General features: G+C 40.6%; 2 protein-coding genes across 2 annotated transcripts; both read left to right on the forward strand.

The window, feature by feature from the left end:
* Positions 1–27,506: 27,506 nt before the first annotated feature.
* On the forward strand, positions 27,507–43,609 carry LOC134375996 (E3 ubiquitin-protein ligase TRIM58-like). Its single transcript, XM_063094701.1, has 6 exons — positions 27,507–27,929; positions 30,374–30,469; positions 33,289–33,519; positions 37,298–37,320; positions 37,417–37,517; positions 43,020–43,609. The coding sequence occupies exons 1-6, from the start codon at positions 27,507–27,509 to the stop codon at positions 43,607–43,609; spliced, it is 1,464 nt and encodes a 487-aa protein (XP_062950771.1).
* A 10,373-nt stretch (positions 43,610–53,982) lies between these two features.
* On the forward strand, positions 53,983–61,053 carry LOC134375997 (olfactory receptor 2W3-like). Its single transcript, XM_063094702.1, has 2 exons — positions 53,983–54,860; positions 60,981–61,053. The coding sequence occupies exons 1-2, from the start codon at positions 53,983–53,985 to the stop codon at positions 61,051–61,053; spliced, it is 951 nt and encodes a 316-aa protein (XP_062950772.1).
* The last annotated feature ends 11,036 nt before the right edge of the window (positions 61,054–72,089 follow it).

A 72,089-nucleotide genomic window follows, 5' to 3' on the forward strand; every position in this document is an offset into this window, starting at 1 on the left:
TCTTCTAGTGAATCATCAAACCTCAGGGTGGTCTTGAGAACCCCCAAAAGTAAAAATTTAAAGATATTTACAAAACAATCTGATATGTAATAAATCTAGATTTTTATAATTCTCTCTTTATCTGTTAAAGTTGTCTTGCCCACACCAACTTTGGAAGCTTTTATTAACTCTTTTGAAAAGATTCAAATTAATTTTGACTAATTTTATTAATTTATTAAAAGACCAAGTCTCCTTCCTTTTGCATTTATAAATTACCAATTTTCAAAAATCTTAATTTGGTTACTTAGTGATTATAACAACCCATTTCTGAACAAAGAGCAAATAATCAGCAAAAAACAAAACAAAGTTCTTTCCCTATTCCATGGGAGCAGAAAATAGCCCCTTAGAATACTGGTGTGTGAAGTTAACAATATTCTCTTCACAGAGACTCTGACCATGGGATACTGACAGACAGATGAGGAACTGATGTCTAAAAGTTCATCCTCAAAAGGAAGAGTATAATGTTATAAAAAATACTTAGTAAAATATGACTTTGGTATGTATAAGGCATCAATGAGTAGCTATGGAAAGAAGCCTAAATCAAGAGTACTTTAGCTTTTGGAACGTTACAATAAATGCAATGACTATTTTTTATGTATACATATATACACATACGGAAGAGTTGAATGTAAAGTCTCAGAAAAATTTTCTCTTACAATTTGGGATTGATGATTTTCCAGATAAGTGAAGATTAACTCAGGCAAAACATTTCTTACTGATTTTTTGGCTCTTTAGCCATACTACCCTTGAATTCCTAAATCATCTTAAAGAGTACATGCATATTAGACATACAAACAGCCTCCTACAGTTAAATGCCGTAGCCCTAGAAGAAAAGGACATCTGTTTTCAGCGTGCTTCATTTGTATTTCAGTGGCAGACAAGAGGGATACCAGTTCCTTTATAAAAGCTTCTGTAAGGCACTGAGAGCACAAAACAGGACTTCTAGGTGACAGTGGAACAAACCACAGTACCAGAGGGAGTGAAAGTCCTTTCCCATCAGGGAGGCTTTTGGAGGGCGCTGGTATACAGACTGAGCATGTGATTTAAATGAAACACCAGAATGCCCTCTATGGGGAGGAGAAAAGATAATACACAGGCTATTGAGCTTTGGTGGCTTCCAAGGGGCCTCAGAGAAACAAACTAGCTAGAAAAAAAAATGCTGTCTACCACTTGGAAGCTAACAGGACTACTTAATAGGTTCACATAAGACAACCCCGTAACCACTAACTTTGGGGAAAGAAGCTAAACAAATGCCTTTTGTCACAATACTGTGACCTTATATTTTATTCTCTATGCTGGGAAGACCCAAGGATATATAAATCACACACGTAAACAAACTAGCAAATCTCAATCCAATCTATTAAATATTGCAAAAGGTACAGGGTGATTAATAATAAAAGGGAATACCAAAACCATTCTGACAATATTCTCAGACTGGAGGTCTAAGCTAACAATATGAAGTCTTTGATAAAGATTTCTCTCTCCCCCCTCCTTATACCCGCTCCTAGTTAGGCAAAATCTTCACTACGAGGAATTCCCAAATAGCTCAACAGCCATAAAGCTGAGAGAGACCGGAGTATTTAGGAGAGTGGTAGAAAGAGAGTTTAATAATTTAAAAATAAAAAGATGATCATTTAATTATGATTTACTACATTCCATTAATATTTAATTGACAGGAACATTATTTTTGAAAAAGTATCCTTAATATTTAGCCACAGCCATTTCAGATTAAAATGAAAAGACAAAATATATTTAACTAAATATGCCTTGGTCACATCGTTCCTATATAAGAAAAAAGGCACTTCCACATTGCCAATTACTTGGCAAAATTATAATTGGACTGAATTGGCACAGGGCTACAAAAAAATTAGCCAAAGTAATATCCCAAACCTCAGTAGGTCAGTTTGAATACCACATGCTGGTTATATATTAATAAAAGGGAATGAATCAAAAAACATATGTGCGACTTTGAACATTTCTAAAATTGAATATATTTTAAACTGCTGCCAAAAAGTGGATATTTATTTTCTCTGACATTATTTACTGATTCAGACTTAAGTATGTCTTCGATAATTCTGAAAGGCATAATAGTCAGTGGTATATCAAAGGAAAGCTGTAGCTTCAGATATGCTGTTTCTCCAGTTTACAAGCCATAGCAATATTACTTAATAAGCAGAAGCTGACTTCTGCCAACACATTCCTATACTTGCCTGAGACAGGCAAATATATAGTACTTTACAAGAAGAACATTTGAATATTTACCATTTTATAGATCCTCCCTGACTGGAGAGAAGAGAAAAAAAAAAACCAATTGCACTTTAGAACAATCCTTCACTGGGGAGACATTTTTAGTGAGTAATATTTCAAAGACTGTTCAAGGGTAAAAAAAAAAACGGGCTTTATAAACAATAAATATTTTAGTGACTTCCATGGTACAAATTTCATAGTATGGTTTTTTGACATTGTCTACTTCCTTTCTGCTGAAATTCCACTCTCTGCAATCATTTCTAAAAATACATGTGGTCAAGAGTTTCCCTACCTACCAAAAAGCTAAAGTTATCTTTAAATTTCCAAGCCAATTCTAGTTAGTTTAAAATCAAATAGGTTTATATGTGCAAATTTTTCCACAGCATTTTAAAAATATGTGTCAAGATGACTGACAAGTAGGTAGCTCTATAAATATTATCCATGACTAAATAATAAATATCTAAAGATTGATTAAATAGAATATATGAGCTATAAATAAATATTTGACTTGAAAAACTAGATTTTCAAATTTGATAACAAATTATAAGGCACAGATTCACAAAGCCCAGAAGGCTTGTTTTCAATGTTGGATACGCTTGAACCCCTACAGTGTTGACCACATTTTGCAAACTCTGGAACCAAGTTGGAATTGGGACTGGAAATTCTTCCGAGATACAAGGACCATGGTTTGTACTCTCTAAATGTCCCATAAGGATTTGTGAAATTCTCTAGAATGCTAGAATTCAAATGCTAGTGTGGTCCAGGCTAATAGTCAAGGTCTCATATAACAGAAAGACAAGCTTATGCAGGGAATGACAAAGCTGGAAACTCACCAATGGGAGGTTAAGAACCTGGAATAGAGAGAAATGCTGATTCTAACAACCTTGGCTGCCAATCTGAATAAGCAATATAATGTAGTATGTTGAGTCAAAGCCAAGAGATAAAGCCCAAGTCGAGGGTCAGGCCAAGAGCCTAGTCGGCCGTCTGTGTGGGCCGCCTAAATATTCAATGGTAAGGACTACTAATGAAGGTTGGAGTATAGAAGAGGTCAAAGGATCGAAGGTCCACTCTGGGTAATAAAACACAGGGCAAAAACCTCATCATACCATTTTAATGCAACAAAAATATCAGCAATCCCCAAAATATTGTTAAATCTTCCACATTTTCTGTCAGCCATTCTGAACTTTACCATCATTAGTAAATTTCATCCTCAAATATTGTACAGCTTCTGTAGTATAAAATGCATTTCCAATATCAGACAACATACCTGAAAAACAGCTTCAATTATAAATCATAATATTTGTTTACTTTTGGATTTCATACATTGTTAATAATGTGGAAAAATTAACATTTGTTAAGAGACAATAACCCCAATGGAGAGATGGTTATGTGTTTCCTTTATCTCGACTCTCTGGAAATTAGAAAGCGGATCATTCAAACCAAGAAAAATCGAAGAGCAGAGCATGTCCATTTCACTGGCGATACGGGACAATGACCAAAACTTGTTCTTAGAAATAAAATAGATTTGAAGAAGAAATAAAATAGATTTGGAAAGGAAAAATGGCAAGGTGTATTTTTTCCAGTTTGTGGGAAAGTGGTGATTTAAAAGGAAAAAAAAAAAAATCTCAGGATTTTTGAGAAAACTGAGAAGAAACAAAGAGTTTTGCCACTAGCAAGACAGGGACTTTTTTTATTAAAAGCTGTTAAGTACTGAACAATACTAAGAAAGAACATCAGACAAAAGAAGATATGAAATTGACCCACTAACAAGAAATCAAGAATGTTCTCCAAAACAGCAAACTGGGAGGATTATGCCAGAGGACTCAAGAGCTTAGAAAGATTTTGGTTATTTTTATGTATAATTTCCAACTAATTCCAAAAGAGTTTCAGAAAGCTTTCTAAAATAGCTCCAATACAAAAGTACAAAATTAAACAATAAGAAAATCAAGAAAAAGCAAAAATAACCATTGGCAATTATATAAGACTCTGATTAGGATTTGCATGAAGAAATACATAGCACAGGGTCTTTCTTATAAGTTGTTGAGTGGGGAAACAAATTCAGCTTTAATCTTTCCTGGATCCAAAACAAAACGGGATGCAGGAACAGTGCGGTTTCTAATTCTTTCTGTTACCCAATTGTCCTTCCTCAGGATAATCCTTGAAGGAGAAACAGGTTTGGGCTACCCAGGTCAGTTGTGTGAGATGTGAGGGTTCTATAGGGCAAAATCTGGCAGGGAGATGATAGCCAGAAACAAGTAAGCGGGAGGCATGGAGAACACCAGGGCCTGTTGGTTGCCACATTTAAATTGCCAGGAATGGATGATACAATACTGGTGACAATTAATGATATGGACAATATTTGCAGAGATGCTTCAAGCAGTGTGGGCTCTGTGGCATATCCAAGTCCCCAACTTCTTATCCCTGTCAGGCTCAGGCATCACCTACCTTGCCCAAATGACACTGTCCTTGTCCTCACACCAATCTACACTTTGTCCCTCTCACCCTTCACCTGGTCCTCTCTCCATCCAGTCTTTTCTACCCTGTCCCATGGAACCCTGTTCCACTGCAACATACTTGACTAAATTTCACGAAACATGCTCTCACCTACCAGCACTATCCTGCCCACTGATTCTCCCATGACCCACAGTCCACGGTTAGGTAGGTACCGAGCTTCACTCAGCCTCCTCCTGCAGATGCCTGTCTCTTCTAGAACATCTTTTTTAAAAATCTTATAGTATTATTACTTTTTATGTTGTCTTCATAACACTTTCCACATTCATTTTATCGCCAGAATAAACTGTGTAATCAACACTCAGTCATCCTCTCTTGTAGCTAACTGAAGACCGCTCCTTGTTTTACCTATCTCACACCTGCTGCAGGAATGTAGCTTATTTTCTTTATGAATACTGAAGCGAGAGCAAGCTCTCGGCAGGAGATACTGCAGGACTACACACAGCTTCCCCGAGCATGCTATCATATTTCCTGCCTGCATGACTTTGCACATTATTTCCTTTTTCCAGAATTTCTTGCCGTAACATGTTGGTCTGGAAAACATCCCTCCTTCAAGTCTCAGCCAAGAGTTCCCTCATTCCTTGAGCATGTCCTGAAGCCAGCTCCGGAAGCTAATGGTCCCTCTTTGTGTCACTGCTGCTTCTTGTATATCCACTAATGAGAAATGAATTTCTCACCCCAATTCATTTACATCTTTGTTTGTTATGGACTCATTAGAAGCAGAACTAGTACTCAGGATCTAGTGAAGGCCCCAATATGTTGGAAGATAATAAATAATTGTGAAATGAATGAAATTTTCTGAAATTGCAACCTCTTACTAAAGAAATATGTTAAGCATGTTTTCAACAAACAGTGCTAAATTGCCCATGATAACCTATTTTGTTAGGTTTAAACCAATAAATTATGATTCCTTCTACAGTTACCCAAACTCTTTGTCATTTTGGAACAAAAAACCACAAAATATTTGAAGCATTAGTGGTATTTCTCTATCTAGAGGTGTTAATTCTCAAGATGTGTGATACTAAACTTACTAACAGCCTAAGCTGTTGGTATAGAATTGGCCACAATACAGCTCACATTCTAAAGCATTAAAAAGTCTCACAGTTGTTAGAGATAAACATTTGTGAATAAACAGTGGGGCTCCCGCTGCAGGTTCAGATCCTGTATAGAGATGGCCTGTGCGCTCGCAGGATGAGCGTAGTGCGGACGACACCAAGCCAAGGGTTGCAATCCCCTTACCAGGTCACAAACAAAGACAATTAAAACAAAAAAAAAAAAAGGATTTTGCCTTTGACCACATATGTGAATTGCAATTCAATAGAACAGTGCGATGATGGGGATGTTCCATAATTTTGCACTGTTCACTGTGGTAGCCAGTAGTCACATACAATATGGAGCTCTTGAAATGTGGCAGTGTCACTAAAGAACTGAATTACCAATTTTATTTAATTTTAATTTAATTCAAATTTAAGTAATCACATGCCTAGTGGTCACCATGTTAGACAGTATAGCACAAGAGAGTGGGAGTAGAATTTGTCATGTCAGGATTCCCAGCTTTTTAATAAGGAGCATAGAGCAACATGAGTATCCCCCACCCCATTTCCTTTCGAGAAAAGCTACATCACAAAGTCAATGGAAAAACAGTAGTTAATACAAAATGTCCATATCTACCCGGTAAATCAAAGTCAGCTTAAATAAAAGCATAGGTCAAAGTGGAATGGCATTTCCTGGGTGGCAGCAGGGTCTGACGAGTGTTTTAATAAGACAAGAGAGCCCTGAGAAGGAGCTACAGGGTAAGAGCATAACATTAATGTTGCAGTTAAATATGACTGCCTAACAAATTACCCTGAAACTTAGTGGTTTAAAGCAGCTACAGTAGCTGTTTTGCTCACAAATCTGCATTTTAGACAAGGCAGATGGCTGATTTCTGTTCCACTCATCATCACTCTGGCTGTCCCAAGGCTGGGAGCTGGGACCATGTGGAGACTTGTTTATTCCCATGGCTGGCAGATGATGCTGGTTATTGGCTGAGACCTTAGCTGGAGTGTCAGCCAGAACACCTTACAAATGGCTTCTGTACGAGGCCTGGGATTTCTCACACCATGATAATCAAGTATGAAGGACATGTGTCCTGAAAGAGTGAGAGAGTCAGAAAGGTTCTTTATCCTCTTTATGACCTAGCTTTTTTTTTTTTGGAGGTTTATATATTTATTTATTTATTTTTAAATTTTTATTTTTATTTTTTTAAATTTTATTTTGTTGATATCCAATGTGGTTGACTATTCTGGCAGATTACCGAAACCTCCCTCCCTCCTCCCTCTCTCCCCTCCCACCCAACAATGTCCTTTCTGTATGCTTTTGTATGAAATTCAAGGAATTGTAGTTGTTATGTCTTCTTCCCCTCCCCTGTTTTTTTTTTTGTGTGTGTGTGTTTGTGTGTGTGTGTGTGTGTGTGAATTTATTTATTTATTTTTAGCACCCAAGTGAGAACATGTGGTATTTCTCTTTCTGTGCCTGACTTGTTTCACTTAATATAATTCTCTCAAGGTCCATCCATGCTGTTGCAAATGGCAGTATTTCATTCTTTTTTATAGCTGAGTTGTATTCCATTGCATAGATATACAACATTTTCCGTATCCACTCATCCGATGATGGACATTTGGGCTGGTTCCAACTCTTGGCTATTGTAAAGAGTGCTGCGATGAACATTGGGGAACAGGTATACCTTCGACTTGATGATTTCCATTCCTCTGGGTATATTCCCAGCAGTGGGATAGCTGGGTCATATGGTAGATCTATCTGCAACTGTGTGAGGAACCTCCATACCATTTTCCATAGAGGCTGCACCATTTTGCAGTCCCACCAACAATGTATGAGAGTTCCATTTTCTCTGCAACATCGCCAGCATTTATCGTTCATAGTCTTTTGGATTTTAGCCATCCTAACTGGGGTGAGATGGTATCTCAGTGTAGTTTTGATTTGCATTTCCCGGATGCTGAGTGATGTTGAGCATTTTTTCATCTGTCTGTTGGCCATTTGTATATCTTCCTTGGAGAAATGCCTACTTAGCTCTTTGGCCCATTTTTTCATTGGGTTGCTTTTTTGTTTCTTGTAAAGTTGTTTGAGTTCCTTGTATATTCTGGATATTAATCCTTTGTCAGATTTACATTTTGCAAATATTTTCTCCCACTCTGTTGGTTGTCTTTTAACTCTGTTAATTGTTTCTTTTGCTGTGCAGAAGCTTTTTAGTTTGATATAATCCCATTTGTTTATTTTTCCTTTGGTTGCCTGTGCTTTTGGGGTCATATTTATGAAGTCTGTGTCCAGTCCTATTTCCTGAAGTGTTTCTCCTATGTTTTCTTTAAGAAGTTTTATTGTTTCAGGGTGTATATTTACTTCTTTAATCCATTTTGAGTTGACTTTAGTGTATGGTGAAAGGTATGGGTCTAGTTTCATTCTCCTGCATATGGATATCCAGTTCTCCCATCACCATTTACTAAAGAGGCAGTCTCTTCACCAGTGTATAGGCTTGGTGCCTTTGTCAAAGATCAGATGGCTGTAGGTGTGTGGGTTGATTTCTTGATTCTCTATTCTATTCCATTGATTAGTGTGTCTGTTTTTATGCCAGTACCATACTGTTTTGGTTATTATAGCTTTGTAGTATAGTTTAAAGTCAGTAGTGTTAGGCCTCCAGCTTTATTTTTTTTGCTCAGCCTTGCTTTGGCTATGCGTGCTCTTTTGTTATTCGATATAAATGTCTGGATAGTTCTTTCCATTTCTGAGAAAAATGTCATTGGAATTTTGATGGGGATTGCATTGAATTTGTATATCACTTTGGATAGTATGCGCATTTTCACTACGTTGATTCTTCCAATCTAAGAGCATGGGATATCTTTCCTTTATCTTTCAACCTAGCAGTGGTTTGTAGTTCTCATTATAGAGATTTTTCACATCCTTGGTTAAATCAATTCCTAAGTATTTTATTTTTTTGGTGGCTATTTTAAATGGGCAGGCTTTCTTGATTTCTCTTTCTGCATGTTCACTATTGGAGAATAGAAATGCTACTGATTTTTGTGTGTTGATTTTGTATCCTGCTACCGTGCTGAAATCATTTATCAACTCCAAGAGTTTTTTTGTAGAGGCTTTAGGCTGTTCAATGTATAGGATCATGTCATCTGCAAACAGGGACAGTTTGACTTTATCTTTTCCAATCTGGATGCCCTTTATTTCCTTCTCTTCTCTGATTGCTCTGGCTAGTACTTCCAATACTATGCTGAATAGGAGTGGCGAGAGTGGGCATCCTTGTCTAGTTCCTGTTCTTAAAGGAAAAGCTTTCAGCTTTTCCCCATTCAGGATGATATTGGCAGTGGGTTTATCATATATGGCTTTAATTATGTTGAGATACTTTCCATCTATACCTAACTTATAGAGGGTCTTTGTCATGAATGAATGTTGAATTTTATCAAATGCTTTTTCAGCATCTATAGAGATGATCATATGGTCCTGTGTTTGATTTTATTAATATGGTATATCACATTTATTGATTTGCATATGTTGAACCAACCTTGCATCCCTGGGATGAATCCCACTTGATTGTGGTGAATAATTTTACATATGTTTTGCTGTATTCTGTTTGCTAGTATTTTAGTAAGGATGTTTGAATCTATATTCATCAAGGATTTCGGCCTGTAGTTTTCTTTTTGGTTATATCTTTACCTGGTTTTGGTATCAGGATGATGTTTGCTTCATAGAATCAGTTTGGGAGATTTCTGTCTGTTTCAATCTTTTGGAATAATTTGTAAAGAATCGGTGTCAATTCCTCTTTCAATGTTTGTTAAAATTCTGCTGTGAATCCATCTGGTCCTGGCCTTTTCTTTGTTTGGAGCTTTCAGATAACAGCTTCAATCTCCTTTATTGTTATTGGTCTGTTCAGATTTTCTACGTCTTCTTGGCTCAGTTTTGGGAGCTTGTGTGTGTCCAGAAATTTATCCATTTCCTCCAGATTTTCTAATTTGTTGGCATATATTTGTTTATAGTAGTCTCGAATATTCCTTGTATTTCAGATGAATCAGTTGTAATATCACCTTTTTCATTTCTAATTTGTGTTATTTGAATCTTCCCTCTTCTTTTTTTGTTAGCCATGCTAATCATTTGTCAATTGTATTTATCTTTTCAAAAAACTAACTTTCCGATTCATTGATCTTTTGTATTGTTTTTTGGGTTTCAATTTCATTAAGTTCTCCTCTGATCTTAATGATTTCTTTCCGTCTGCTAACTTTACGTTTGGATTGTTCTTGTTTTTCCAGTTCTTTAAGGTGAAGTGACCTAGCTTTGGAAGGCACACAGCATCAGTTCTACAGCATTCTTCTTATTAGAGCAGACACAAACCCACTTACATTCAAGCAAACGGAAAATAGTCTTCACCTCTTAATAGGGAGTGCCAAGGGGGTCCTGGAAGAGCATGTGGGACTGGGAACATCGCTGTGGTCACTCTTGCAAAATAATCCCTTGCCATTAGTTAAAATTTTTTAGGTTTCAAGTGAGAGAAATTTTAGTCAAACCAGCTTAATTAACAAAAAAGGAAAACACTGTTTTAAGAAATCAGTAAGAGGCAGGTTTCAAGCATGGTTGGATCCAGTGGCTCAAATAATACAATTTCACCTTTCTCATATTTGTTTATTCTTTCTGTATCCTGGTGCTCTCTCACTCTCTCTTGCTCTCTCTCTCTCTCTCTCCTTCTCTCTCTCTCTTTCTTTTTAAACTATATTTTTTAACTGTCTCATTATCTTCCTCAATGGCAAAACAAAAGATTAGTGATAATGGTAAATCAACACCCTGACAATTTTGATCCCAAAGGAACAGTCTTTTTCTCTGTTGTATAACACATCTTATGTTAGGGCTGTGAATAATTCTGCTTATGTCATGTGCCCACCTCTTGTTGAATCACTGGGTCCTGGGAAACCAAGTTCCATCATAGGCCAGGTAGAGGTCCCAAGTCCACTCTAGCAGCAAGTTATTTAATCTCATTTTATTTCACTTTTTTTCACACGTAGAATAGAGATTCTGGTATATTAATTGCAAAAATAACCTCGTCTTTCATCCCCCTGGGTCCAGCCAATTGTGATGTGATTTTGCAGCTTCTCCCATCAAATGGTGGGGTCTATTTCCCTATCCCTTGATTCCAGGCTGGCCTTGAGATTTACTTTGCTGAATGGAATACAGTACTTTGGGCCAGTTCTGAACCTCAGCCTCAAGAGCCCATAAGCATGTATGCCTTGTCTTTCCTAGAATCCTGCTACCACCATGAGGACAAGCTCAGCTTGAACTCTTATGGGAAGAGAGGTCAGACAGAGCAAAGCCAAGTCCATTCAGTTTTCCTAGCTGAAGTAACAGACACTTAAGAGAGCTCAGCCAAGATCAGCAAAACCAACCCACAGCTGACTTTCCAGCTGACTGTAGACACCTGAGCAAGCTCATCTGAGGACAGCATAAACCACCTAAATAATCTGCAGACTTGTGCTAATGAGATCTGTGGTTATTTATTATAGTATTATTATGACAAAAGAAAACTGAAACAAAGATAATAACATCCCCTAATTCTTAATGTTGTTGTGAGATTGCAATGGAATAAATGTTTATATTCCCTCAAAACTCATATGTTTAAGTTTTAACCCAAAAGTGATGGTTAATACTTTGGTGGTTAATATTTTTTTGGCTTTTGGGATTTGATTAGGTCACGAGTCTGGAGCCGTCATCAATGGGATTAATGCCCTTATAAAAGAGGCCCAAGGGAGTTCATTTGTCCCTTACACCAGGTGAGGACACTGTTAAAAGTCACCATCTATGAAACCAAAAGCTGGTCCTCATCAAACACCAAATCTGCTGGAGCCTGATCTTGGACTTCCCAGCCTCCAGAACTGTGAGAAATAACATCTGTTGTTTATAAGCTACTCAGCCTATGTTATTTTGTTATAGCAGCCTGAATACACTAAGACAGAGATATAAATAAACTAATGCACATAAAGTATTTAGAGCAGCTCCTGTCCTCAAATGAGTAGCCAATAAATATTTGCTATTATTATTATCCATGGTTTGCCAGTACCACACAGAATGTGGGTAGGGTAGTTCCCTAAAAAAAAATTTCCCAAACTAAACAATAAAAACAAACAAAATTAAAAATGAGATGTCTACCACAAGTTTCATGAGAGGTAACAGAGAGCACATACTGATCTATTAAATTTCTAGCAATTCTAATAAATTCATAAGAAAGAATATGAATTACATTAAAGGGACGCATCTTCTAACAATGGAAAACAAGTCATTTATTGTCAGTGCAGTAAAAGTAGATGATATCCAAAGCTTTCATACACCCTAAACAGATTCCTAATATCACATCTATTCCCAGATATCATATCACCATTTTGATCAAATATCAAACTTCCTCCTTGCAAAATAGACAGTAAAAATTGTATTACATGGTTAATTGTTGTTTATATTTATATCAGGTCAAAAATTAGGTTAAAAGTAATTTTATCTGTTCTAGTATTTTCAGAAAAGATACTTTTATGTCTGATACTACTTTCAACTATGGACTTTAAAAGCATAAATGCATTGGCTTGAATAAAACATTATTGTGTGTCTTACCTTTACAAAAATCAGAGTAAAACATGACTCTGAGCCTCACTCTTCATGTGAGTGTGAGAGGGCAGGGGAGAGGAGATGTCTTTCATGTCTACTCTCCTCTTTCTGTGCTTTCTCTCAGGTCAGTCATTCATCCACTCAACACAGTTTCTATCAAATTCTATAATAGTTTCAAAACTCCATCTCATCTATTTTAAAGCCCAATTTTATGTTTTCATTTTGGCTTGACTTTTGTACTTGTATAATCTGCCATCTCCTTCCTCAATAGGTCTAAATGTCATTCGTCACTTCCTTGTCCATCACCAACAAAACACATGGATGCTGTTAAATGATCGGTTAACGCAAGCAAGGCCCATAATTCAGTTTCTTGCACATATCAAAAGCAGGATAAATGGCAGCTTTTAGCAATAAATAATAGTATTTCTATTTTCTGGTTTTGCCTTCACAATAACCCTAGATATAGCCATGGCAAGCATTATTGTCCTATTTTATTGATGAGGAAATTAATAAACCAAGTATATAGAAAACTAAATAAAAGAACTGGTGCAATGTACAGGTGTGGCCTCAAATACATGCCAGTGAGATTAGTGACTGAAGGACAATAAATTTTGAAAGTAAATTTTATGGAGGTGAATCTGGAGATGAAGTTGAAGGAATTAATAGTGACTAATACATATTAAGCATTTACTATGTGCCAGTAAATATTCTAAGTTAACATTAATATCCTTACTTAGCTAACTCAATTATTTGAGTATTTTTCTTTCCCAGTTTTGTAGAAGAAACTGCTATGAGATACAGAGAGTTAAATAGTTTGCCTTCAGTCAGGCAGCAATAAGTTAGTAAGTCACTAATCTGGGATTTGAACCCAGACCATCTGGCTACGAAGAAGTGCCCCTTCTACACTTGACTGACTGTCTCTGAAATGAAGACCAGAAGTTTGCAGAGGGGAGAAAAAGTCCAGTCCTAGGTAGAGAAAATACTGAATTCAAAGTCATCAGGGTAGAAATAAGTAAGTCATACACAGGTGGCATCACTCAGATTATACAGTCTACAAGGCAACATCTGGGTGAGAAATCTGGTAGAAATGCGGCTGGGAAGATTTGGGATGCAGCAGTGGAAAAGTGGCCTTTGAATATCAGGCTGAGGTGTCTGAATTTACAGAACAACCCAAAGGCAACCTGATCCTCTGTATATTTTAAATTAATCTGTGTCATTGAACAGGCACATGAACATGTTGAGAAGAAATGCACTGATTCATACTGAAATGAGAGTTAGCTTGTTAATGTGGAGGTAGAACAGTTTGTTTAAAATTGGCAGGCTCAAATTCAAAATACCTCACGAAGAGCTATCATTTAACTATTTGTAAACGATGAAGAAAATGACAGACTGAAAACAGATGCCCTGATCACAACCCAGCCCTGACCCCTCTAGCCGGTTAAGTATGGGAAGCTTAGGCTGGACTACTACAGATGAAGCAAGTTGTGTGTTTCCACACCAGGTTCAATGTCGAGATGCCTTAACTGAACATCTGACTGACATTTATTAACAGCACTTGCTGACTGTACCTACTTCATGTGAGGTCATTACATGGGTCGAGTAACTGCAGCATGATTTCAAATGTCTGCCTCACCACTTAAAACCTACTGAAAGAATAACAAACCATGGTCTTGGAAAAAATCTTAGTAAGTCCTTTTACTTGGAGTTCTGTAATGGATATGCAAAATATAAGAAACAGTGTAACCCTTACAAAGTGAAACCAACAATTGTCAAATACAACAGCTTGATCATGAACGAAATTATTTCTCTAAGCCTATGCACTAGTCAGTTAACCACACCTTACTATACCAACTAGAACAATTTTTAAACATCTTACAAGTAATAGGGATGTAACATTTACATTAATATTTTCCTCGGTAGAACTTATTTCAGGAAAAAAATATTTTCATAATTCTCTTCACAGCTTTTTCTAATATAGTTTATAAAAATGCATTTAAAGCGGAATTTTTTCCAAGGGAGAGAAATGGGAACAACCTAATCTTCCTTGTTATTACTGACACATGTGCTTGGTACTGTGTGAATGCACACAGCCAGTCATCTACGACTGAATTCTAACTCGTGCCTAAAGCCCAGCAGATTAGACTGAATCATTCTCCTAATGTGAATGTGATCTGAGCAGACATTAATCACATTACTGAAAATAATATTATTAGTATCTATTGAACATTAGTCAATAACTCAATTTTCTTATTTATTTCTGGAAAAAACATTTGAGATATTTTAACCTACTTTTTAAAGGACTAAACAATGTTAGGTATTATAATTCATGGAAAAAAATTTTCTATTTCTAGATTTTTTTTTTTTTTTGTCAACTGGTGAGCAAACCTTCATAATACTCTGGCATCTATCAGAATGTTCTGAGTATCTTGCAATAGCAGAACACAGATCCAGAGAAGTTTAGACATTACTAAGCAAACAGGGCACAGATGTGGATGCTGAAAAATTAATACCATACATGTATTCTGATGGGCTATCGCACCAAAAACGCTTCCACAAAAACAGAATGAAACAAACCCGAAGAACAAATGCTCATGCGATGATGGCATAAATAAATCATAAAGTGTTGAAACAGAAGATCAGAGATCTGGCATCAGGTACAATTTCTGATAAATTACTCAAGTCTCACACATAATTCTCCATGCCATGTCACTGGTACAGAGAATGCTAGAAGTAAAAATAGCTTGTTACATGTAAACAGAAACCAGTATAGAAAACAATTTCAAAATATTTTACATTTGTAATCCTACTCCTCAAACCTCGAAAAATAGTTCTTAAACTTTCAAAATAAGTATTTACTATTCTCAGACAAGATGTCCTAATTAAGTATATTTTGTTATTGTTACAAATTAAGGCCACAGGAACCCTAGGAGGTTGCTGCTGACATCTAGTGGCATACTTTTTAAAAAACCAAATGCGTTAAAAATATAGAGAGAGAAAGGGACAAACATACATATATATATTCGTGTATACACTTGCAAAGTCTAGTGGACGTTTCACATTGCAAATTTGTTTCAGCCCGGGCCACTTTGCCCTCAATGACTTGATTCCTTTTCCAAAGTATGCTAGTACTACAAAACTGAGGAAATGAAAACTAACACATTTGCTAAGGCCTTAAAGGAAACAATTCCCTCAAAATCCTTAGTACTTTACTGAGAATTGCCAATTCCCCGGGAGCCCCAGTTCCCAAAAGCTCTGCCCCAACCCCAAGAGATCTAATTTCATCTCAACTTCCCAAATAACCACAGCACTACCCCAATATCCACACCTAGCATTTGGGTACGTTTAGGATCCTCGCCTAGAGAGACTCCACTGGAGAGCTGCAAACATGCTGGCACATTCCTAATAGCCACAAAATTCCTAAGCGTGAGATTCAACAACCATTGAAAACTTAAAAATAGCTACGAGGAACTGCTTTAATGGCTTCCAGTTAACTACGTGAATGGTGATGTACCAAAGTACACGGAAGAAATCGAAATTTATGTGAACAATAAGGAGCGTAGAAATAACTTCTGTCACCATGTAAACAGCTTTTTTGCCTCTATATGTACGTATGGGTGAATGGATGGATTGATGGCACGTGTGGTGCGTGCGTGTGTCTGTGCGTGTGTGTGTGTGTGCTTGTGTGCTTGTGTGTGTGTGCGTGCGTGTGTGTGTGTGTGTGTGTAGAAAAAAAGACCCTTCACGTACCTCCAAAAAGACCTGCATGTACCTCCACTCCAGCTAAAGCACTTACGAACATAGTAGGTAAACTCTGAGTTGATGAATGAATAAACAAATGAGTTGGCAAATTATAATGTAACATTTTTTCTACTGATTCCGATGTAAGATGTGGAATATGCCATGTTCTTCTAAAGCACCATTTTGCTGTTACTCAAAAGTGCCTTTATTGAGCAGCTCAGGTTAGATTTTTCTCCAATGGCATGTGCAAAGTGGTACAAAGCCAATTGCTGATAGATTTAGACTATCCCTCCCTTGTGAAGAGACTGTTTCTACAATGCCTTTATAAATTTGTTGATTTGAATTTAGATTACATTTTCACTGAAAAGACATTATCAAAGCAGGTTTATATTGTAGGTTCCAAATGTAGTCCTAATTAATGCAAAACATAGCTAAATTATAATTCTGAGTGTAACAGAATCTTTTAGCCTTTTAAATATTTCTTCAGTGGAAATCCTGGAGATTCAAGGCATTCATTCATTCAAAATTTGTCTACTTTACTGACAAGTGGGAATCAAAGTAGATGGGAGAAAGGTTTTTTTACAACCATACTGAAGAAAAAAATCCATGTCTGTATGTATACCTTTGTATATAATATTATAAAAGTATACATATGTACATATATACACACACGAGGACATAGCAATATATGCAGATCAATGGCAGTGTGACACATACTGCTCTAAGTGACTTTATTGAGTCAATGCAGACTAAGGGAGAGAGAGAGTTGCAACATGATGACGGTCTCAGAAGGTTTCTTAAAGACGAGTTTCGCGGTTCTACAGGCTTTGGAATAGGAGAAAAGAAGACTGAGCATTTGAAGCAGTGTTTTCAGCCTAAGCAAAGACAAGAATGTTTAGAGTGGGCAATGGAGTAAGAGAGAAACAAATAAGGGAAGATACGTGCGGAATTGAAGGGAGAACTTGATTATTAGCAGGAGCCGATTCTAAACAATGCTTCAGGCCTGGGAGCTTTTTAAAAAGTTTCAAAAAAGCTGGTCGGTTTCTCCGTTGGTCAGAGCATGGTACTGATAACACCAAGTTCAAGGGTTCAGACCAACCAGCTACCAAAAAAAAGCAAAAGAATTTTTAAAAGAGAAAAGTTTCAAAAAGCTGAGTATCCCACAGAAACTAATACTCAGAAGAGTCAGTAAGACCAAGAACTTTTGCAAATGGCAAAAATAATAATAATAAAAAAACCCAAAAGCCAAATTCTTGGAAACTTATCATAATAGATCCTTGTCATGTAAATTCCTCTTTAAGAATTAGTTTTTAATCACTTCTTCACAAAAATGTTCAATGATTTATTCTTTGGTTTACAGTTTAAATACTCTTCAGAAGCTTACTGTGCCTGATGTTGTAACTATGTTTCTATAAAGCATTGTATGTAACAGGCATGGAATCTAATTCAGGCGTTGTGAGAACCAAATCATATATTTCGTCATAAACTTTAGAAATAGTTCTAACTTGCGTTTCAATTCATGGTCATTAACTTATCAATCCATCTGAAAGTTTTGATGCTTTACTTTCCATTGTTATTATTATAATAGGTATGTAGTAAATAGTTTAAAATATAATTTTTAGTAAGCTCTCAAAATATCACAAAATTTTAAATCTTGTTGAGACTTTTAAATCTCAACATGTATTACTTCTACAAAATTTTCTACGTCAATTAATAAGCCACAGTAAAACCAATTTGTAAACAATTGATAACATTTCTTAGTGCTCTCAAACATAAGTAACACTATACACTAGCCTTATGACACTTTATCTAAGCCTAGATTTCCACCTAGTGTATGTCAAAAAATTGTTGAATTTTTTAATATCCCATTTCAAATTCCTATAGAAAAAATTAAATTGATGTGAGAATAAAATTTTAATATTCCTACATAATAAAAATAAATTACAAACATAAAATTCTCTTAATTGAAATCCAGTCTATTTCCAGGATGTATAGAACTCTGTAAAAACTGAACAGAAAACAGTCTCTATTTTTATGTACACTCCTAACAGGTTTATAGAAGGATATTTTGACCAGGCTAATTAAAATTGCCTCTATCTTTGGGTTATAAAATTAAGAATATTTTGACTTATAGACACCAATATCTTCACATGATAAAACACTACATAAAAAGTTGCTTTAATACCCTTTTTCTAAGACTCAGAAGTAGAACTTGCAGGTATCTACACACACACAAACTCCCATTAAGCCAACAGAATTGCGCGCTGAGCTCCATTGCTAGAGTTAATCCTACACAAAATAAGTGTTAGTCATCATGTGAAACTAAGAAAAGCTGAATGTCTCATTTGTCTAAAAATAGCACCTTCACTAGTAGGTCTTAAATTTCGACTAAACGTTGAAATAAAAATGCACTTTTTCCATCTGAGGTAATAAGGCAGAGCGTCAATTCATTATCAAACTTTGTCTCACTATCAGGAATTTTAAAAGATTGCAATCACCCCTATTTCAACAAATCTAAAGAGGCAACCCAGGGAGATGATGACATGACCTGACATGAATGACATATCTCCTGGCCTCATCAGTTCTCCCACCCCTAGCTACTCCCCACACAAATGCACACATCCTCCATCATCATCTCTTTGGAAGTTTTCTTACCAAAGCACATGGACTTTGGTATTATATAGAACAGTTCCTTCATTTGCATAACAGGAAGCAACTTTTGTTACTCTTAACACACTGATGCTGGAAATTCTAGCATGTTAATGAGGATTCCCCTCCCCCATCCCAACACTTCCTGTACTGCATTCACTTCAAAATAAGTTTATCCATACCTTAAAAAATAAAATAAAAGCCTAATAAATTGAAGATATTAGCATATACATACCTGTGAGAAAAGAAATATTTTACATGCATGCATCCCGGAGAGTCTGTGCTCCCTTCAATCTTTATTTTTATTCTAAAGAGCATAAATCTTTGAACCTCCTCCCTTGCTCCTTCTATTGCAGTGTTTCTCTTTCTCTCTTTACTGTGTTGTCTTCCACTGAGTCACCTTCAACAAGCACTTCTCTACCATGTATCTGCCTACGTCTATATCACATAGCTCAGCTTCAACCTCTTCCATATATTGTCTAGGTCTTAGTTCCCATTATAATGTTCCTCTTTGGGGAGTCATAGTTAATAGTTCCATGCAAAAGGCAACCTTCGATTTATTTCATTAACCATTTAATAATATTTTACTTTGCATTTACATTTTAATATAGACAAAACTTGAATAGAGTGCCTATAATTCAAAAATCCCCTTTAGGAGAGAGAAGCTTTTTTCTGAAGGGGTTTACACCCCCTTTGAAGAATCAACTGGAAGCTTGAAATAAGTGGAAAGACCACGATTTGTAATTCAATTTAACAATTTATTTTTGCTCAAATGCAAATGAAGATTCAGAAACAAGTTTTCTGCTGATACCCATTAAATTTAAATGCTACCTTTCTTTCAGTGCTCATTTGTTTTTAGGAATTCAACAATTTGTCAAACATAAAACCCAGTCAGCTCCGATTAGTATGCAACTATAAAGTACATTTCAGTTAATATATTATACACAAAGGCACTTCAAAAAGTTCATAGAAATATTCATATTATCTTTTAATTCTATTTTTCCACAAACTTTTTGAGGTATCCTCATATGTTTATACACATATAGTGACATCATATCTTTATAGCTATATAAGTACTCAGTAGGTGTCTAGTTCCCTTTACAATTCTAACCTATCCAAAACTTTTCTATAAAAATCTCTTTTGAGGTAGTAGCTTTATTTATAAAACATGCATACATTGTATACCCTCATCTATACTTACACTTTGTCTACATGCATCTGTCATTAGACTATTTGCAAGAGTTTTCTTATTCTTATGACAACATATGTAAATAAATAACATAGCAATTTGAAAATTTAGCAACTAAATATGCAGTGTTATGCATAATCAGGCATGCTATTCAACAACTATATGATATAATTCAATCTTTCCAAAGAAAATATGTGTTCTGCCTGAGGATGTCTTCATAAATCTTGATGAGGTTTTATAGAAATTAAATTTCTATAATTTTTTTTGCATTTTCAGAAAACAATATGTATAGCCATCTCACTGATGCTTAAATAAAAGTAAGAAAGTTCATCACTGTACCCTGCTAAGAGTTTATTTTTCTTATTGCCTACAATTTGTAAATATGATACACCAATTGGGGTTATTTCCAAAGAGAATGCAATCTTTTAGTCAAGATCCTGTTTATACACTAACATAAATGAAAAAGTGGTTCAAAATTAACCATTATCCACAATGTTTTGATAAGCTATTATACAAGTATATTTAAAATTTTACTGTTCACTTTATAAATATGGTGATCATCATAAATCCTTTCTTCTGTTTTTCAGATAATGACTTACTGTTTTGATGTGTCATTCAATATATAAAACCAGTAATCAAGGAAATTAACTAGCTTCACGTTTCAGCATTAAACAGACTAAAAAATATCAGTTCAAAATAAGCATTCCCTTGGTCTGAGTTTTCATTAAAGACAGCAGATCTCTTGGCAGATAACACCATTTCTTTGAGTTCTGTGGGCAAAGAGAAAGGAGATGAATAAAAACAACCTTTCTTTTTACTCTTAAATGCTTCTTAAAGAAGATTCATTAGTAATAAAGGTCAGAGAAGAAAATCATTTAACAAAATACTCAGCTCCATTCAGCAGCTGCCTCTGGGAACCGCTTGCTTTAAATGCCAACTATCGTCCTCAAAGGTCCTCTCTCCCCTGCAGCTGAGAATGTGGGTGAGTGTGGCAGATACTCAGCCTTGCTTCCCTTGTTTCTCTCTTTTTTCTTTTTTTCCCCACATGGGAACAAGACTGGTGCTCAGGCAAGGAGAGGCAGTAGCTTCCATCATTTCAAAAAAGACAGGATGTAAGCCATGTTAGGATAGAACATTTACTTGGAACACAACAGACTGAAATGGAATTTGCAATTGTCTAAACTTACTTTCCTCCCTCTCCTAGTAAGTATGGGTTTTAAAATATTCATGAAAGTTTGGGTCTTTCCACAAAAATGATAAAATGATATATTGTGGGATGACTTTCTAAATAATTGCAGATTAACCTCCTTATGAGATGCAATTTTAGAGCTTTTCTATACTGCAAAGAGGAAGAAAGTATTTTATAGAAGTCAGAAGTTATGAAAATATATCTTATTCTCTCTCTTAGCATATAACAATCTTGAGGAGTATCTCATAAAAGATTTTAGTATATCATTATCTGAATGTTCAGACTGAAGGATAAAAAATTCAAGTCTGAGCAATAGCTTTCCAGAAAGAACTGTCACATAGATCAGTAAGAATTTTAAATTTGCCTCTTAAGGAACTTGTTTGACCAAAGAAATGTTAACAGTTAAAAACAACATTGATTGATTGACTATAGAAGTCATTATAAGAAGTCATATAACTACAATCACCACAACATCTAACCAGTTGTGTGACCTTGGGCAAGTAAATTAAACTCTGTAAGCCTTCATTTTTCATCTGTAATATGGGAATGATAATGCTTCTTACTCCATAGAGCTGATATAATTAAGTGATATGAATACATATAATACATAGTGTCATACAAGCTAAGCATGAACAACTGCTAGCCAATATGATTATTGACATTAGCATTATTACTATTATTACCACTGTTCTCCTTTTTAAAAAAATTCTTACTATCCCATTGAGAACACTGCCCTCGTGAGCCACATGGCAAAATGATTTTAAAAATATCACACTGGCCATAACCTAACTTGCCTATCTGTTAATCAGACTTGATGAGGACAAGGGAAATAAAGAGTCATTTTAGGTCTTGGGGCAGGTGGGTGAAAAAGACTGAACAGTATTTCAGGAAGATTAGTAAGCTGTCAACCACTCCACCGCAGAGGCTCCGCTTGATTTTGCTGAGTTTAGTTTGAGGAAGCCCTCCAAAAAACTGTGATATATTTCAGTATTCACTCAAAACAACTGGCCCTTGTCTCCTCTTGTGAACACCCAATCCAATTCAGCAAACACCTAGTGAGCCCCTACCATAAGCCAGGGTCTGTGACAGACTTAAGAGAAACCACAATAAATAAAAAGAGACTCGAGGGAAGTATAGTTGAGTGGAGGAAGCACATCTGTGGACAATGACTTCAAGTAATTGGTGAAAATATCATCATTAAACAATATACGAGGGGACTTCAAAAAGCTTGTGTAAAAATAGAATTAAAAGTTAATATGAATCTTTCCATAAACTTTTTGAAGTACCCTCATATAATATGTTGAAGCAGTAGAAAATATTTAAAGAATATTTTTCATTCAGAAAAGGGGATTTAAAAAATAATCTTTTTTTCTATGTAAACAAAGGTTTTATTTAAGTAAAAATTTATAAGTTAATTTTTCCTTTCTTATTAAACTTGCTTTCACTTTCTATGTTTTTTTAAAAATTTATTTATTTATTTATTTATTAAATTTTATTTTGTCGATGTACATTGTGGTTGATTATTGTTGCCCTTTACCAAAACCTCCTTTCCTCCTCCCTCTCCTCCCCCCCAACAATGTCCTTTCTGTTTGCTTGTCGTATCAACTTCAAGTAATTGTAGTTGTTATTATCTTCTCCGCCCCCTGGTTTTTTTTTTTTTTTGTGTGTGTGTGTGTGTGTGTGTGTGTGTGTGTGTGCGTGTGTGTGAATTTATATATTAATTTAAAAAATAATCTTTAAAAAAATCAGAATAGCTTCATTTATACACAAGGCTCACAATCAGTCACGTATGGTCTAAGAAAATTTCACAAAAGAGAAGGACTTTGGAAGACTAAGCCTGGCAGGCAGGTAAGTGGGGGCATGTCATTTCAGGGAGAGAAGACAATGCCTTCAAACAACAGAAAATGTAAAAAACACGGGGACAGATTACTGTGAGGTCCACCCACAGTGTCCATTGTGCTTCTCCTCAACTTCCTGTTAAAATGTGCATAGAATGTCAAAGAAAAGAAACATTGTAATAGCCTTGGGAGGAAAATGAGCAAAATATAAAGAGGCATTTCCAGGAGTTGCATCCCTAATAAGGACATATTAAGAAACACCGTTTTAGACTTAAGACCTCATATTTCTTGATTCTGTATTCTATTCCATTGATCAGTGTGCCCACAGGGACCATCAACCTTAGCTCAACCGTAATTCCAGATAGCTCCTGGGGAAAATAAATAAATAAAACTGCAGGGTTTATGACCTCACAATCATTAGGATGCAGCTATCAAAAAGTGTTGGTGAGGATGTGGAGAAATTGGAAAACTTGTGCGCTGTTGGTGGGAATATAAGATGTACAGCAACTGTGAAAAACCGTATGGAGGTTCCTGAAGAAATTAAAAACAGAAGTACTTATGATCCAGCAATTCCACTTCTGGGTATGTACCCAAACAAGTTGAAAGCAGGGTCTCAAAGAGATATTTGTACACCCGTGTTCACGGCAGCATTATTCACAACAGTTGAAATGTGAAAGCAACCCAAGTGGCCATAAAGGAATGGATAAGCAAAATTTGGTATACATATACAAAGAACTTTTATTCAGCCTTAAAAATGAAAGATGTTCTGCAATATGCTATGACATGAATGAATCCTGAGGACATTATATTCTATGCGAAATAAGTCAGTCACAAAAAGACAAATAATGTGATTCACTTATATCGGGTACCCAGAGTAGTCAAACTCATGGAGACAGAAAGTGGAGTGGTGATTGCTAGGGACTGGGGTGGGGGAGCCGAGGAAAGAAATGGAAGTTATTCTTTAATGGGTAAAGAGTTTCAGTTTAAAAAGATGCAAGGAATTCAAAAGATGGTTGTGTAACATTATGAATGTATTTAACATCATTGAACTGTACACTTAAAAATAGTTAAGATTGTAAACTTTTTGTATTTTACCACAGTAAAAACCTGGGAGGAAAAATGCAAACAAACAGCTGTTCTTTTAAAAACCACCAGCAGGGAAGAAAATGCTGAGTCAGTGGCTGTTGCTCTTGAGGTTTGTGCTGACTTCATTTCTCCCCCACTGTGAACTGGGCTAAGCTTGGGTCTTGGGGCTGGGAGACTGTGAATCCCCAAAGCTGAGGCAAAGGGTGTGGCCACAAAGAGAGGACAGCCTTGGTGAAAAGGGTTCATGGGTAAGGAAGAAAATACTGCTGTCCTGAAGAAACAGTTTCAGGAACCCACAGCCATGATGCCAACCAGGTTAAGAACGAGAGCAGGGAGGAACGTTCAGATGATGGTGGATTCCATATTTCAATGAATTAACAGGATGTCAGAGAAGTCAGGACACAAATGGAGAGGAGTGTTAGAGAAGAAGGATGGTGGGGAGCGGGGGAGGTAAAAGATTTGCAACCATGCACCCTGTAAATGAGTTGGGGATGGAGTTAAGATAGGATTAAATAGGGGTGCATCAGAGTGTGATTGTATCAGCATAAACAAAGAAGTGCTTTATTCACCCCAGCAGAAAGATCACAAAAAAAATACAATTTTAAGTTACGTACCCCTATTAAAGAGGAAAGTGATTGGGGAGGCACTTGACATAGCATTTGTAAATACGGTGACACCTAGTTATTAACCAGTCCTGTGCTTACCTCCATGAATGTACTGTAAGGTAATTTGTGTTCCTAAAGAACAGTGGTATAGACCTTATCCCTAGCCTACCAGTGAAAGAGACAAGACAGCTTAAGCTTAATTCTAGAACCAGTGGGGGAAGAAGGAGTGAGCTCCCCCACTTCCCCACACCCTCCTGAAAAGCACTGTGACCCTCACAAAAACCGGTGACCTTTCCTTAGCCTCCAGGCACTAAGAAATCTGAATTCAAGTGAGCCTGGTGATTAATTCATCCATACATTTGAGAGAACATATTGCTTTATTGGGTCTCAAGATAAATATTTGTACAATAGAAAAATGTTCTGCGTCTGCCAGTCATGAGGACAAAGAGAAAGGTCATGCAGAAAAATTTGTACCTCACATTTGATCTCATATTATGATATGAAATTCTCTCCTTTATTAGCTTCCAGGACAACTGTCCTGATTCTGTTCATTCACTCATGCACTTGTTTATTCGACTTGTATTTACTGAGTATCCGCGTATGCCAGTCATTCTGTAACATTCTGACTCACCGTCCTTCTCCCATTCCTTTTGCTATTTCTTTTTTCAATACTCAATTCAACGTATTTGCTAAATTCTGGGACCTATATTAAGGATACAATGTCTATTAGCTCATCTAATCGTCTGAACAGTCTTGTGAGAGTGGCATTATCACTGTCCTCTGGGACCTATATTAAGCATACAATGTCTATTAGCTCATCTAATCGTCTGAACAGTCTTGTGAGAGTGGCATTATCACTGTCCTCATTGCATTTGAGAGGAAATGCAGCATGGGAAGGTGGCACAGCTCGCCTCAAACCTCTCAGCAGGTGGCACCAACTTCAGGCTGGAGCCAGGCTCTGCTTTTCTTTTGCTAAGCCCTCCACCCTTTTGCTTTCTTCTCTAGCATGACATCTTTGATGTTTTGCTCACACCTATGTTTGTTCTCAAAGAGTCTATCCATTGTCATGATCCACCTAACCTTTAAGCACATGACACATCTCTGGGTCAATTGGGTCCATCCTGCTCCCTCCTTCAGTTCACTTTGTGTCCTCTGTGCCCTCTGGCTGCTCAGGCTTGTGGAGCCCCCTGCACCACCACTTTCTTTCTTGCCGGCTTGTACTTGCCCTTCAGATGTTAGCTCAGAGACCCTCAAGAGTCTGACCCTGATCCCACAGACTAGTTCAGAGTCCTTTATTTTGTTTCTGCAGGATTGGTGAGGGACCTTTTCCCCAATTATTTGTTTGTAATTACGGCCTGCTCTCATATCCATGGGTTGCACATCTGTGGATTCAGCCAACCACCTATCGAAGATATTTTTAAAAATTGCATCTGTACTGAACATGTACAGACTTTTTTCTTATTATTATTCCCTAATCCACAGAGTGTAACAACTATTTACATAGAATTCACATTATCAGGTATGAAAAGTAATCTAGAGATGATTTCAAGTATACAAAATAATACATGTAGGTTATATGCGTTTTACATAAGGGATTTGAGCACTGAGGATTTGGGTATCTGCGGAGGGTCCTAGAACTAATCCCCTAAGGATACCGACAGAGGACTGTACATGTTTGCACGACTCCACATGAACCTCTCACAGCTGATCTTAGTTTTCCTTGAGAGATAGGGCCTTATCTCTCTTCCTCACCCTCCTGCCTTCTGAAACTGCATGCTGCAGCACCTGAAACTCCATAGCTATCAACAAACATAAATGTGCGGTAAAGAGTGATGAGGAATGATTGAATGATTAACCAGAGGCGTGCCCCACCATCACTTCAAACTCATTACATTTCACTCAGATGACGGACACTTCTCCGAACATGTCTACTTTCTGGATGACCTTAATGACGTCACCAAACTTACCCTGATTCCGCCTCCCCTTGGCGGATCACATCCTGTCAAATTATCTTGCTCCTTCCTTGTCTGTCTCAGCTTCCACACGTGCAGCACTGATAGGCTATGCTTGAATGATTCCTTCCAGCAAATATCTCGCCTACAGCTCTGTCACCTCCAATCTAAACACAGGTGTGTATTCATCGTAGGACCTTCACTGAACTGGGTCAGATATTCATTTACATATTCACAACTGTTGTTGGGCTCTAGACCTATCATTAGTATAGACATTCGTGTGCAGGCATCTCCCCATTAGCCGGTGTGTCATTTCTTTATTGTGAGATAGTTGGTGGAAGATAGAAAAAATCGATGTTTGGAAAAAAGGCTTTAAAAAATGACCATGTCTTGTAAGGAAAAAATAAAATAAAACAATGATCATACCATGAGCCTTGAGAAGACCACGGAATAGTTCAGTAAATAATGAAAGAAAGGAGCTCAGCAATTCTCCAAGTCGACTGAGAGTGACAATTTGGAATGAGAGACTTCATTAAGGTGCACCATGAGGGATGCATCCCAGTGAGAAATGCTCAGTGTCCCAGGAGGCCTGGGTTACTAGTGTTAATTTTGTACCTGTGGTGAAGGGTGTCTGAGTGGCAGCTACTCATCAGGAGTGGCTCATTTGGACCCTTGAGCCGCAGCCAGCAGATAAAGCCCATCCTGGCCTGCCTCTCCGGAGGCTGTGGGGTTCCTCCCTTGAATGACAGACGGCGAGAGGAGATAGTGCGGGCGGCTGGAAAGGCCGCGCCACTAGCGGCGGGGCCAGGCGAGGCCGGCCCGGCCATGGCCTCCGGGGCTCCCGGGGAGCGGCTGCGCGAGGAGGCCAGGTGCCCGATGTGCCTGGACTTCCTGCAGGACCCGGTCAGCGTCGACTGCGGCCACAGCTTCTGCCGCAGGTGCATCTCCGAGCTGTGCGACGAGTGCGACAGCGCGCAGGGCGGCGTGTACGCCTGTCCGCAGTGCCGGGGCCCCTTCCGGCCCGCGGGTTTCCGGCCCAACCGGCAGCTGGCCAGCCTGGTGGACAGCGTGCGGCAGCTGCGGCCGGGCGCGGGGCCCGCGGGGGCGCCACCGTGCGCGCGGCACGGCGAGGACCTGAGCCGCTTCTGCGAGGAGGACCAGGTGGCGCTGTGCTGGGTCTGCGACGCCACCGCGGAGCACAGGAGCCACCGCACGGCGCCGCTGCAGGAGGCCGCCGCCTGCTACCAGGTGGGAGCCGCTGCGCCGTCCTCGGGCAGGGCGCACCCGAGAGGCCCCATTCGGGGTCTGGAAAGGCTGCTGCGACAGAGGGGCAGGCTGAGCCGGGGGTGCGAAGTGACTTGCGCAGCGACAGAGCCAAAGGGTCCTCCCCGGCCTCCTGCCTCCTGCTCCCCTTGCCCTGCACCCACCCCAGCTCCTCCGTCGCAGCTCACGCTCAGACGGGGCCCCAGCCTTCGCTGGTGGCGAACTCCCTTAGGGACTCCTGCTCAGGAGCCCAAACGCACCGTCACTTCAGGCTGCCCGCCTCTGCCCTGAAGCCTTCCTGGCTCTTTAATTTCATGCTGGTCTTATTTTTCCCGATGCTGATCGTCTGAGCTCCGGTGGGGAGGGCTGTGCGGTCCAGCTGGTTACCGTGTACATCTTTATTGTAAAGGCGTCCTAATAACTTTCATTCGTACAAAGTTTTGCTTTCTCATAGTGTTTATCTCTGCGTTAAGTAATATTAATTAATTAACAGCCCTCAGTTTGGGGCATTTGTTAGGAATACAGTCTGGCGGGTTCTGTCCCTGCCACCTTTAAAGTCTGAGCAGGCTTGCCTCCCCTGACGCAGGAGGTACACAGGCCACGCGCTGGCAAATATTTGAAAACTTATAATTTGGAAATCCTCAGTGAAGAGTGACGTGTATTGGAGTATTTGTTCCCCAAAGGTGGCAACTGTGAAACTGTGTAGGATTCTTCCTCCTGGTGCTCTTCAAAAGTTTGTGGACATATTCTGAGCACATTTAAATTCCCGACATTTGGAACAGCTACTAGCACAAAGGAGGCTGGAGTCATCTTTAATCTTTAATCTACTGACATATGTAACTAAAGTGCTATCACACTAATAAATTGCAAATACTAAGCTTTCTCAGAATTTTATTTATGTATTTATTTTGTTCGTTTGGTTACTTAATCAGGTTTGGGTATATTTTCCCTCTGGAAACTTCCCTCTGGATCTATCTGAAAATACTTCTCTTGGTTTTTCTTCTTGATTTCAGTTGTCATCTACAAAATTCACGTACTAGGTACTTTCTAGCTAGACTTGCGATATATAGGATCTCATATGTATGTGTTTTTTTTTTTTTTAATCCAGAAAGTACCACATGGCTAGTGAAATATTTCTAAAGACATTCTCTATATTTTCGTAGTTCCTTAATTAAATAACAAATAAATATTATCTAATTTCCTGAGCCTGTCAGTCAAGACTTTCTAGGGCCCTAAGTTATGTATCCACAGTTCTTGTCTTAACCAACCATGAGATTCAGCAAAATTAGCCTAATCACTGTTGGCCCCAAATGTGCCACACTGTTTTTTCACCTCCTTGCTTTTGCTCACAATTCCTGGGTCTGAGGGAACTTTTCTACATCTAAAAGTGTCAAAATTCTCTATTTCTTGTACACACTGAAATAAATGCCACCCACCCCATCCTGTCAAATGGCACCACAAATTCTACTGTTGTTTTATGTGCAACACCATCTACAGCTATATAATATCCTCCTTTTAGAGGCAATGATGTGTATGTAGGACTTATTGAATAACTTTGGGAATAGAAATTTTTTTTCCCTATTAAAATTGTGTTTATGTGTGTATCTTTGTGAGTTTAAATAAAATACACATATTTACCTCTAGCAAGGGTCGTATTGTTGAAGGGAGATGTAGTTTTCATTGGATTACTTTTTTACTCATTGTAAGATTTACAACATACTTTTTTTTTTTAAATTTTAAGCATGTGAATCCACAACATTTCTTTTGGCCTAATAATACTACTAGTAATAGATTCTTTTATTATCATTAAGTAGTAAATAATTTTTAGAAATTGAAATATAGAGAGATATAAAAATAGCATGTCTTTAACCTAGCACCAATGGATGATATTTTATCTAATAACATTTTTCTTTACCTTCAGCTAGTTTTTATGTATTCATTACAAGCACTTTTCTTTCAAAATTGGTGTTGTTTTATAGAATATACTCTTTTACATGACATTATAATTGTATTTCTTGTCATTAAATATTCTGCAACAGTTTATTTTAATTATATCCTGTTAACATAAAACATTTTTTTACTCCATTGTGTTTAACTACAGTTTTACTTTTGTCAATAATGATGCAATGAACATATTTTTAGATAAATCTTTGATTGTATCTGGTATTAAATACATTTATGTTTAGTTTAGTTATTAATGAGGTGGAGCATGTTTATATGCTTTCTCTCTTTTCTTTTTTTTTCCTAAAAGATGACCAGTAAGGGGATCTTAACCCTTGACTTGGTGTTATCAGCACCACACTCTCCCAAGTGAGCCACGGTCGAGCCCTCTTGTTTATATGCTTTCTAAGGACTGTTTCAGGTTATCTTTGTATTTCCTCACACATCTGGGTGCATCTATAATGATTTTAGTATATGTTCCCAAACAGGTAAAGCTCCAAATGGCTCTGGAACTTGTGAGGAAAGAGATGCAAGAGGCCTTGACTCAGGAAGCTAACATGGGGAGGAAGACTGTCATTTGGAAGGTAATAGAATATGGGCGCTTCAGGAGTCTTGCCCATCTGAAGGATCCAGAATTGGGTCAATAAATCCTTCTTCCACCATCTCCCATTCCCCAATACTTATATTTCATCCACATACTTCCTCAAGAAAAACATCTCTGTGCCATCCAGGAACATCCCGTCCCCCCAAATTATATGGTCCACTTTTGTTCTTTCTATTGATACTACCCATTCCAAATTATAAATAAATAGCTTTACTGTCTTAATTTGACTGTAAAACCTATTGCTGTATCCCCAGAACAGAATCTCATACTGTCACTACTAGTTTAAAAAAGTATTTGTTAGATAGATGAAATATTGAGCACTTCACAACTTTATAGCACGTGCAGTACAACTAATGGTTGTCATCTTACATAGAGAAAGATTATCAGAACTTTCAGCCTCCTTTCAGTATTCATATCCATATTCCCTCTTTTTCACACCTCACCTGCGAACACTCACGCACACTCTCACACACACACACACACACTCTCACACACACTCACACACACACACACACACACACACTCACACACACACACACATACACACACACACACACACACACACACACACACACACACACACACACACAGTAGTTCTCAACCTGGGGTGATTTTGCGCCCCTCATCAAGAAACATTTTGCAGTGTCTGGAGACATTTTTGAATGTCACAACTTGAGTGTGCAGTGTGCCACTGCCGTCTTGTGAGTGGAGCCAGGAATGTGCTAAACACCGTACAACGCACAAGGGCAGTCTCCAGTCTCCACACCAAACAACAAAGAAATTATCTGGTGAAAATGTCTGTATTGTTAAGATTGAGAAACTATCTATAGAAACTGTGTTTATAGTTCTATAAATTTACACAATGTCTTATATGATATAGGATATATTTTATAGGTTATTTCTACTCTTTCTCTTTCTCCAAGTAGTCATTCTTCTGCGATCATTCTCTATATTTTCCTTATTATTTTCTTCTTTTTTCCTCTGAAAATTTAGTCTTCAACTCTGTCCTCAGACAGATGTTTCCAAAGAACCATTTATTGCTGTATTTTTCTTCTCGGATAAGTCTTATGCTTTCCTATCACTATGTATATTATAGGTAAAGTTAAATATTAATTGACAATTTTATGTTCTTTTTAGGCTAATAATCCGAGTCAGCTGTTTTAAATTCTGGCCTGACCAGAGACTGAAATCAGAATCCCCATATCCAAGGTCTGGATTACTACATTTTTTAAAACGCTCCATTGATTATTATAGAGATGCTATTAAGATCCCAGGGCAAAGCCAAGTAAACCGACATAATCTTTGCCATCAATAATGTATCCATGTGAGTCAAATGCAACAAACACAGGTTGGATAAAAATAAACTCTAAATTCTAAAACAATACTTTTTTCCTGCGTGTGCAGATATAATTTTAATACAGTTGAGTATCCTTTATCCAAAATGTTTCAGACCAGAAGTGTTTTGGATTTTGGATTCTTTTCGAATTTTTGAATACTTGTATTATATATACTTACCAGTTCAGCATCACAAATCCAAGTTTGGGATTTTGGAGTCTTTCAGATTTTGAGGTTTTGGATTGGGGTGCTCGACCTGTACTCAATAGGATGTGTGAAAGGAAAATGAACTGCAACCAAACCCCTCGCACCACATCATCTCTCATGCCCTGAATGTGGCTCCACTCGTTTCCAGTGGCCGAGTTATTAACTCCACTGCTCAACAGCACAGCCACCCCCAGTATGGGGGAGAGTTGCTTATATTTAATTGAGTCATACCTTTTAAAAATCTAAATGTGAAATTCAGAGTTGGTTGATTTTAGAAAAAGGTCAAGATTGTATGAATCTGTTGTTTTAGAAAATGGTAGAAGGCAGAGATAGAAAATTGGAGGAAGGAACTGAGTCTTACAGGATTTGGAGAGAACCATTGTTAGAGTTTTAAAAAAGTGGTAGCTTATGCCTTTTAGTCAAATCAAGAAGTTACAATGTTTAAAAACAAGGCCGAGAATTCAAGGTGTAGATACTCTGGGAGGATAATTTGCCTCTCATATTCAGTTTAAAGCTACCTTCTTACATACTAACCTGAGAGAATTAAATTTAGATATAATAAACTTGTAGCAAAATATGTTCCTTAGGTCTGTTAAAAAATTGTAGATGTGAGACTTGGGAGGAAATCAGGACAATTCTCTGAAGTTAACTCTGAAATAAGTGGCCCGAGGAACATTTTGTTCTTTCTTTTCTGTACAGAGAACATTAACCTTAAGGTTGGTTTTGCAATTACCATATTCTGAAAGAAAGTTCATGTTTTCTAATCTCTCAGCCTTTTCTTATTCACCTTTACAAATCCAGGTCTCTCTAATCTCTGTTTATAATTCAGTTGTTTTCTAGTGTTTCTAGCGACTAATGTATATATTAATAGTAAATAGAAACTTCTATTGTGTTACTACACCATGATATTCACTGTGCTCAACACTAATCCACATATTCCTCTTTTCCCCGCATTTTATATATGATGTTGAAACTTGAATATAAAAGTACCTTGGCCCCAAGCCTATGGCAAAATGGGAACCCAAATCTAACAGTCTTTCTCAAACTCTAAGTTTGAATATTCTCCCAGGCCACTTCTCATATGAGTGGTGCCTGGATTCTGCATCTTGTGAGAATGCAGCCATTCAGTCCACAGAGTTATAGAGCTGAGGGAACTCTGGACATTGCGTTCTCCTGCTCCACCATCTTATACATGTAGGGGGAGACTCAGACACCTTGCCCCAATCACTGATGATGTGATCCCTTATTTCACTCCAGGAAAAAGTGGAAATGCAGAGGCAGTGCTTCAGGTCGGAGTTTGAGAAGTATCGTGGCTTTCTGGCCCTGGAGGAGCAACTCCAGCTGAGGCGGCTGGAGCAGGAGGAGCGATCGACCCTGCAGAGGCTGCGGGAGAGCAAGAACCGGCTGGTGCAGCAGAACAAGGCCCTGAAGGAGCTGGCCGAGGAGCTGGAGGAGAGGTGCCAGCGCCCAGCCCTGGGTCTGCTGGAGGTGAGGCCGAGTGCGGGAAGGGTAGCAGAAATGAGACCAAGAGAACAGAAACAAGAGGACAGTGACATTTCCAGACACCGACTTGGGCATTTATGCTCTTTAGCAAAAGAGTACCCTATAATTTATTTGGAAAGCATCTTAATCCTAAATCTAGCATCAGAATCAGAAGGGACCCTAGAGCATCATACAGCTTATATTAAAGACAAAAAACCTAAAATTTTAAAAAATTAAAATTAATTTAATGGTTTATGAAAACTTTAAACAGGAAAAAGACAATCAAATTTACACTCTTCTGGCTGTGAAACGGTCTGTCAATGATAATATTGCTGTTTCTCAGCGATGTCAATCCAAAAAGTCTTTGGTAACCCATTTCAGGTATAAATAGCCAAAAGTATGAATAGTGCCTTAAATTGTTACACTTGAAATTTTCATGCTAAATTTTAAGGTGTATTGATTGTACATATTTATGGGGTACAGAGTTATACTTCAGTACATGTATACACTGTGTAAAGATCAAATCAGAGTATTTAGCATATTCATAATTGTAAAACTTAATCATTTCTTTGTGATGAGAACGTTTGTTACTGACAGGCCAGGCTCGGCTTGCCCTCTCACATTAAACGAATGACCTGAAAGTCCAAAAGTTGGTGCAAAGATTGGAAGGTTTATTCAGATTACCGATACTCAACTAAATGTCTAACCAAGCAAACAAAGAAAGAGAAAAGTGAAGCAGTGGGGTCCAGTTTATCCTAGTCCCAATCGGTGGGGCCAACCTATTCTATTAACAGTAATTGATAAAAGCAGTTCTCCCCACTGTTTTCAGCATAAAGAAGAAGAGTATCGACTAGACTTAAATCAGAAAAACAAAGCATAGCCAGGAGCCCTCCAGGGTGCACCTATATAGAAATAGATACAATCCAACCAAACAGAAGAGGGCTCAGAAAAATCAGAGAAAGGTAAAGAGAATAACCATTGTCTTGTCAGAAGTTAGGCCAGGGACTCCAGGAGAGATCTACCAGCCGCAGAGACATGGGAGCAAAATAGTCCCAGTGGCCGCTTGCATCTTGCAGCTAGAATCTTCTCTGGTGCTCAAAGCTTTCCAGTTTTCACCAGTGACTAAATTAAGCTCCCGGATTCCAAAGTCATAGAAATGAACAATGTACCCAACAGTAAAGCAAGCAATGCTTTATTAAAATAGGGGATAGACTTATGCAGAAGGGGGTAGCAACAGTAAAGCTAGCCTCCCAAGGGGAGCTGCTTAGGGTCTTTTATAAGGAAAGGAGTTACGGGGTGGCAGGCCAGTGTCACTGGAGGTGGTCTGTTCGGTTCTTCCTGGTTGCGTCATGTGTGCATGCTCAGTAGCACATGAACACCACTGTCACCCCAGGAGGGTCATTGTAGCAGTCACCTTGATGCTTTGTGCACAGGTGGGAATTCCTAAAGGGGTCTTAAAGTTAATCTGTAACTTTTACAATCACAGTAAACAAGTCTTGGGGAGGGGTTTTGCAACTCAGTAAATATCTGTTTCCCCTCTCAGTCTATTTTGTCAGGACAGCCCTTGGGGTAATCATTTGCCCTGGGGGTTCTCATGACTGAGCAGTGGAAAAGTAACAAAATGTCCTCTGCAGGGAAAATGAAATCAGTTTGGTTCTCAGGCCTAGCCTTACTCGTTTCACATTTGAGCTCCTCTCTTCTGGCCATTTGAGAACATGTAATAAGTTATTGTTAGTTATAGATGCCTAGCTCTACTATATAGCACTAGAAATTATTTTTCCTATCTAGCTGTAATTTTGTGTCCATTAACCAACTTCTCCCATTCCCTTTCTCCTTCCACTTTTCAACCTCTAATAACCATGATTCTACCTCTACTTCTAAAAATTCACCTTTGTTTTTCTTTTTAGCTCCCACATATGAGTGAGAACATGCTGTATCTTTTTGTGCCTGATTTATTTCATTTAACATAATGTCTTCCAGGCTAAAAAAACTGACCAAAACAAAACAAAACAAAATAAAATAATGTACACTGTTCCTACATGTGTAATATTTGCAGTTCACTTTTCTTGTTTTGACATGATAAGTATGCACTGAAATAAAAAATAAATAAAAAAAATTTAAGGTGAATGCTAATTTCCTAGCCCATGTGGCATGCCCAGTCCAGGCATGGTGGGGAGGGAGTACATGGACTCCCATGCAGCTCTCACTATTTACTTGTACTCGAGATTACAGAGCAGAAGGAAAAATAAGAGAGAAACAAATAATTGTTTTTAATCCCTCATGAAGATATTAAACCCCAGTTGAACAGGGAAAACCATGGTGTTTGTTGGTGGATGCGTGTTATCTTGATGGAATCACCTGCAGCAGGAATTTATCTGGGCGCACTTTTCTGTGTCTCATCCCCAGTGACTCATTCAGGAAATTTGGTACTAAGTAATTTATATTCTCAGTTAGTAGCTGCCTGACAGATTGTACTTTGTCTGACTTAGCTCTAGACACTGAAAATGACATAGTTATAAGTAACTATATTAACTATCTGTATAACATTTACAATTACTAAACAATACTGGTCACATAGTGGGGGAATTATTAAATGAGTAGGTTTATAAAGCATTTTTATTTATAAAGCATTTTCATTTAATTTTTCACATTTTATTTTCAAAATATATATATAAAAGTAAAATTTATGTTCTTTTATTATTAGCATTATTAGTATTATTGCTATGCCCATTTCCTTATAAGTGAATGAAGGGTCAGAAAGAAATTAACTTTCTAGGGCCGAGCCCGTGGCGCACTCGGTAGAGTGCTGCGCTAGGAGCGCGGCAACGCTCCCGCCGCGGGTTCGGATCCTATGTAGGAATGACCGGTGCACTCACTGGCTGAGTGCCAGTCTCGAAAAAAAAAAAAAAAAAAAAGAAAGAAATTAACTTTCTAAATAGCAGATATCAAATAAACATAGTACTTTGACATTTTAATAATAATATTCATTGCTTTACTTCACCATATCTCCATAACATCTTATTTAGAATAAGCATTTCTTAGCACAAAATAAATGTTAAAATAATTTATAATACAAATCTTAGGGAGAATATATTCTTAAATAATTTATGTTTATTTTTATGCTGTCCTTTACTTTTCTTCTTTAGTACCAATAAACTATATTTTCCTGACAATGCCTAAGACCAAGTCCTGTCATTCCCATGCAGGGGAAGATGAATTATACCCTGCTTTTATGCTCTATCAAAATTTATCTGGCTGGTGACTGTTTTTAGAGGAAGGAGTGAAGTGTATCACAGGAGACTTTTTTAATAATCAACTTTGAGAGAATAGGTTGCTAGATATTAGTGACTTCCTTTTTTATCTGCTTTGTTAACCTACTCTTATGGGTAGCTCTGATGTGTTGGTTCAATGAATTAGCAATTTGGGGTTCTCTTATAAAGACTTTGAGAGTAACATTTTATGTCTGTACTTACCATTGTTCCTCAAATAAATTCCACAAATATTTAGGATCCATTTTTACCATAATTCCATCTGTAATAGGTGCAGAACATAAATCTCTGTTAAAACGTCCGCGTGCCAGAATTATCAATTCAGAAAATAAATTGATAGATGCCATAGGAATTAACCTAAAGTTTTTGTAGCTGATTCTATTCCAATTACTAATGATTCTGCTATATCAGATGTGTGAGAAAATTAAATGACAGCCTATTTTGGGCTTTAATGAAAAGAAATTTACTGTCCCTTGTGTCTAGCTCAGCTGTTTTTGTTTCTCTTTCACTTTCAGGGTGTGAGAGGAGCCTTGAGCAGGTACGTTTACTTTCCGAATCAGTGAAGGGGCTGGGAGAGGCAGAGGAGGAAGGTGTATAACCCAACTGAAATCTGACTGTTCTCTGCTCTCCTCAGAAGTAAGGCTGTCACACGGCTCGAACCAGACACCATCCCCACGGAGCTGAAGACAGTGTGTCGCATCCCTGGCATGAGGGAAATGTTGAGGAAGTTCCAAGGTAGGTTGCATCATAGGAGAACTCTGATCCCTGGGTTTGGCTGTTATTGCATTTTGTTACTGTGCTAGTCAGGCTGCAGTAACTAACAGAACCCAAAGTCTTCATGGCCAAAATGAGCAAGATTTTTCTGAACAGCCTGCTGTTGATTGATTACTGAATTGTGGAGACTTTTGTGTCACAACCTCTCACTCTGAGATCCATGTTGACAGAGCTCCATCTCCTTCTGGGTGCTGTTGGTGATAGAAAAGGGTAAGGTGATTAAAGAGATAGGGAGGAAAAGGGCCATTTTTTCCCCTATTCTCTTACATAGTCAGTACAACACATCTCTGGTCATGAAAGTATGTGGAGATTTCTCTCCACCAACAGCCAATCTGTTACCGACCTAGACCTAGAATGCCAGGTTCTTTGGGAGTCAATGTCATGGAAATGAACACTGAACCCATAGTGAGATTGAGCAAGCTACGTTTGTTGAAAGATAGCTTGTGCACAAGGGGCCAACATGAAAGAGGAGTGTTGCTCCCCGATTGTTTAGTGTGAGGGGTTTTTTAAGGCAAAAGAGTTGGGTATGGGAAAGAGGGTGAGGTCTCCGGTCTCATGATTGGGGTCTTCCTCAGTTGGTCAGGGCGTTCTGTTTTCAGCTTTATCAGGTGGTGACCTCATTTTCTCTTGAGGTCTGTAAAAGAATGCTTACACAAGGGGGTTAAGCAAACTTGAGTAATGACATGCTTGTGGGAAAGAGATACACCAACATGTTTAGGGCTTATCTTTAACCCCTGTCCTCTCTGGTGTTTCCTGGAACAGGATGTGGTCTGTTGCCTTGAGGGTCTCTGCTGCATTTCCAGCACAGAGACTACTGCTGGGTTCTCAGAGCAGACAACAAAATGGAGTCTCTCCTGTCAGCCCTATCCTTACTTCTGCCTCACATCCATTCTGCAGCAGATTCTCCAGCTGGGTGTCTTCTGATTCAATTCAATTCTGACACTATATACATGAAGATAGCATCAGATCCCGCAGATTGAGGGCTCAGTCCCAGAAGACTTCCCCCACTTTAGATGCCAGTTGCAAGCGCAGATTGTGCCTATGCTCCTGAAAAACCGGCTACAAATCGGGTTTCCCATAACCCCCTCCTGGGTTTGACTAATGTGCTAAAGTGGCTTACAGACCTCAGAGAAAAACGTCCTTACATTTACCATTTTTATAAAGGATATTATAGAGAATGCAGATGAACAGCCAGATGGAAGAGACAAATAGGACAAGGTATGGGAACTTCCTTTCCCCTTCCGTGTTCCCTTTCTGGGCGTGCCACCCTCCAGACACCTCGTGTTCAGCTGTAGGGAAGCCCTTAGAACATAGTCTCTTTGAGTTTTTATGGAAGCTTCATTATGTAGGTATGATTGATTAAATCACTGGTTATTGGTTCATTAATTCAACCTTCAGCCATCTCAGTGGTGAGGGAGGGTGTGTAGAACCGAAAGTGGCAGCCTCTACATGGTCGGTTCCCCTGGCATTCATCTTATTAACATGCAAAAAGGCATTCTTATAGCTCTGTAGAGTCTAAGGATTTTAGGAGCTACATGTCAAGAATTGTGGGTGAAAACCAAATATGTATTTTACAGTATCACAGTTATAGAGCCTGAAAGGCATTCATGGTGAATGTCTTCCCCGGAGATTTCATTGGCCAAAGTGAAGCACATGGCTATGCCAAACTGTAAAATAGTTGGGAGAGTGCACCATGCCCAGGAGAATGAGGATTGGGATATTTGTGAACAATTCTAAAGAATATCAGAGTCACAGACACCCATACAGTCTGCATTTGGTTAGAACAATGGGCTTGAAAGAGTAGTTCATACCTTATTAGCTGTGATATGAGTAACATAATTTCCAGTAAATTTCCATTTCCTTGTTTATAAAATGCAAAAAAAAAACACATTGTTCGGAGGACTAAATTAAACATATTTGACCCCCCCCAAAAAAATCATCAGTATGAAAGCATTGCAGAGTATCAGTTAACAAGAAGTTTGGTTCAATTTATTGGCTAACATTTGATAAGTTGCTTGAATTGGTGAGTCAATAAAGCCAAAGATATTCAATCAACTATTTTTATGTAAAAATAACTAATGTCATCAATTACTTTGTTCAGTCTGATTATGTCATTCTTCAAGCAGTATAGGTTCAATATTTTTTTTTCATTTTTTACATATAATTTATGCCAAGTTATGTAAACAAACTGTGGCTAAGTAGTGGCTTCACCGATTACGTGTAAAAAGTTTTGTCCCATCATGAGAAAAGCCACCTCCGCAATACTGCTCAGTGACTCCACCCGTGTTCTGATGGGCAGATGAATATAGTGTGGGTCGGATTTTGGAATATTTGCAGAATACATACCTGTTAAGCATCCCTGATCCAGAAATCTGAAATCCGAAGTGCTCCAATGAGCATTTCCTTTGAGCGTCATGTGGGCCCTCAAACAGTTTCAGATTTTGGAGCATTTTGGGTTTTGGATGTTTGTATTGGTGATGCTCAATCTGTATATACTAACCTCATGACTTGATGAAAATCATTAGGGCACATTCAGACCCAGTGACCTCATATTCCCATTTTCTTTTTTTCTTTTCTTTTTTTTTTTTTACTGAATGAAATAATCAATTCAATCAATATTGTATATTTTATGCCAGATACTCTTATAACATATCATTGAACAACAACAAACATCTTGCAAATATTTATTTAAGTTAAGCAAAATACACAGAGTATGAGAAGATGATACAGAATTTTGAAGGAAAAAAAAAAAAGAGTATGAGAAGGGAGACCAGAAGTTCTAATTTTGAATAAGGTGTGATAAAGAAAGACCTCACCCAGTAGGGATAACTCAGCAAATATCTGATTTGGAGGAGAGCACTCAGGCAGCAGAAACAACGACCAGTGATATCTGGTCGACGTGTTCCGGGCTCTGTGCAGACACCAGTACAGAGCGAGTGGGGGACGGGGGAGAAGCCAGGGAGGGTCCAGATAGGCAGGACACAGTGAGCAAGATTCTCTGTCTCTGAGTGAAGCAGGAAATCACTTTTAAGCTGTACATAGAAAAAAAGCAGGATTGGACTAATGTTTTATGAGCATTACTCTGAATGCTTTATTGAGAATAAATTACAGAGAGGCAAAGATTGAAGTGAGAAACATGGTTAGCGGCCATTGCAATAACTTCAGGAGAGATGATTATGGATTGGAACAGGTGTTAGTACTGGAGAAACTGAGAAAGAGAGATTCTTGGTATATTTTGAAGACTGAGCTGGTAAGATGTACTGTTGGATTAGTTATAACATGTCATGCAAAGAAGAAAGCCATGAATGATTCCAAGGCTTTGGGTCTCTAGAACTAGCATAATGAAGTTGACGTTTACACTGATGGGTAAAGTTGCTGGTGAGGCAGAAGGTGAGTTAGGTTTTGGACATGTTGATGTTGCTAAATATCCAAGTGCTGATGTCAGGTAGTCAGATGCATTTACAAATATCGAGTTTGAGGAGGAAAGTCTAAGCTAGAGATATGCATTTGGAATCAGTCAGCATATGGATGTGATTTAATTAACGCATTGAGCCAGCCAACTTAAGGACACACACGGAGTAAGCTCAGAGAGAGAGAAGAGGTCCCAGTCTTGAGACCAAGGTTTCTGCAGTGGTAGGGATAGAGGAGAAAAGGAGAGAACAGCAAAGGAAACCAAAGAGTAGGGAGTAGAGAGGGGGGAAAGCATGGATGACTGGTACCTTTGGAAAAGAGAAAGGAGGTTTTTCAGGACAAGTGGATTCTCAACCGTGTTGAGTGCTACAGAGAAATCATGTTAGGTGAACTCTGACAAGTAACCGTTCATCAGTGTGGAGGTCGCTGGGAAGATGGACATGAGCAGTTTGGGTGGGGGATGGTTCTGTCATGATGAGCAATTGAGTTTAATAGAGAAGGGGTAGGTAGCCATCAAAAGTCATTCCATAGATCTCTTTTTATAAATGAAAAGACGAATGTGCTGGAGCAGGAACGGTGTGTAACGTTCCATAACATATGTTAAATAAACCTTACAGAATTCCATGGAGACCTACATTTCAATCCCTGTTATTGATTACTGCTAGAGTTTGGGGAAACACATAAACTCTTTGACTCTTCATCTCTTCATCTCTAATGCAGGAATAAGAACGGCTATGTTGAGGGCTGTTACATGGGTTGATATAGATAATGTGCATGCAGTGCCTAGTTATGTGACCACTAAGGTTTGGGCATCAATAATATTTCACTAGAAGTGGTTTAAAAATGAGTAAGATTAACGGTAGTAGTAGCAGTAGTTGTGGTAGTAGTATTTGTTACAATATTAAAAATAAAACTATGTTAATGAATTTACTACTTTTGAATAAATATAAGGAAATACTCTGAATATGTTACATCCACCCTTCACTGAGATTTCATGTCTAGATGTATTTGTTTATTATGTATACATGTCAAATGTCACATCAATCTTGCTGGAACTTCACAGTGTCAGTATTAGGTTTTCATTTCTATGTAACAAATTACCACAAACTTAGCTGCTTAAAACCACAGCAATCTATTAGCTCATAATTCTGAAGATCAGATATCTAGGTGGGATCAGCTGGCTCCTCTGCTTTGGTTTTCACAAGGCCAAAGTCAAGATGTTGGTCAGTCTGAACTTCTTTGAAGGGTCTGGGGAAGAGTCTACTTCCAGGTTTATTCGGGTCATTGTCATAATGTAGTTCCTTACAATTGCTGGACTGCAATCCCTATTTTCCTGCTGTTGGTTGGAGGCCACTCTCAGCTCTAAAGATCACCTGCCTTTCTCCTCATGTGACCCTTCATTCTCAAAGCTGGCAGTGATATATCAAATCCAAATCTCTGATTTTCCTCTCTGCCACCAACCCAATAGCTAGAGAAACCTTTCTGATTTTAAAAGGTCATGCAATTAAATTAGACCCACCCAGATAATTTCTCTCTTGTGATATAATGTAACATATCATGAGGGCAACACTAAGGAGTGCAGGTCATGGGGTCCACTTTAAAGTTCTGCCAACCACAATAATATAACTTTGAAAGCAGTAGATTTGGTTTTAATAAAATTTTCCTTTAGGTTTTGAGAGAAAAAATCCTCAAGGAGTTTATAAATTTTATGTTAAATGCATAAGATCCTCCTAAGTGCACCCAAATGCTTTTGATGTAAAAGAAAGGAATCTAAATGATTATGCATTTGGTTTGTCATAGCATCAATGGTATGTTTTCTATTGGGAGTGATCATGACTTCTGGATTTTGCAGAGGTAGCAGTAGAATACATTAGAGAGTAACGGCGAATATGCTGAAGGACCTGCAAGGTTCTGAAATACTTATTTGTTTTCCCTTGGGAGTTATTAGAGAGAGACGAATGAGGAACTGGATGACTTTTCTCCTCAGTGACTTACTAAGTTTTTACTAGTCCTTTCTGTCCTTTTACATGTCCCACAAAATTCTTTCCACAGCTGATGTAAAGCTGGATCCTGCCACGGCTCATCCGAGCCTTCTCTTGACCGCTGACCTGCGCAGTGTGCAGGATGGGGAACTGTGGAGGGACGTCCCCAACAACCCCGAGCGATTTGACACATGGCCCTGTATCCTGGGATTGCAGACCTTCTCGTCAGGAAGGCATTACTGGGAGGTTGTGGTGGGAGAAAGATCAGAGTGGGGTTTAGGCATCTGTCAAGACACAGTGCCAAGAAAGGGGGACACCACCCCGTCTCCTGAGAACGGGGTCTGGGCCATGTGGCTGCTGAAAGGGAATGAGTACATGGTCCTGGCCTCCCCATCGGTGCCTCTCCTCCCACTGGAACGGCCTCGCTGCATCGGGATCTTCTTGGACTATGAAGCCGGGGAAATCTCATTTTACAACGTCACAAACGGGTCTTACATCTGTACATTTAACCAGCTGTTCTCTGGTATCCTCCGGCCTTATTTTTTCATCTGTGACACAATTCCTCTTAATTTGCCACCTATGACAGAAGCAGAATCAGGAAATTGTGCATCCAGGGGTCACCCTGACCCTGCATCTAATGTGAGAGATGGTCATTCCTAAAAGTCTCTTCCCAAGATACCTTCCTAGCCTGACAGAGGTTCCTGGAGGGGAGTGAAGGATACACGTGCTGATTCCACACATGTTCCCATTGAGGTCAGCACTTTATTCCTTGTGGCTATGGCAATGTTCCCATAGGGACAAAAGAGAAAATATAAAATAGAAATGGAGGAATCTCATCAAATTCTATTTCCAAATGGCTCCATACACTTTCTTGATGGGTTTCTTTAAATTAATGACCTTGTATTAAGCAAATATGTCTATACATTCACTATAATTCTTCATTCTTTTGAATATCTTTTCATTCCAAACCTTCCATATATTGATAATTAAAAATGGCAGTTCTGAAGTTGGTTCCGAACAGTCTGATATCGTTCAAGTGTCAGATCCGTAATCCCACTTCTCTTCCTCTTTTTCTTCTCTTCTGCTTTTTCTCTTTTTGTCTCTCTGTCTCTTTCTTGTTTATTTTTATTTTTTTGCTATATACCTCATTGTTTAACCTCATTTCCTTCTAGATTAATATGTTCAGAACCATTCCTATATACACTCATGTTTCCTATTACTAGATTCAATTACATTCTAAATTCTCTTTATTTTGGGATGTATTTTGGGGGATTATGAAATTTATTAATGTGAATCTAATATCACTGATTTCTAGACTTTTTCTTATCTTGGGATACATTTTTTGTTAAAGTAGGACTTTCTCAGAAATTTGGTTCAACCAGTTCTTTGAGCTAGACATTTATTAGTTAGTTATAAGACTTCAAATAAACACACCTCTCTCTCTCTCTGTCTCGGCTACTGGTTAGTGTTCCTGTACGTGGAACAATGATACTGGCCTCACAGCGTTGTGGTAAATATTTAAAGTCATAAAGGATTCAATTTTGCTGTTTAGATACAATGTAAGGATGATTATAATGAAATGATGAGAAGATTTAATTTATTTTTAAAGTATATTCTGTACCTTTCCAACATAATTCTTAAAAGTCATTGAAGGCTAAATTTGCTGCCATCTTTCTCTGTATCTGTGCCTAATAAATAATTGCTAAGCAAATGCTAAAGTGCTTAAATGCTAACCAAATATGAATTAATGGCAATTTTATTTAACGCTATCCTGATGATAATCTACCAAAGGTTTACTCCTCCTCTTTAAGTCCAGGGAGATATCTTTGACTGACATCATTCACTTACCTTGCAATCATGTTATTAATATAGCTCTCTTTCTAGATTTTTTAACTGTCTGAACATAAGCGGACACTTCTCCTCCCTGTCTCTCATTTGCAAACAGAAAATAACCTACCCTTATATACTTCTTGTTCATATTTTACAGTCCATTCATGCCCCAGGCCTCTTGGATGCACAGTTTGGTTAGGGAAGGTGAACTTTAGCTCAACAGTAGAGCCCCTTCCTCAAGGGTCTCAGGAAGGACTGTGTCACTGGTCTGAGACCGAACCTTCCCTGGGGGCTGCACCCATTCCCTGGGAAGGACACTACCTACACGTGCCCTCTACCCTCTTCATAAGGTGAAAAAGTGAGTCCCAGGAATACGTCTTCCCCACCATGTAACCTGACATCCTGGTCTCCACTGTCACTCTCGAGTCTTGTCATCTTACTGCGCATTTTATTGTGGTTATGTGAGTCACTAAATCCACATAAGTCTTTATTCCTTGCATTCTGAGCTTCACAAAGCTTTATGTGTCTTCTGTTATGAACCCCTCCTCCTTCCCAGTTTACAAAAGGTTTCTACTATTCCCTCTGGAATTCTAATTCATTACCAGCAAAATCCTCCAAATTCATACCTATTTCCTGCTCTTCCTCATCATTCCTTCTGAATGCTAGCCTTATATATTCGAGTATCCACTTGCCATCAAAATAGACATTTTAAACTCAATATGCCTAAAACTTAACCCTAAGTTTCTCCCCAAGTCTCCCTCTAACTGGAAAAAAAAATAATCACAGGCTTCTCCATCTCAGTGGATGGCGCTTCTGTTTTCAGTTGCTTAAGTTAAACATCTGGTTGGTTCCTGTCTTGCTTTCACCATATGCCACATCCAGTCCATCAGCAAACCCTGCTGGCTCTGCCTGCAGAATGTACCCAGAGCTCAGCCAGCCCTGACCGCTCCATGGCTGTAACCACAGTCATTACCACATTCCTTTCCTAACAGTAGTCCTGGCTGGGCTCCAGCCCCTCCCACATTCATTCCCAACATCACAGCTGAGCTGATCCTTTTAGCACACAAGACCATTGCAGTGACCTCCTCCTATTCAACCCAAAGTCAAAATCTTCACAGTGAATCCTCAGTTCCTAGAGGTTCCGAACCCCAATCCCTTCTGACTCTTTCTTCCTCCCCTTCTTAACATAGGGCCTTCCCTCTAGCTGTGGCTTCTGCTTGAAATACTCTTTCTCTTGATGTCCCCCTGACCCACCTCCTTTTCTCCTTTAAGCTTGTGCTCAAATCCACCTTCTCAGTGAGGACTGCACAGCCCTACCCACCCCTGAACCCACCCAGAACTCACCTTCCCAGTCCCCCTCACTGAGCTCAGTGGAGCCTCTTTTGTCCTGTATAGTACATATCAACTTCTAATGTATTATATTGTTCTCTTATTTATTAGATTTATTCTTATTTATGTATTTATATATGTTTTGCCTTTTTGTGATACAATGTAAGCACCATGAGGAAAGGGATCTGTGTCTGTTGACAGTGACATATCCCAAGTACACCAAACACTGGTTTCTATGTGATTATCAATCAATGCACATTTGTTGAATGAATAAATGATTGCCTATCCAGAGAGCAGAATTAAATGATGGACCTGAAAGTGTTATTATTTTATTATTATTATCAATTATAAATAATTATATATAAATTAATAATTTTACATAATTAATATATTATTATTTTTGTAACTAGACAATAAAGTTCAATGCCAATCAAGTCCAATGCCAAGTGCTAAATGAGTAAAATCAATTTTTAGGTATAGAGAAAGTTTGAATAGAAGGCTATTTTTGTAAAGATGATGGATTTTAGTGTCACAATAACTTCGCATGCCCAGGTGCAGTCCCATCGAGTCTTCTGTAGTTTGACACCTTTGAATTATGCTTCCTCTCATATAACAGGAGCCACCTCGGAAAATGTTTTTTTTCATTTTAGGTGATTTTATTTTATTTTACTTTTCATAGAAGAATACTTGACAATTAAAGGTTGTATATATTTAAAGTACACAATTTGATAATTTGAAATGCATATACATTGTGAAATAATTACAATAAAACTACTTAATATTAATTAAATAATTCATTAAATCATATAGCTGCCCCTCTGTGTGTGTGTAGTGAAAACACTTAAGTTCTACCCTGTTAATGAATTGCAAGTATACAATATTGTTAGTGATAGTGGCATTGTTGCGTATTAGATCTCCATGACTCACTCATCGTGCATAACTGAAACTTTGTATGCTTTGACCAACATCTCCCCATTTCCCCATCCCTTTACCCCTTGATAACCATCATTCCATTCTGCTTCTATGAATCTATTTTAGATTCTACAGAAAAGTGAGATTATGTAGTTCACACATACATTCACTAGGAATGTGGGGAACTTTGTATACACTTATATAGACTAAAACCTTTTTAAAAAAACACTACCTCTTGCATGCTTTATGTGCCTCTCTTCATCTGACCTAGACGATAAAGCCGTGCCCTCTGCATTGGGATGTCTTGGGTCTGCTTTCTTCCCCATCACTTCTCTACCACTGTGCATCCCTCAGTTATTATACATCAGACTTTTTTCTAGCCCATATTATCTTTTTCTTTTTTGTGACATATCCTTAAGCACTGCTCTGACAATTACCAATCAAATCCTCTTCTTTTCTGTAAAGACTAATGAAAAAGTCAATCCCCAAATTTCAAGTCTAGTGTTTCCTAAGCTACAACTCTGCAGAACTATGTCTATACAAATGAAGTATATCCGGAAGACTGGATGATTTATTCAAATAATTAATTTGATCAGCGCCTCCCCCTGCCAATCAAGTGACTGGTTTATTAAGCAAACTAACTAAGTAAACATATTTTTCAAGCATGTTGAGAAGGTCCTGGATGAAGGGAAGTGGAAGGAGGGGGATATGTGGAGCTGGTTGGGAGTGGGAAGTAAAACAGCCTCATTAGCCAGCAAATGTAACGGAACAATGTAGAGTGGTGATTTCAACTCTTAGCATCCCAAAGGGCAGAGAAATTGGGAACACTGGGATTTATTAAATCTGTCTGCTCTTCAAGCACTGACCGTTCAATGCATGCTTTCGGTGTGCTCCTGGGACCCTCTGTGGAGCTGTTCTGGTATACGGGAGGAGAGGATGGATGTGGTCTGCATATATGTAGCATACATGTTCTACAAATGTACAAATTATACACATTCACCTATATGGAATATTGTCTTTAATTCCTAATTCTATGACTACATGTACTCAAAAGTACGCACCCAATCAATCATTTTGGTAAATTTTTTTGTAAACTGATTCAAACTAATCAGCCTGATTTTTCTCCGATGCTGCCTGGCTGATTGCAATGACTCAGTTTCTATTCACTCACTCCCTCACTCACTCACTCCCTCCCTCCCTCACTCACTCACTCACTCACTCATTTATTTATTTATTTAAATTGTCAGCCTTGTGGTGTCATTTTTGCCTCTACAAGAGCATTAAAAACATAGATACATACACACCACCTAATTAATCAGGAAATTCATGATACTTGCTCAATTTCCCCCTAATTAGTTTTTGAAACTGAAGTATAAACCCATGTATGCTGACATCTTCCTTTCAAATCCAAAAGTAAAAATAAAAAAAAATAGGTACCCTTTTAGCTTAATTTAATAATAAACTTTCTGTTAATCAATGTACCTGTGAAATTTTTTCACTATCTAGGACAACAAATTTTTTCTAGTTTATATATGAAACTATTACTAAAAAGATGTCAAAATACTTTTGCCCTATTTTCAGTAGGTCTAAGGAGATGAAGAAAAGAAAGAAAGAAGGAAGGAAGGGAGGCAGGGAGGGAGTGAGGGAGGAAGGAAGGAAAGATCCTGTTCTTGATAAGGTGAAGCTGATTGTGTCTCAGTTATTTTTTTCTTTTTTAGTCACATAATAATTCTTCAAAACAGGGGAAAGGAACAAATGGCCCATTGGTATTTATGTTTTTAGAACAACAATGGACTGAGTCCCCAATTTTACATGAGGTAGTAAATCCTTTTTATATCAAGGGACAAATCCTCATGGTCCTCATTTTCCATCTGGCCCCTATGGGAGATTGGAGTGTTTAATGTGATGAACTACTGCAAAGTGCTTCAGTGGATATGCTAATAACCCCTGTGGGTTGGAGCTTTCCCCGGAGTTTGGCGATGCTTATGAATCAAGACCACCATCAGGGTCCATCTCCAATCCTTCCTCAGGAGAGTTGCATCAATCTGAAATTGCAATAAATCCCCCTGCACAAATATTGTGGTCCACTGGCTTTATAGAAGAATAGGCCAAGCCTGGGAAAGGCACCTGTATTTCCTCCCACATCTGGAAAGCACCTGGCTGCAGCGCCTGTGTGCACCCAGGAGGGAAGAAGACATTGCATGATCCCACTGAGATCCTCCCACTAGATCTACACCTTCTGCATTCTGACTTCCATGGTACCTAGCAGCATGCAAGTAAAAATGGTGAGTAGATTTCTGGATTTAGGAGATCAACTCAGAGGTCTGCACTTCTCAGTTGGTTTGTTAAATAAAGAAGCCATATGGAGTGCCTCAAAAGTAAAGAAACATTTTAAAATGAAGAACATCAGCCTTGCTCTTGAAAAGTTTATAGATTATAATAGACACACCAAGACACAAATGTACACACAAACACCTACATCAAAACTCATTTAGTTAGCAGTAAACTTACCAATGCAAAATTATTTTTAAATGATGAAATATAAAAGTACTGAGGAGACAACATATGAAGAAACACAAAATATAAATTTTTGCAGTTTTTTTAAAATGATGACATTGGTGCTTTTTAAACAAAAAAAGATTTGTTGGGCAGAAATAAGAAAATGAGATCTGATATGTGAACTTTATTTAGACAGAAAAAAAGTATCAATGAAAAGGGAGTTATCAGCATCTTGGAGAGAGAAATGGGTAACCCATCAGCTTGTAACTGGAATGGTCTAGACCCATGCCCTGCTCTGAAAACATAGATCCCACATCCTGCTATTGTAGCCACACTTTTTGTGAGTTTAAAGCTCCTTAATCTTCAGGATTTAAAATTAATTTTAAAAGATTTAAACTTTAAAAATGAACTAAAATCTTTAATCATATGACTTTTACCCATCCTCCAGGAACTAAACAAACAAACAAACAAAAAGAACCACATGTTGTTGACTTTTTGTTTGAGTGTGCCCATTTCTAACATGGAGTATTTGGGGGCAATAGCTCTTCAGGCTGTTTGTTCACCATCCACAGGAGAAATAAATTTTAATTTTGATACACTATCAACACATGCACTCCCAAATATGTAAGTTAAACAAATATTTTTACAAAGCAATAGTTTTCCTTCATGCAGGTGAGCTGCTCCATATCTTCAATTTCATGCAACATCATGTCTGAAACACTGTCTGTCTTTAGTCATTAGACTCATTTCTTGACCTTTCCAAATGTCCTCACTCATATTTGTGGGGAAAATCTCCCTAGTTTAGTGCTTGGTTCTGCCTTTCAGTGTTTCTAGCTTTGAGTCATGAAGAGGAAGAACCTCCCCAAGGTAGGGAAGACTTGAACTGCCACCTGAATTAGTTAACCAATGAATTGCTCATTCATTGAGCTGAGCTCCTACTCTGTGCCTGTGTATTAAAGATAAAAAGATGGGTATTGCCCAATCTCTCCCCTCACCAGGAGAGGAACTTGGAAAGAGTGGCGACAAATCCACACGAAATACAGAGCAATTTGTTATGTGCAGGAAAAGGTGCCTAATTAGGTTAAATACAGAAGCTGTAGAAAGTGCTTATTAAGTGTAAACTATAAGGGACACGGAGAGTTGTAAATACTGGGCCATAATGCGGAAAAGGGTCTCTACATAGAAGGAAGAAAACTCATCATATTCCTTCCAAAGTTTAAACTTAAGGAGCGAAAATATGTGTCCCTTCCCAAAACTTTTCAGAAAGTGAAGGTACAGTGGATTCCTTGTGATAGACCCTTTCCTTCCATGGAGAGAGGTGTGTGCTAGCAATAGGGCTTGTGGACGCTCCTTTCTAGAGCTGCTGGCCAAACAACATGTGCTTATACACACATTACTGAATGCCTGAAAGAATGGTTCTCATCTATTTTTTTTTAAGAGGAGAAATGAGGCAACATCTTGGTTAAGAGCTAACAGTATGTGAGGCACTATTATTAACATTCTCTTTAAATTGTTGCCAACTTTCCCACGAGAAGTCACGCTTACCCCTCATTACAGTTGAGAAAAGAGATTCGGAAGGTGGTCTGAATTCTAATTATCCTGAAAACCAAACTTTTGTCCTTTACTGTATTCGGTCCTATTTTCACTCATTCTCACTTTTCTCTTGTTTCACAGTATTCACAATTTTAGGACCATGAAACTGTGCAGTGGTTTGTTTTAAAATACTATTGTATTATTATAGTGATTGAAATTTTGTTTGTCTTTTTTTTTCTTTCTGCCTTCCTACCTTTCTTCTTCTTTTCCTTCTTTTTTCAGTTTGTTAAGTTTTAAAAGATAAAAATTTACTAAGGGGAATAGAGCAGTGATCTCTGAAAAGGAGGGATGACAAAATTAAAAAGATATATTAACAAATTAAATTAAACAAAATTATTCATAGGGAAATTTCCTAAATATCATATTGTCTATACTACATATATACACATGTGTTCTTTTTAAGTTTCAAAATAATTCATGATTATTGGTTATGATATTATAAAGAAGGAATATGTAAAAATGAAAGCCTCCCTTAATATCCATCTCACTCTCTACAAGTGAGTCTTTTTAATATTTCAGTGCATCCTTCTAGATATTGTTCTATTTTAATACATATAACATATATATATATGCATACACACATATATAACAAGAGTCTGTGAGCAAAAAAAAAAAAGAAAAGGAAGTATGCTACATATAATCTCACTGTATATTTTGCTTTCCACTTGTTTGAAATTAATTTTTTAATAAAATTTCATGTGACATCACATACATATACTTATTTTATTTTAGTAATTATTTGTTTTCAGTTCATAATGGTGTCTCAATGAAATCATGCCTATAACTTTAAACATATACATTTTTCTGAATATTATCTATTTCAACCAATGCTATAATGAAGATTCTTGAGGATGTGTATTTACTTATTGATGGTTAAAGGGAGGGCAGATTTCTAGATATGGAATTAATGGGTCAAGAAGATCCCACATGTTTTTAAATGTTATGGAAGACAGCTGTTTCTTTTGGTCAAATAATATGTACAATGTCAAGGAATATATGTTTTTTAAACAATGATTTTTTTTAAGGTCTCTTCAAAGATACTTGTCCAATTTAAACTCCTATCAAGAGTTCTTGAGAATGGGCTTATTTCCCCACACTTTTCAAGGTTCTGGATATTACCACACTTTTCAATGTTTACATATCTAAAAAGCAAATATCTTTATGTTTTAATTTTTATATCCTTAATAATTGAGAACATTTCCAATGTTTATAAATCACATTTTTGTAAATCATTCATTTCCCTGAGAACTGCTTCTTCAAGTCATTACCTATTTTCATTTTGTTACATGCTTTTCTTGTCCATTTTTTGAAAAAAATTGAACAAGGTAGACTTTCAACTGTTTTATGCATTTTTCTACTATTGTTGGTTTTTTTTTTTTTTTAGATTTTGTTAGTAGTGTTTCTTAGAATGCAGACTTTTTAAATATGCAATAAAATTTATTCATATTTTGCTTCATAGCTTTAGAGAATTGTAACTTCTTGTGAGGTCTACTTAAATCCATGGTCAGAGAAAAAAAAGAAAAGACTATTATGCTTTCATGTAGTATTTGTATGTTTTTAATGTTTAAATAAATACTTTGAAATTTGTCTTTGTATAAAGAATAAACGCAAGTTCCTTGTCAGTTTTCATGTTTGAATTACTGTATTTTCAGAGTATGCTTACATATGCACCAAGATAGTTTCTCTTTATTGACTTGTTTTTTTTTTTTTTTCCTTCAGAATTTCTCTGCCTAACCTCATGGACTCATTTTCCTATCCTCTGTTTTTATGATATGTCTATTTTATTTAACATACATGGAAATTTTTATATTCATCAAACCTTAGTATATTTTATAAATCTACATTTTTAAAAGTCTCAAAACATAATTGCAAAATAAATAAGGTAGATTTGATTAGTATTATTTTAGATGAGAAAACTACGAAAAGGTAAATGAGATTTCCAAGATCTCAAAACTGTGGCACATTGGTTAAGGGATTCTAACAGAGGAGTTTGGAGCTGTCTTCTAAAATGTATTTAATCTGTCCCTTTACATTTGTCTGTAAGACTTGTCATTTATCTCTTCAAACATGGTTTGCTTCAAATGTGACACAGTCTTGGAATTAGAATTTGATAGAGGTTTCTGCACATATATGTGAATTATTGCATTAAGGTTCTATTACAAAATTTTTCTGTTACAAGTTTTTTTTTTATTTTTTTTCCCCCCTTAAGTAGTATATATTACTTTGGAAGAAAAAAAATCATATACTCTATTTCTTCAATTCCAAACCCAATGAAGGCAGCAAGAGAAAGAGAGATGTTATGTGTATGTTGCTTGAATAATATTCTGTTGTCTCATACATTATTTATCTAATTAGGAAATTAAACATTATCTTGAGAATAATAACCAAATGAGTGAAGTGTTTCTTTGGGATCAAGAGCAGATGATGTATTCTACATACACTGGATATTACCTAAATACTATTTACTGATTATTTCAGGGCTGGTTTTGGGTCTTTGGGGTTTTGACAGGAGCTCAGGTACTTGGGTCTCTAGAAGAATCAATGGTTGGGCCATAGCAGGAGTCATCTTTGGCTTCACTGGATTTAGAGGCAGTACCAGCAGATGTTAAGGACAAAGAATCTAAGCCATGTGTCCTGGGTTCAAAGTCAGCTCTGCTTCTTTCTACATATGACAATTTGCTTAACACATGTGTTTCAGTTTTCTTTTCTATAAATTGGTTATAATAAAGATAGTGCCTACATTGTCATTGGGGTTAAATGAGTAAATAAATGTCAAAAGCATAGAAAAATGCCTGGCTAATCGTAAGTGCTCCTTTAATACTGGGTGATCATGTTATTAGCATCCATATTTCTCTTCAAGTGCAGTAGAGATGGATGGAACCAATGACAGCACCCAAAACCATTTCATCCTTCTGGGGTTTTCTGACCGCCCCCATCTGCAGAGGGGGATCCTCTTTGTGGTCATCTTGATAGCATATCTCCTGACCCTTCTGGGCAACACCACCATCATCCTGGTGTACTGGCTGGACCCTCACCTGCACACTCCAATGTACTTCTTCCTCACCCACCTGTCTTTTCTGGACCTCAGTTTTACCACCAGCTCCATTTCTCAGCTGCTCTATAACCTTCATGGACAGGACAAGACCATCAGCTACACTGGCTGTGCCATCCAGCTCTTCCTGTTCCTGGGTCTTGGCGGTGTTGAGTGCCTGCTCCTGGCCGTCATGGCCTATGAACGGTTTGTGGCTGTCTGCAAGCCCCTGCACTACATGGTGATCATGAATCCAAGGCTCTACCTGGGCTTGGTGTCAGTGGCCTGGGGCTGTGTGTTGACCAACTCTTTTATCATGTCTCCAGTGACCCTGAGCTTACCCCAGTGTGGGTACCACAAGGTGGACCACTTCTTGTGTGAGATGCCAGCCCTGATCCAGATGGCCTACATCAACACTCTGGCCATCGAAGACACTGTCTTTGTCCTGGCAGTTGACATTGTCCTGTCACCCTTGGTGTTTATCCTGGTCTCCTACAGCTACATTGTGAAGGCTGTGTTACAAATTCGGTCAGCGTCAGGGAGGCAAAAGGCCTTGAACACCTGTGGCTCCCATCTCACTGTGGTCTCACTTTTCTATGGAAACATCATCTACATGTACATGCAACCGGGCAACAACTCCTCCCAGGACCAGGGCAAGTTCCTCACCCTCTTCTACAACATCGTCACCCCACTCCTCAATCCTCTGATCTATACATTATTTGATATTTGGCATCTATCATTCCTTTCAGTGTCACTGCTAACCCTAATACGATTTACAGGACATTTTGTACTTTTTTGAAAATCCTCATTTGAGATATCTGATTAGTCAGATACCAAATTTTGACATGTACTTGGAACTTTCTTATTTTCTGTGAAGATAAATTAATATATTTATTTATGTTAATATATAATAACAGTTGATTCCTCAATATTCTCTTTTTCAAAAAGTTGTTTCATTTTGCACATGGCATTATGCTAGCACTTACTGAATGTTAACTTTGTGGTACCTAATGAGTTAATAAATGTAAATGAATAATTATGTTGCCTGTCATAAGTATGTACTCAATAACAGGAATAGTAATTAATATACTATTTCTAGTAAGTTATAAAAATGAAGTGAATTGATGCCGTTACAGATTTGGGTTAGACACCATTACAAAATTAAACTTTTGCATTTCATTGTTTTGGTATATGTATTTATATTCACTCATATTTCTCTCATTTACGCTTGTATTAATAGCAAGAATGATAAATAAAAGTAGACTTTTATTTCTACTTTGGCATAGTCTCCTGAATCCACGCTCTATCCGGATGAAAATATTACATACTAAATCAAAATTTACATGTAGCTGAAAATTACTTACCAAGGAGACCCATTCCTGAACTGCTAAGTGTTGTGGTATGGATCATTTTAGTCAATAATATCCCTTCCCCTGGTATTCCAAAGCCTCCTCTCTGAACCCTTGGTCAGTTTTCATTGCTAAATCATATGATAATAGCTGGGTGATTTCACAATAAATGAAATATACATATGATTTATCCTTAATATCAGTGAGAGGGAGAAAGGGACTCAAATTGGCAACTCGATTGAAAAAGACTACAGAATGCAGAGCAATACAACAAAAAGCCATTTTCATTTCAGACTGAAATAAATATATCAGTAGGAACTTGTCCTTGTGAGAAAGTTGCTGAATTCATAAAATAATAATAACTTCTGTTTTCATTTGATCAGTGTGTAAAAAATATTTAGAAATGAGTATGATGTTAGCTGTGGGCTTTTCATATATGGCCTTTATTTCATTGAGGTAAACTCCTTCTATACCTAGTTTTTTGAGTTTTTATCATGAAAGGGTTTTGAATTTCATGAAATGCTTTTTCTGAATCTATTGAGATTATTGTGTTATTTTTATCCATTCTATTAGTGTGATGCAATGCAATTATTAATTTGCCTATTTTGAACAATCTTCACAACTCGGGGGTAGTTACCACTAGGCGATGATGTATAATCCCTTCAATGTTTTGTTAAATTTGGTTTTCAAGTACTTTGTTCCAGATTTTTGTATCTATGACAGATCTGAAGGGAGAAATAGCAATACAATACATGTGAATGTATCTCTCTCTCTCCATATATATGTATGTATATGTAAATAGATAGACAATTTAAAAATAGTTTATAAAGCCTCAAGTCTAATTAAATGTGTAAGTATAAAGAACACTTAAGTAAAAAGCACTTTTGCATGTACTATACTTTTAAGAAATATCAAAAAACAGTGCATTTAATAAATATTTAAAACAAGAGTAATGAAATGTTGTAGATAGAAATATTTTTTAAAATGATCTGGTCTACTTTTCTCATTTTAATTAAGAAACTGGTGGTGAGATAGTTAAAGCAGGTTAACTGATGTCACAATCTGAGGAAGAAGGAAAAATATTCGACAAATTCATCTGTCCAGTAAAGACTCAATTACACAATTAGGAATTCATTGTGACTTTTATTTTAGATCACAAAATTCAGTTGAAATCTGAATGTTTAGTCAAAAATCTCTGGAATTTCTGGAAAGGTCCCATGTCCTGCATATGTCCTTGTGGAGACTGAGTCAGTACAAAACAGACTGGGATTCTCCTACCACCTTTTCTTTTTTTTCAATTTATTTATTAATATTATTATTTTTTTACATTCTAAGATATTGCAGAGCAGTTGTGCAGGAGGGGGAAGGGAAGGAGGAAGGAAAGAGCGTGTGAGGAGTAGGAAGCAGGGGGTGCTTGGTCAAGGCCTGTGGCACCCCTCCTCATTCCAGCAGGGGAGACCAGGAGGCTTCCCGCATGGCTGGGTCATTGCTTGGCTGGATATAGGCTTCAAGGAAGCGTGGCTGAAACGCTTGGCCTCTCACCAACCCAGCCCAGGAGCCTGGGGTGCTTCCTGCCGTGTCTCAGTGGTCATCAAATGGCTGTGTGTGGTAGTCAGGGGGGCATGACTGAGGCTCATTGCCCTCCCCCATTCCTGGCTTGGGAGCCCAGGGGGCTTCCAGTCATTCTAGGTTTTACAGGTGTTTTTGGTGGTGTTAGAACTTTACTAGGTAATATCAAACTTTCTCTCTGACCTGTGGGTTGGATATTTTGTTTTTTCTTTCAGTTCTGTGTTGGATTATTCACTGTTCCACCACCTAAACTCTGCACTGGAACTAATTTGCTCTTCTTTGCTTACTTCTCAAATGGAACTTCCTGTAGGAACCAGCACTGGAGCCCTGTAGTTGAACTAAACAGCTACTTTCCTTCTAGTTCCCTGGGGAAGGCTTATTGTGCAGCTAGTTTTTTGTTTTTTTAAAAAAAATATTTTATTTCATTTTATTTTGTCAATATAAAATGTGGTTGATTATTGTGGACAATTACCGAAACCTCCCTCCCGCCTCCCTCTCCCCACTCCCTCCCAACAATCTCCTTTCTGTTTGCTTGTCATATCAATTTCAAGGAATTGCAATTGTTATGTTTTCTTCGCCCCCAACCCCTGGGTTTTTTTTGGTTTGTTTTTTCATTTTTTTGTGAGTATTTATTTATTTATTTTAGCTCTCACAATTAAGTGACAACATGTGGTATATCACTATCTGTGCCTGACACATTTCACTTAATATAATTCTCTCTAGGTCCATCCATGTCATTGCAAATGGTAGTATTTCATTCTTTTTTATAGCAGAGTAGTATCCATTGTGTAGATATAAAACAGTTTCCATATCCACTCATCTGATGATGGACATGTGGGCTGGTTCCAACTCTTGGCTTTTGTAAAGAGTGCTGCGATGAACATTGGGGAATAGGTATACCTTCAACTTGATGATTTCCATTCCTCTGGGTATATTCCCAGCAGTGGGATAGCTGGGTCATATGGTAGATCTATCTGCAATTGTATGAGGAGCCTCCATACCATTTTCCATCGAGGCTGCACCACTTTGCAGTCCCACCAACAATGTATGAGAGTCCCTTTTCCTCTGCAACCTCACCAGCATTTATCGTTCAGAGTATTTTGGATATTAGCCGTCCTAACTAGGGTGAGATGGTATCTCAGTGTGGTTTTGATTTGCATTTCCTGAATGCTGAGTGATGTTGAGCATTTTGTCATATGTCTGTTGGCCATTCATATATCTTCCTTTGAGAAATGCCTATTTAGCTCTTTTGCCTATTTTTTAATTGGGTTCCTTGTTTTTTTCTTGTAAAGTTGTTTGAATTTCTTGTATATTCTGGATATTAATCCTTTGTCAGATGTATATTTTGCAAATATTTTCTCCCACTCTGTTGGTTGTCTTTTAACTCTGTTAATTGTTTCTTTTGCGGTGCAGAAGCTTTTTAGTTTGGTATAATCCCATTTGTTTATTTTTCCTTTGGTTGCCCGTGCTTTGGGGGTCATATTCATGGAGTCTGTGTCCAGTCCTACTTCCTGAAGTGTTTTTCCTATATTTTCTTTAAGAAGTTTTATTGTTTCAGGGTGTACATTTAATTCTTAAATCCATTTTGAGTTGACTTTAGTGAAAAATTTCTATAATGAGAACTACAAACCACTGCTGAGAGAAATGAGAGAGGATACGAAAAGATGGAAAGATATCCCATGCTCTTGGATTGGAAAAATCAACATTGTGAAAATGTCCATACTAGCCAAAGTTATATACAAATTCAATGCAATCCCCATCAAAATTCCAATGACATTTTTCTCAGAAATGGAAAGAACTATCCAGACATATATATGGAATAACAAAAGACCATGCATAGCCAAAGCAATGCTAAGCAAAAAAAATAAAGCTGGAGGCATAACACTGCCTGACTTTAAACTATACTACAAAGCTATAATAACCAAAACAGTATGGTACTGGCATAGAAATAGACACACTGATCAATGGAATAGAATAGGGAATCCAGAAATCAAGCCACACACTTACAGCCATCTGATCTTTGAGAAAGGCACCAAGCCTGTACACTGGGGAAGAGACTGCCTCTTCAGTAAATGGTGCTGGTATAACTGGATATCAATATGCAGGAAAATGAAACGAGACCCATACTTCAGTTTTTAATTGTTGACCATGTATATACTTCTGGGTCTTGTGAGTTCTGGTACAGTTGTGTTGTTGGAAACTCTGGTCTGGGCCTGAGTTTTTTCTGCAAACTGCATCTCTTGCAGTCATATATTTCTGACCGCTCTCCACTGAGTGGTCCTGTGATGATTGGAGGGCAGATCAGCTGCCCATGCTGTGCCCCAGTGTTCCCCCAATGGGCCTGTCTCCTCCACTGCCCAGACTCCAAACATTTCCCATAGGATGGGCCATGTGCCAGTCCCTTGCAATAACTCAACTGGACCCTGAGTGGCTCCTTTTCTTCAGTTGTCTGTGGCCCCTTGCTCCTGTGTGGTTTCAAGACAAACTGGCTTATCCCAAAAAGAATACTGATGCAAGACCAATTAAAAGTATATAAAATTCCAAAGTGGATTATTACATAAAGGATTTTTGGATATATTCTTTTCACATAATTTTAAAAACCTAATTTGAAGAAACCCCATCAGACATCACTCTCCTGTAAACAGAGGCCTGCACCATGAACCTATATTCACATCTCTCTCTCTCTCTCTCTCTCTCACACACACACACACACACACACACACACACACACACACACACACACAAACACACACACACACACACACACATGATGCCCGGTGCCACAGAGAAGCAGAGCAGGGACGCACTGGTGTCTCTGCAGCTTCCTGCCCTCAGAAGCGTGTGGGTCTTTCCAAGTGTCTCACCAGCATAGCTTTAGGCTGGCAGGGTGTTCAGAGTTAGCAGATGAAACAAAGGAAAGGAAAATGTCTTGCCCTAAGACACGCAGCAAGGATGGTCCACTAACCTGCAAGAAGCAGGTCACACCATCAGGATGACTGCTGAGCAGCTGTAAAGCAACAGAAGGCAACTTCCCAGTGGGATATGTACAGAATATTGGGGCTTCCCCCCTCAGGGATGCAGGTCTGTGATCCCAGCTGCAGTGGGAAGCAGTATGATAGGCATACAAACACCATTTGCAATCAAAGGCAAGAGGGAGATGCAAAGTCTCTCCCACTTTTAAACAACTTTAGAAGAAAGGCTGTGCTGTGAAATGTGCTTAACGTCATTTCCATATAGACTGCACCATTGGGTTACACATAGCCCTAGACCTTCATTCAGCTACTACAACTACCACTACAACTATTGACTATGATTACTAATATATTTACTATTTTCCTTTCCTGGTTTACTTTTGTGTCTATACAGTAGTCAAACACCCTGTACAGGAGGCTTAGGGAGAGGAATGCAGAAGTGGGTACCCAAGCATACCGTGACATGGATAAATTAACCCAGTTTCTAAACTCCAGTGACTTCACTAAGACCACTGGCCTGCGTGTTAGAGAGGATGATCCCAGAATGTTCTGCTTGTCTCCTAACTCATCCCCATGTCCAGCTCAACAGGCCCATAGGGCCAAGAGAAATCCACTCACCACCTCCACTGGATTCCCTTAGATTGTGACATTACAGATGGACTGTGCTAGTCATTGATGTTTTCTTAATAAAACTTACTATGGGAGGGACCTGATGAGATGCAGAATTGGTAGGAGATGAATGAATGAAAAAAGAGAAGAGGAAAAAAGAATAGAGGAGGAGAGGGGTGGGGAGGGGAAGACAAAAGCCGATTCTCTAGAGAATAAACCCTGTTGCCTTGAAAGCATTCTGCATCAGCAAATCCTGGAACAGAGTGAGGATTGAAGGGCCAGCCCAGAGGAACAAAAGTGGGGAATAAAGAAGGTGACATGTGGGAAAAAAGAGTGAAGAGAAATAAGGACTGGCAAGAGCAAAGGAAACGTGCAGAGCGAAGGCTCCAGAGAAGCAAGGGCCTTTCCTAACTTTGAGAACAGTCCTTTCACTACACTTAATTAATCATTACACAGGAACATAAATGCTTAAATGTACAGAAATACAGTCATACGCAACAAAAATGAGAACACATAAATTTAACATAGGATTGTCATCCTAGCACTGTCTGAGGACACAGGACGACACCATCTCCATTTCAACTCCTCCAGCCACGAACAAGTTTCTAGTAATGAAGCTCTCTTTTAGCTCCAGCTAAAATAAATGAGTGAAATGCAGAGGGAAGGAGAAAAAGTGCTCCAGAGGGAGAGGGGAGGGAAGACAGAACAGCAAGCAGCACAGCAACAGGAACAACTTCGTTCTCACGTGCCGGGGCCCTGCAGGCCGGGAAGCCCTCTGACACACCCAGCTCCAGGCTCTCCTGCAACTCCAGCCAATCTCATGTTCTCTGGATCCATCCACCAAGAGACTGTGACAGTTGACTCATTCAAAATGCTACAACATGAAAGAACAAAACTGTAAATAGAGTCCACCAGGCCCTGTTTCTGAAATCTCGGATCTCTATGAAAGCAGGGCCTGGGATGGATAGGTAGAGGCAGAGAATACGCTCATGAATGATAAAATCTCTCCCCTCTGTCAACTATAATAACCATCTGGATTTCCCCATCTTCCTGCCCCAAGCCTTCTGCTGCCAGTATCTAGACATTTTGATCACTTGGTGTGAATCGACAGTGATTCAGGCCTGGGTTGGGGAATCAGAGAGGGGGTGGAGACTGAAGAATCATCACGTGACAGCTTCCAACTGACCTTGTTCTCCGACTTCCCCTTCTGATGGTCTGTCCTGGGTGTGGTAACTGAGGTTTTGGGGGCTGGAGAGGGGTGCATCTTGCAATCGGTCTTCATGATGCTTTGGTCTCTGCAGTGCTGGTGTTCTCTCTGCATCGTTGCTGGATGCAAAATTCCCCAAGGCCTGAGCCTCGCCTTGTGTCCCAGCTCCCTGCCAGGGCCCTGCTCGCACCACACACATCACTGGTGCTGCCCCAGACTGACTGCCCAAATGAACTTCTAGTACCTCTTTTCATCTCTGCGGTCATCTGTTTCCTCCCCTGCCTGCTCTGGTACATACGAGCTCCATGCTACTGGACTTGTGTGATGAGCAGCCCTCTTCTTTATGTAGCCCCCTCCAAATACCACTTCTAAAGAGGTTTTTCATGTATCTGAGCCCCACACCTCTTCTACTGGCCAGCACAGATATCCTTCCCATCTGCCTGCTATTGGGTCTAGCACAGAGACACTGCAGAGAAGCTGGTGAATGGTTTCTGCTTCTCTAAAGTCCCCAGGATTCCATAATTGCTCTTTGGAAGCTGTAACATTGTTACAGAAACAGATCCCAGTGAACACCAGGCAGAGAGACTTTTCCCTTGTCAGGAATCCTGCCCCAGCCAGTTTCCAGGCTCACCAGCGTGGCTCTCTGTGCCCTCTGATCCTGTGGGGCCCAGTAGTGGAGAACACGTTCCTGCACCAGGGAAATCCGCATCCTCCCTTGCAGCTCCCAATTTCCTGTCTTCTGCTTTTATTTCCCAGGACTGTGAGAGAGCATCCAAAATATGATTTTATCAGTGCCTCGAATTCAGACCCAGTGTGTTACCTGACACATTCAGGTTTCCTTTGTGCCATTCCCGAGGAGTTCTATTATTGTAACCACATCTGTTATCCTTGATAACCCCCAAACTGACAGGAATACACTGTGTCTTACCCCAAGAAGCTCAGAGGACCCCACTTGCAGCCTAATGCTACCCACGGCATGTGGAGGAGCACAAGAGACGCTTTCCCTGACAAATGCCTGGCTGCTCCCTGCTTGTCAGTCAGTAGGTAGATGCTCATGGGCCTTGTAATTGGGCCACAGTGACCTGAGAGGGGTCAAGATTAATATCTGAGAGGGTACAGTCACCTCTTACTAACCACACATGCATGTCCACTGTCCCCTGAAGGGGCTGGAGGGCTCCTGAGCTACCCACTGATTGTCCACAATTGCAGTGCTGAGTGATAGAGTTCAATTCGTAAATCTAATTCCCAAAGATTCTAAAGCCACATCTAAGTTCATCAGCAGACTACAGTCATCAATTAATGGTGTCTGTCCTTGAGAGAGAGGAGCAGGACTTCATCAGCAGCCCTTAGTGCCAGCAAGTGAGGCACTAGTGTCTATTATCTGAGATCACTCGATATGCTGGAGAATGTGGCAGCTTAAATGACCTGCCAGGATCTGGTCAACTGATTGCAAATTGGCCTCAATCCTTTCCCTTTCCTCACCCACTATCCTTTCAAGTGGAGTCCACTACTTCACCCCTGGAATCTGGTCTGGCCTTGCAGTGAGAAGGCCAGTGGCCAGTTCTGAAGGCTTGCAGCCCTCCACATGCTCTACTGGAGTGCTGTGTCTGTCACAAGAACAAGGCCACACATGTCTGCTGAAGACCGAGAGACCACATGGAGCAAGGCCAGGTCGTCCCACCTGTGGCATCTGAGACCAGCCATTCCCCAGCTGAGCCAGCCAGTGGCTGCAGACACAGGTGAGCACTGCAGAAGAGCTGCCAGTGAGCTCAATGGAAATGCATTGTTTGGTGCCACTGGGCTTTGTGTTTTCGTTTGCTTGTCTTACACAGCATTATGATAACAGTAGAGAATGGATAAAAATTTAGCAATAGATTGCATCCAGAAGAATCCTGCCATAACTGCTGACAATGAACGTCAGATTTTTTTTTTAACACTCTTGGCATAGCTGATTCAGTCCAAGTCTAGTGCTTCTCTATCTGTGTTGAAGTACCAGCTAATTTTTTACATGTTACTTTATATATTTTTACATTTTGTTTGAAATAATGGCAGATTTACAAGAAGTTGAAGAAAATAGAATAGTACAGAGGATACAGGAGGCGCTCACTTTCCTGTGCTTGGGTTTCAGGACACACCTCTGGGTTTCCAGCCACTCCCTGAGGTCTCAGGCCCCCTCCTCTGAGCTCTCCCCAGGGGGAAAGTTACTGTTGCCAGTTAGACCTGTTTTCAGCACCAACCCAGGAAAATGAGACCACAGGGCTGGCTATGCAAATCCAGTGGCTGGGCATGCTCGATAGAGAGCACAGAATACTCTTGAATGCGCCTGGTGCATGGAACTGGGAATCACCCCTTAACTGAATGTTCATTACGTAAACTATAAAAGTCAAATCCCAGCTGAAGGCGGGTCGCTGCTCACTGTCCTGGAGGCCACGGCTGAGGTGTGTACGTTTCACTTTGTGTCTAACTTGCTTTCAGCAGCAGCTGCTCCTTCTCTGGAGCCAGCCTGCGCTCTGTACTGAACTTTAAGTGTGTTTTTCTTGCTTTTGTGTTAGACTTGATCCCTGTACTGAACTTACTTCTGTGTTAGACTTGGTGTGGGCCCTGCTCAGTGTCTGGATCATGCCGCACTTTCTCTGTGCAGATGGTATTTCTTATCTGTTCTATTAAACTTGTTCTCACCATCTACTGGGACTCTGCACTTGAATTCTTTCCTGGGGCAGAGTAAGAACTTGGAAAGAGGACTGGGTGGGTTGAGGCTGACTATTGTGGCCCTGGACCCTACCTCTGACATCAGGACCATGCAGTGTTTGGTCTTCTGGGCCTGACTCCCTTCACTGCACATCAAGAACCCCCTTCATACCCAATCAGCAGGAGGAGGAAGATGGATAAAAAGATTTGATGAGATGAGAAAATAATAATAGGACAAGAACGTGTCACCCTTCTGACCTGTGTGAGAGGAGACCCTCAGGGAGTTCATTTGTCTATGTAATGGTGACATCTGTGAGGATGGAGTGACCAAGTCCAGTATTCACCAGGTGGGAGCCCTGATAGGTTTCTGCAGATGTCAGCAAAGGTACAGGTGGGGTCACTTGGGGTCATGGACAGGGTCTTAGGGCAGATACCAGCTATGACAGGTGTGCACGTGCGAGGTCTCAGTCTGCTCCTGGTCAGCGGCCCCCGCGACCAGCCAGATGAGCTGCCGACTCTGCCTCCACCACGCTTCCCTCCCTGTCCTTTTCCTTGGCCAGTGGTCAGCAGCATCCGTTGTGACCTGCCCCCTCACAGGCTCAGGGTGCGAGGGTGGCAGATGCCAGGAGTAGGAATAGAGAGGAGGAGGAGGAGGAAAAGAGGGAAGGAAGCTCCTCCAGAGCCCAATCAGCCCAGAAATGGAGGTGACTGTGGATCATCCCCGGGACGCTTTACACAGACTGTCATTGCCTGTCCCACGCTCTGCTGGCACCATAATCCTTTACTTCCCCACCAGTCCTCTCTGTGTCCTCACCAGGCAAAAGATGAATCACAGTAAATCACTTGATGGCCTTGACCCTGGTGTCAGCTGAGAGTGGGAGGCTGTGGGCCTGTGGTCTCTAATGAGGTATGTGGGAACCTGGGCTCCGGGTGGCCATCGTCCTGCTGAGGACCTTGCCAGAGGGAGGCTGGGAGAAGCTGGTCTGTGGCCTGGGCTGCAAGACCCTGACCTTTCTCCTGCCTCAGATTGTCCTGTGCTTCCTACAGAGCTCTGGGAGCCACAGAAACAGGCACGTTGTAACTGACAACAATTTATTTTGAATGAGGCCGATTGCAGGGACCGCTGTGCTGGGCGGCTGACGTGGGCCTTCACTGTGAGCCTTCTGTGGGCAAAACAGGGCCTGGGAATAGGGCTACCGTGGGAGTGCAGGACTGGGCCTGTTATGTGGCCCTAGGGGTGGCCACAGCTGATGGAGAAGTGGCACAGACCCAGCACTCCTGTTGAAAGCTGACATTGGGGAACCATGGGGCCCCAAAGTCCACATCACTGGGGAGGTTTGGCAGCGAGCTCCACTGCAGGAGTTTCCATATTACTGCTGGCCTGTCCTGGACTGGGGCCCTAGGGGTGGCCACAGCTGATGGACAAGTGGCACGGACCCAGCACTCCTGTTGAAAGCTGACGTTGGGGAACCATGGGGCCCCAAAGTCCACATCGCTGGGGAGGTTTGGCAGCGAGCTCCACTGCAAGAGTTTCCATATTACTGGTGGCCTGTCCTGGACTGGGGACAGGCCAGCCACACCCTGATTTCCCCGGGCCCCCAGTGAGAGACCCGCATCCCTGGGCTCTGAACAGGCCCCCTCATGCTGCTGGGCCTTGGCCTCCCAAAGCCGCTGGACCTGGGCCGGTGGGCCCGAGACGGCCAGTCCGACATCTCTGGGGTGAATCTCCATGCTTCGGGAGGCCAGCCGAGGCCCGGGTCCTGAGGACACCAGATCCAGACCCAGGACCTCCCTCGGAAATTCATCTCTTCTCGCTGAAACAAAAGCAGACACGGTCAGCTTCCACACGGAGCCTATCCGGCCCTTCCAGGACAGGCCCTAATGAACCCGGCTCCCTGCAGTGCTCCTGGTTGCTGTGTGGCCGCCCTGTCCTGACAGTGAGGACATTCCTGCAGGCTGATGACCCCAAAGCAAAGGGTTTGCTCAGCCTGAGGCTTGAGAACTGGCAGGGCACCTCTAGCTGCTCCTGGGACATCCACGTGGTGTTTGGTGTGGGCTGGCTCAGGCTTTCTGCATCAGGCCCTCACCTCATAGGAGCTGGGCCTGGGCATCAGTTTTGACTCAGAACTCAAGCGTGAGACACCCTGTCACCTGACCCCCTTGCATGGGGGCCTCTCCCCTTGCCACCAGGTACTTGGCCCCTCTGCTCTCTAGGGCCATCTGCTCCTTGCCAGGACTGGACCATTCCCACACTCAACAGAACTCTAGGTACTGCCTCAGGCCTGACGGTCCCATGTGTGCCCTCGCCCTGAGTCCTTTTGAGCTTTGCTACAGGATTCTTTTCAGTGTCTGGCTCAGGGCTTGTTGTCCTGACGACATTGTGTGGGAGTTCAGGGTGGGAGGGGTGCCCTGCTGCTCTCTGGGGGGCAGTTGCTGCTCTCAGGTGGGGTCTTCTGCTTGAACACAAAGGTCTGAAGGCTGCTGTGGCCACCAGGGGGTCTTGGAGAACAAGAACTGGAGGGCGTGGGGGAGGAGCTGGTGGCAGAAGAAGAAATCCCCCTCCTCGCCTCTGAGGCTTCTGAGGACAGCACCTGCCCTGAGGCCCTGCTGGCCTTGCTTTCAGAAGCTTCTTAGAGCAGAGGAGGGGAAAAGAAGGCAGGAAGCCCTGAGGGCAGGGCTGGTGGTTCCCAGGACTGCTGATTATTTACTGCCCCAGATGGCGAGTCACCAGGGCACCTACTGCTGCACTCACCTAAGGGGGCCAGGCCACAGTTGGCTCCATGCACTTCTTCCATAGACACCCGAAGTTGCCTGAGCACCTCATCATCCTGTAGGGCCCAGTCCCTGGACAGTTCTTCTGTGAAAAACTGCAGGATGCCAGCCTGGTGCAGCTTCTGGAGGAATTCTAAACATGGGGGTGGGAGTCAGGGTAGAATAGGTCACCCCCTGAGTGATTCAGTGCCCTGACCTTGCTCACTTTCAGGGCTCCTCCTCCTGGGTGGCTGCGGGGTCCTTCCTCGGCCATACCTGGGTTCCAGGTGCACATGGGAGGCCAGGGCCAGAAGCAGACCAGGCCAGGAAATTGCCCTCCCCGCTCCTGCCCTCTGTCACTGTCATGTCAGTGGGTGGGCTCAGTGTCTGGAAACAACCACAGTGCCCTGCCCCACCCCCCATGTTTGGCCTGGCTCGACCCCTCCTCCATCCATGACTGGCTCACTTTGGGCTGAGGTGGCCTTGTAGTCAGTGTAAACAGTTGCCCTTGGCAGGCCAGGTCCTATCCTGCCTGCTTGCCACCCTGAGTTCCCTGGGGAACAGGCATACTTACTTCCATGAATTTTCATCGTAGTGTATGCCATGCCTGTTAGTACTGGCTCACCCTCCAAAATGTACACATCAAAAATCCTCAGGGAGAGGTGGAAAGGGATCTGCGGGAAGAGCAGGTGTGGGAGATGCAGGCCTGGCTGGGCCGAGCCCTGGTGGTTTGAAGTCGGCCCACTGGGGCCTCACTTTGTAGTGTGGAGCCCCAAGCAGGGAGGAGATTCTCCATGAGGCTGCCTGAGACACAGTCCTGCAGCTTCTCAAGGGGTGAACTCAGAGCAGAGAGGCGTGTCCCCCGGACAGAGGGGCTGCTGGGGGCTCAGGGCTTCCTAGGGCTCTTCCAGGATAGGTCATGGCTGGGTTGGCCCATGATTCTGACCCAGAGCCCTGACTTCCCACATGGGACAGGCCTCTGCAGGGCCTAGCCTGTCTGCCCAGCAGTGACGTGTCTATGCATCCTGTAAGGTGGGATCATCTGGGTTCGCCCAAGGGAGCCACATGCCCAGGCTGGGGGAGCCAGGTGCTGAGCGGAAGGAGGGTGTCCAGCCCCACGTGTCCCTGCACGGACTTACCTCCTCTATGAAACACTGGCTGAACCAGTAGGTGTATACATCTGCTATCACTCCCTGGTCATCCTGACAAAAGGAACACAGGTGCTCAGGGACCCCTGGGTTGGCCTGAAAACCTGCCAGTTCCAGGGCGCACTGGCAGGCAGTTTCTCAAGGGGCAACACACCTGGGGCGGGTGGCCAGGGCTCCCTCCAATCTGGCCACTGCCCCCTGCACAGATCCTCAGATGACCAAATGTCCTTAGCCCTGGTCAGCCTGAGTCTGCCCCTAGTCCCCGTGCTTTTGTCCCTCCAGGTGAAGGAAAAGGAAACCAAACTCTAAACCCATTGACAGTCACATATTCCAGAAAAGGCTCTGTTGACTATGCCCCTCACCGTGGCAGGAGGGGCTCGGGCTTTCCCTGTCCCCCTGACCTGCCGGGAACTAGGACCTCCAGGGAGGAGGCAAGGGGAAGGTTCACTCACCAAGTGCTTCTGTAGCTGTGGAAGCATTGTTCTGAGCAACTGCTCATGAAAGGACAGGAGTCTGCGCAGCTTCGGGGCTCCTGGTATGTAGAATCCTGAGAAACACAAGGTCCCCCCACATGAGCACCTGCTTCCTCAGCCAGGTGGAGCCAGCCATGCAAGGCCGTACACTGACGCACTTGAGGTAACCTGGCAAGGCTGAGGTCCAAGGCTGGAGGAGTTGGGCATTGCAGGGTGCCCCCCAAACCCAAGGCTTCTTCCTCTTCCCACCCAGTGACCCCACTATGTGTCCTCAGCCTTGAGGACAATGGGTGGGGATGTCCTCTCAAGCGTGGGTAGACTCGCTGCCCAGCTGTGTCCTGCGATGAGGCCCCAGTAGAACTGTGCTGACTTCTAGACAGTAAGGAAGGACGATGGTGGATTGAAGGGCCGTGTCATCCACGTTGGAGCCCTGTGCGGCCATCGGGGTGACAGGTGTGAGTGATGGAGGGTGTGTGGCTGTCTCTTAGACTACAGGTCTGGCTGGGGGACACTAGTTGGCAAGGTGCTGCCAACTGAGCTCTGTCTGGTTATTGGAAGGGTGGCTGGCAGGATGGCCAGCATGATACAAAAGGACCAGCAGAAAGGAGGAAAAGGCCTGGACAAGGACGAGGCCACAGGGCCGTGTCCACAGGAAATAGAAAGGAGGTCACAGCGAGGCTGCGGGTCCCTTCTCTGATGGAGACACAAGGTGTCCAACTCAGGGTTATGGGTCCCTGTCCAGACTTGGGCTGCTGTGGGGCTGTCCCTAGGGGACTGTCCTGGAGACTCATAAACAGTTGGAGAGGGACGGTGCCGTGGCTGTAAGCCGCCATCACTTGTCCAGTGTGGCCATCCCTGGCTTGGCTGCACAAGGCACTGTGGGCAGCTGTTCACCTACCGTGCATGTTGTGACGCTGATTTGTCATGAGCTGGACCAGTGCCCAGAAGGCGTCCTCCTCATTGAGGTGCATGAGCAGGATGGCAGCAATGTGGCTCATTCCCTCACAGTAACCCACCTCCTGCAAGAGCCAAAGTCACCATGCAAGGTTGTGCCCTGAGACAGCTGAGGTCGCCTGGGATGGCTGAGGTCAAATGGGAGGACTGAGGTTGCCAGGGAATACTTTGGGCAGCTGTGAGGACTGAGGTCACCTGGGAGAACTGAGGTCAGCTGGGAAGGCTGAGAATCCCTGAGAAGACTGAATAAAGTTAACCTGAAAGAGCTGAAGTCACATGGGAGGCTAAGGTCACCTAGGAAGGCTGATGTGAACCACAGGGACTGAGGGCACCTGAGAATGCTGAGGTCACTGGGGAGGGCCAATGTCACCTGGGAGAACTAAGATCAAACAGGAGAGCTGGTGAAATCTACAGGGACTGAAGTCACCTGGAAGGACTGAGGTCACCTGGGAGAGCTAAGGTCCCAGGGAGGCCAACCACAGACCTCGGAGTATGTGGGGTCCAGCCTCTGTGCCCCTCCTGGGACACTGGGCATCAAAACGGAGCATTTCCCACACATGTCAGGTCACACGGAGCTCCTGGAGGGACTACTGCAGGGCAGTGGCCAAGCACTTCTGGCCAGAAAGGTCAGATCAAGAACTAATGAGAGCCCCCCTCCCATATGCCGGGCCAGGGAGGCCTCTGCGCCAGGCTCAGGCCAGCACCCACTGTCTGGATTCGCCACGAGGGATGGCTGTCACTGAGCGCCCACCGCACAGAGTCCAGAGACGACCCACAGGCTGCCTGGCACAGGAGGACAGCTAAGTTCAGGCCCCACGTGGGCAGCCTGAGGAGTCCTCTCGGCGGCTTTCTTTTGAAAAAATGGTCTGGAAATCAGGGGCAGAGCGACAAGCAGCTGCTCAGGAGCCCCTCCCAGGCTGCCGCACTCTGTGGGGTGCAGGGAAGGGGAACTTGGATCTCTGCCCAGTTTCTCACGAATCATATGGCATTTGTCAATGCAAACTCATCTGATGAAAGCCCATGAGGCACCTCGCTCCCCTGGAGAAGATCACTCGAGACACGAGCATCCTGTGACACTGCCAAGCTCTTGGGATTTCGGACAACCCAACAGGAAGGTGTCTGTCCTTGTTCTAAGGAGCAGTGGTCAGGTCCGCTTGAGGGAGGAGCCTGGACCCACCCTCTCCATCTCAGCTTGAGCTTAGAGACCTTCCTCTCCTCTCTGGGACCTCTGTGAGAGCAGTGACCTCGAATCCTAACTAGGATGCCCTGGGTGCTCATGAATCCTGAATTTTCAAGAAGCAGCCACACCCCCTGGGACACCCAAGGCAGTATCTATGGGAACGGGCCCGGGATGTCATTGGTCAGGGATACTCACCATGTCATAGGCAGAAAAGGCTACCAGCACGTGGAAGAGTTCCTGCTGCCTAGGAAAGGGCAAATAGAGGGTTCTGTTGGCGCTGTGCCCATGCTGTTAGTTTCCTGTGACCTTACAGACCCTGAGATGCACCTGCCCTTCCCAGTCTCCCCTCCCTGGGCACTGGGCTTCCCCTTGTGGCAGTCTGGTAAGGGCAGGAGCACAGCCAGCCACTCAGGCCCGGCCACAGCCTCACCTCGGCACCTGCCTTCTGCCTCCCTCTGGCTGCAGCTGGGTGGCTCCTTTCCTACCACCGTCCCTGCCTCTCCACACCTCACTTGTCCCCTCACTGTTTTCTCTACCTGCTCCTTGTCACCCTTTAGGTCTCTGGTCACAAGCAAAAGGCCAGCAGTCCCTGGTCCTGCCGCCCTCCCATAGGTCCCTAACCCTGATCCTCCTGGCTCACGGAGAACAGTTTTCACCACGGGGCATTACTGTGTTTGCTGCCGTCATTCTTGGGAGCCAGCTGGGTTCTGGGCCCACATGCCTCAGCCCCCGGTTTAGGACTTGGTGCTCGGTAGGCGCTGGGTACATGATGCAGGGCAGTCCCTGTGCCAGGAGAGAGCTCGGCAGCTGTGTCACCTCCCTCCTCTGGGAACCCTGCCTCTCCCCTGGGAAATCTCCATGTTCCTGGGGCTCCCATGTCCATCTGGATTTCCTCATCTCCTCTGCGGCCTCCACTCTCCGAGATCCCCACCCCCCAAGGGGCTTACTTGATGCCATAGCGGTCCCGAAACATCACATGGTTGGGGAAGGTGCAGCTGATTTCAAAGTCAATTTTCTGTATTTGTTGGCAGAGCATCTTGCCCTGC

The sequence above is a fragment of the Cynocephalus volans genome, chromosome 4 (genome assembly GCF_027409185.1).
Source record: "Cynocephalus volans isolate mCynVol1 chromosome 4, mCynVol1.pri, whole genome shotgun sequence".
NCBI classification, from domain to species: Eukaryota; Metazoa; Chordata; class Mammalia; order Dermoptera; family Cynocephalidae; genus Cynocephalus; species Cynocephalus volans.

What these genes read in the sequence shown, in the direction of transcription:
- LOC134375996 (XM_063094701.1), top strand. Translation starts at nt 27,507, where the DNA reads ATGGCCTCCGGGGCTCCCGGGGAGCGGCTGCGCGAGGAGGCCAGGTGC. An exon ending in AGGCCGCCGCCTGCTACCAG is followed by an intron (nt 27,930 to 30,373) that starts GTGGGAGCCGCT and finishes GTTCCCAAACAG; the next exon opens with GTAAAGCTCCAAATGGCTCT. An exon ending in CAGCCCTGGGTCTGCTGGAG is followed by an intron (nt 33,520 to 37,297) that starts GTGAGGCCGAGT and finishes TTTCACTTTCAG; the next exon opens with GGTGTGAGAGGAGCCTTGAG.
- LOC134375997 (XM_063094702.1), top strand. Translation starts at nt 53,983, where the DNA reads ATGGATGGAACCAATGACAGCACCCAAAACCATTTCATCCTTCTGGGG. An exon ending in AATCCTCTGATCTATACATT is followed by an intron (nt 54,861 to 60,980) that starts ATTTGATATTTG and finishes AAAAAGAGTGAA; the next exon opens with GAGAAATAAGGACTGGCAAG.